The sequence below is a fragment of the Miniopterus schreibersii genome (assembly GCF_964146895.1).
Source record: "Miniopterus schreibersii genome assembly, chromosome: 19".
NCBI lineage: Eukaryota > Metazoa > Chordata > Mammalia > Chiroptera > Miniopteridae > Miniopterus > Miniopterus schreibersii.
In genome coordinates, this window is record NC_138119.1 from 30,851,032 (window position 1) to 30,921,428 (window position 70,397).

Here is a 70,397-nt window from a genome sequence, read left to right on the forward strand (position 1 = left end):
GAAGAATCTATATGCTCCAGAGAGAAGTATAAGGTCGATGCTTACCTACTTTCACTGTGACTTAACAAAACTCAAGACTGTGAGCTGCTTTGGATGTTAATGTGTTCCTTGCTCCTCACTCTTTGTTTCTGAGTCTGTCTCTTTTTCTCTGTGTTTTTATTTCTGCCATCTGTCTGTCTGTCTCTTGTATCTTTGTTTCCCCTCCAACAGCCCTAACTCTGTCCCACAGTTTAATTCTATCCAAGGTACTCCTAAGATGCCCTGTGAATCATCAGGACCTCTCTAATTCCTGTTCTCTGCTTCTCCAACCTCTGGTCTAGCTTCCTCCTTCCTGGGCTTCCCACCCATAACTAGTCCCCAGATTCTGAGGCCCCTGTCCATCTCCCTTGGTGACTTTAGTGAAACCTCTGGGTTCATCTATCCTTTTTGTCACTATTTTTTATGCAAGATCTACACACCAAGACTTTTGCTAAGACAGTAGGAGAAGGGCTGGGGAGGAGAGCCGACAAGTTCCCAAACTCAGAACATGTTCTGGAGTCCCAGCCATCTTCATCTGCAGAGATATATCTGTAAGAGTCTAAAAGGTGGGGTCTTGTATCATTTGTACCATCCTTAGCTTTGCAGGTTCAAAGATGAAAGTGATAAAATGGACAAAACATGGGATTTGAAGCCATAATATCTAAGTTGGATTCCTGCCTCTTCCATCTAGTTCTTTTTGACCTTGGGCAAGTTATTTCACTTCAGTCAGCCTCAGTTTCCTTATCTGATAAATGAGAGCAACATGGCTAAATCACATGGTTATTATGAGAATGAAACCAGATAACCTGTGTGAAAACCAAGTGTTCCTATGGAAAGAAAGTCAGTTGGACTCAGGGGAGACTGACTCACATTGGCAAAAACCACACTTGACCAATCGATAGGCCACAATGTTTGTGGGCCATTTTAAAGAGAGAAATGTGCCTACGGGCACTCCCTAATGCTCCAGTCAGTTGGGCAGTGCTCTAAAGGAACCAAATTATAACAAAAAGTTTCCCTGACAGGCATAGTATCTCAGCAAAGGGACTTAGTTGTTTGATCTTTTCTTTTCCTAGTGCATATTCTATTTATTTTTAATCATTTTTTATTTTCAATTACAATTGACATACGTCATTATATTAGTTTCAGGTGTATACCCCAGTGACCAGATATTGCCTAACTTAATAAGTGATGATCCCAATAAATCCTGTACCCATTCAGCACCACATCTAGTTCTAGAATCTTATTGACTCTATTCCCTATGCTGTACTTTACATCCCCATCAGTTATATAACAACCAAGTTGTACTCTTAATCCCTTCACCTTTTTTGCCCTTCCCTTTAATCCCCCTCCCATCTAGCAAACAACAAAAAGTTCTCTGTATCTGTGAGTCTGTTTCTGTTCTGCTTATTCATATTGTTTGTAGATTCAGTTGTTGATAGATATGTATTTATTGCCACTTTATTGTTCATATTTTTTATCTTTTTTTTTTTTTTAATATATCTTTATTGATTTCAGAGAGAGGAAAGAAGAGGGAGAAAGAGAGACAGAAACATCAATGATGAGAGAGTCATTGATTGAGCCCACAACCCGGGCATGTGCCCTGACCAGGAATCGAACCCCGATCACCTGGATCCTAGGTCGACGCTCAACCGCTGAGCCACGCCTGGCTGGGCTTCTTCTTCTTCTTAAAGGAGATCCTTTAACATTTCATGTAATATTGGTTTGGTGGTGATGAACTCTAGCTTTTTGTCGTCTGGGAAGCTCTTTGCCCATTAAGTCTAAATGATAGCCTTGTAGGATAGAGTACTCTTGGTTGTAGGTCCTTGCTTTTCATCACTTTGAATATTTCCTGCCAATCCCTGCAAAATTTCTTTTGAGAAATCAGCTGACAGTCTTATGGGTGCTCCCTTGTAGGTAACTAATTGCTTTTCTCTTGCTGCTTTTAAGATTCTCTCTTTGTCTTTAACCTTTGGCATTTTAATTATGATGTGTCTTAGAGTGGGCCTCTTTGGGTTCATCTTGTTTGGGACTCTTTGTGCTTCCTGGACTTGTATGTCTATTTCCTTCACCAAGTTAGGGAAGTTTTCTGTCATTATTTTTTGAAATAGCTTTCAATTTCTTGTTCTCTTTCTCCTCCTTCTGGCATCCCCATGAAACGAATGTTGGTATGCTTGAAGTTGTCCTAGAGGCTACTTACCCTATCCTCATTTTTTCCTTTTGCTGTTCTGATTGGATGTTTTTTGCTTCCATATATTCTAAATCAATGATTTGATTCTCGGCTTCACCTACTCTACTGTTGATTCCCTGTAAATTATTCTTTATTTCAGTTCGTGTATCCTTCATTTCTGACTGGTTCTTTTTTATGCTGTTGAGTACTCACTAAGTTCCTTGAGCATCCTTATAACCAGTGTTTTGAATCCTGCTTCTAATAGATTTCTTGCCTCCATTCTGTTTAGTTCTTTTTCTAGAGTTTTGTTCTGTTCTTTCATTTGGGCCATATTTCTTTGTCTCCTCATTTTGGCAGCCTCCCTGTGTTTGTTTCTATGTATTTAGTAGAGCTGCTATGTCTCCTAAGCTTGGTAGTGTGGCCTAATGTAGTAAGTGTCCTGCAGGATCCAGTGGCACAGCCTCCCTGATCACCCCCACTGGGTACTCGAGGGTCACTCCCCATGTGGGCTCTACACCCTTCTATTATAATTGTGTCTTGATTGCTGTTGGCATGTCAATGGAAGGGATTTACCCAGGCTGATCAGCTGCAACGACTGGCTGTGACCGCTGACCACTGACCTGCAACCACCTTGGAAGATCAGCTGTGCATGGGCCCACCACACAGAGCAAGACTTACTTCAGCAGGGTTCTAGTACCCACTGAGTTCACCCTTTAAGTGTGTTGCTTGTAGAGGTGGTTGGGTGGTGGTGCTTTCACATGGTCTGAAGCTGTCCACTGTGTACACTGGCTCTGGGACTCCTGGGAGGTGCAGGCCCAAGGTCAGCCACTGCTTGTGTTCTGCCTAGGGCAGAAGTGATATGCAGATGCCTCCTTCTTGTGTTGGGCTTGGAAGTGCCCTGGTAAGGCCAAGCTGTGAGCCAGCAAAAGGTTATGGGGCTTGCTGAAGCCAGATGCTGCTTATTTGAGAGATTTTAAGAAAATCTGAAGTATGAGCCAAGACAGACCATTCCTATGGTAAAGCCACTGGAAACAGCTTGGGTGGACCCAAAAGTTGAATGAGGTAGGGTCAGGGTATTGCCAGGGGAGGGCAAACAGTGTGAGTCAGGTTGATGGATTCTCAGATGTGGTGCCCTTCTGCTGGCTCTGTGGGGGAAGGGTTCATCAAAGGAGCAATGGCATCTGCCAGCACTTCTGTCTGGGAGAAAGCTGCCCCTCCAGCTCTTGCCCTAATGCCAGGCAATTTAGTTCCTCCCCCGTGTGTGTCTGGTGCCTTTCAAGCTGCTACCCCTGTGCTGGAGCTCAGAGGGAGTGAGTCCAAGTAAGTCTGTGCATGGGCCCTTTAAAAGGAACTGCCTGGGACTCCAGTAGACTCAGTCTCCCTCAGTTCAATCCCCACTGCTTTTTACAGCCAGAAGTTATGGGGACTTCTCTTTCTGGCACTGGAACCCTGAGCTTGGGGGCCTGGTGTGGGGTGACCTTCACAGCCCAGATATCTCTCCCAATTTTTATCCACCACACGTGAGTATGGGACTAGCCCGTTCCTTGTCTCTGCCCCTCCTACCAGTCTTGATGAGGCTTCTTCTTTAATTTTGTAGTTGTAGGGCTTCAATTTCAGGTGGTTCTGAATGATGGTTGTTCTTTAGTGTAGTTGTAATTTTGATATGGTTGTGGGAGGAGATGAGTACCACATTTACCTACACCACCATCTCAATTGGAAGTCAGTTGTTTGATCTTGATGGTCACTGTCACCTGGCAATAGGAAGAGCCTGATGACTCATCTGCTTTTTAAGAAGTGCCTGCCTAAAGTTTAGAGCATGTTAGGCTACCCATACCACTGGACAGTGCTGGAGACATATGAACAAATTCTCACCTTCTGGCTCTGCTTTGTTTAAAGACCATCATAGTCATTCACCCATTCCACAAATCTATACTGAGCTCCTACTAAGTGCTAAGCAAGGGGTTATGCAGTAAGTATACAAAAGTGAGGGAAACACACTGCTCCACCCTCCTCATGGAGTTCACAGTCTTTGGAGAAAGACTATAATTGAATGCATAATGACCCATCCATTGTGAACTGTGTATTGTTACCATGGTGAAGCAGAGGGAGCTGTGGGAACATGGCAGCTAAGCCAGTGCAGGAGCCTGGGGAAGGGTTCCTTGAGGAAGCATCCATGCATGCATCTTTCTTCAGCAGGTGGCAGGGCATGCTTGGGTGGTTTGCATTCTAGCTTTCTTTAGTGGTGTTCAGGCCCCTCACTGCACCCTGACAACTCTGAGTGACCTCGGGTGTTTCCCTAGTCCACACAAGCAATGCATCTATAAACTCTCCCTTGGGCTGGGCTTGCAGACAATTCATTCTTTTATTCATTCAACAAATATTTATTGAGTCCCGATTATGTGCTAAAGTGAGCTCATTTCACCTTCCCAGGGGGACTTTTTGCCTTCCCAAGTGAGGCAGTGTCTTACTGAAGTCCCCTGTATTGATTCCAGCCTACCTCAGAGCCTCTGCTTTCTTCTGGAGAGATGGGAGGACAATTCAGGACTAGGGTAGTAGTGCCCCAGAAGTTGCAAAGGAAGGGGCTCTTGGCATCAGGTGGGGACTCTCCTCCCAGGAGATATGTCAAGCAGTATCAACTCACCTTTCTAGCTTCTCCCACAGGGCTCAGTGGGTTAGGGATGAGCAGGCAGCTCTAACCAAGACAGCACGCAGCAGCCTGAGCAGAGATATGACCCAGGACGGCATTAATTCCTAGAAGTGACAGAAGCCTATGAATTAGAAATTTGCTAGCCTGGAGGTCACCTTACATATCTATCGTTACAGGTCCAGTTTCTTGAGCTCCTTCACCATATCCCAGACCCCCATGTTCTATGTGCACCCTACCTGGGAAGTTAGGAAGGTGAAGAGTACTTTCCTCATTGTGCTGATGGACAGACCAAGGCACAGAGCTTACAAGCAACTTAAGGTTGGGGACAGAACTGGGAACCAGGTCTCCACTGCAGCCCCAAACCACCCACGGACTCTGAAGGCTCAGGGTTTGTCCCCTTCCTCAGGGGTGTTTAGAGGTCTCCTGTCCCCCGCAACACCCCCCTCCAGCTCTCCAACCTTCAAAGCAAGCAGCCCCAGGACCCCAGGCACTCTGGTGGCCTCAATGGGTCCCATTGTCCAAGAGGCTGTGTGGCTTGACCCCAGCCCCATAAGCAGCAGGACAGCAAGCTTGGAGAGGGGTCTGCCTTGTCCCCTCCTCAGCCTCGGCCGGCCGCCTGTGGGGCAGGGGCCCCACTGAATGTGACCTATTGTCTTCTGGGTGGATTTAGGAAGTGCCAAGCTCCCATCAAACAGCCCTGTTCCTCAGGTAAAACAAAAAAAGGGCTGTTCATTTGGGACCTTTTTCCCTTATCTCCTTTTCCTATCTCCTTGGGCTTAGCCATGGTGTAGTGTTCAAAACCACTTCCCCTCGGAGCCAATCAGAAGCTGGGGCTCACCCCATGGCCCTGAGGTAAAGTTATTTATAAACGCCTCCCTGGATTATTTGAGCAGAACCCTTTCGCACACCTCGGGAACACCTTTCAGCTGCCCGCTCCCAGACACACCTGCAGCCCTGCCCAGCCGGCTCTGCTCGCCCCCCCGGTAAGCCCCACCCAGCCCACCCCACTGGGCACAGGACTTGAGGAGGGATGACAGGAACCTACTGGTCAGGGGGTGGGCTGTGTGCCAACCTGAGCACAGTGGGAGGGACGCTCTGGGTCTGAGCAGCCCCCGGCCCTGGACCTCCGAGGAGCCAACTGGGTCCTCACTTGCATGGGAGGACCTGAGCTACAAGGCAGGAGGCCAAGGGAGCCTGTAGGACGGAGGCTCGGTTGGAGGAGGTCTCCCGGACCCCAAAACAGAGTGAAGCGAAGCAGCCAGCTCTTTGCAAAGGAAAGAACAAAAATATTGGACCTTCCTCGGGCACCTGCCTTTGAAGCTGCTGGCTGTACCTCTCCCTTTCTTTTCAGTCTTGGAAGCAAAAAGCTCTTAATGCTTGGCTCATGGGCCTGCTCTGTGGGCTGTCTCCCCCTCCCTCTGCCCCCCAGATGTCCTCTTTTATTCATTCACTCATCCACCAGCTTGGGGCACAGGCGCATGGAATCTGTTTGTCGCCATTAATCCTGAGAGGTTGGAAGAGGCGGCAGGAAGGGAAACTGAGGAGCGGGAGAGGACTATTGAGGATCAGCTTTTTCAGACAGGTGGGATCAGGACCCAGGGGACCTGACTCCCAGGTGAATCCTTCAACAAGGAGGGTTTGGGCCAGCTCCACTGGCTCCCAGCCTCCTAACCACAGCTCTGAGGGGTCCCAAGTCACCCTCAGGTGTTGCGCAACCCTTGTTCCTCACAATTAGCCCCCAGGGCCCCCAGCCTAGGAAGCAAATCTTTCATCATTCCAGCATAAACACTCCATTTACACGTGGCCCTGCTGGGTCTGAGTACAGGGAGGAAAGCTGGCTTAAGGGTGTGCCCCTCGGAGAGGCATAGCCCCTCAGGTCAAGAGAGGGTTTTCCCCGTGGATGGCTTCACTCACATAGACACCCCTCTCCCGGAGCCCACGGCTTCCTCACCCTCTCCCCTGGGCCCTGGCATTCAGGACCTGGTCAGACCTCCCTGGGCAGCACGGAGACCAGCACCTGTGCCTCCACCACCATGCGGATGGCCTTCCTGGGCTCTTCCCAGAGCCTGCTCAGCTGTTCCGATGCTCATTTGTATGAAACTCTGGGACAAAGACAGACTCTTATCTCTTAATGTTGAGGGTCCTCTCAGGGTTGGCACAATGTAGTGGGTGTGTGCCCCAGGGACCAAAAAAAAACAGTCTGATCCAGTGCACTCCCTGAGGGCATGGGGGCCAGATCAGCACCAACCAAGCTCGGGACTCCTTGGCCGGCTCTTCACTGGTCTCCTTGTCCACGAGCCTGCCTGCCTCCGAGTGAGCCTAGCCCTAACCTTACAGACCTCTGGCTGTCTAACCTAAGTGCCCACTTCAGGGATCCCATGACCTTGGCCAGGACTCACTGCTGGAAAGAGTTTTTCAAAGTCCAGCCTCAGTCTTTTTGCTGGAGCTTAATTCTTCAGCCTGGCACCAGTCCCTGTTCCCAGCAAGAAAAGCAGAGCGGGAGGGAAAAGCAAACTTACAGATAAGGGTGGGGACGTGGGGGGGGGGGGGGAGGTAGTGAGTCTAGGATGCCACTCCTTAGAAGAGCCAGAGTATGGGAGGCCAGTTCAGGGGCATCTCATGCTCCCCCTCACATTATTAATGAGGAAAGGAGGCTGGGGTGAGAAGGGGAGAGGAAATTTGCCCAAGAAACATGGGGACAATAGAAATAAAAGGAGTGTTGATAAGTGCCTTGGAGGCCCACAGGCCTGTGCTCTACCACCTTACTCCTTCGGCCACGAACATGGCCCCCAGCTGGGAGCCCAGCCCTCCTATCCCACCCCCAGCGCCACCCCACCCAGCCAGCCCCTCAGAGGCAGCCCTCTCCCTGGATGAGGCAGGAAGGAGCCAGCAGCTAGCGCGAAGGGAAACCTCAAAGTGACCTTCCTCTGCCCAGGACACAGCGACAGCCCAGGTAGGAACCAGTGATAAGAACCAGGGTGGGTTGGCCAAGCCAAGGCTGCTCCTGTGCCTGGCACGTGTGCACGTCAAAGAAACCCCCAAGTGCACAGCGGACAGGGCTAAGGAGCAGTCAGCCTGGTGGCAATGACAGGATCACCTCCAGACCTGCAGAATCCCCACGCGCAGGCTCCTCGCCTCCCTGCTCCCCGATGTCCTGCCCTCTTCTGAAAAGATTTCGCTTTTCCTCTCACCAGTCCTGGAAAATTTTGGAAGGACAGTGCATGGGCCGGGTGGAGGGACAGATGTGCAAAGGGAGGTCAAGGACGCCAGAGTGACCTGCCTGAGGTGCAGGGCAAGGAAGAGAGTCGCACAGGGTGATTGCAGTAGTGATAACAATAACACGGTCAGAATCCGGTGCCCGCTCGCCATGGCTGGGCACTGTTCCAAGCCTTTCTATGCATTAACCTGGGCACTGTGCCCAAGCCCATCTCTGCCCACAGTATTCTGATGATGTAGCCAGACCTAGTCATTGGGTGAAGACACCTATGGGCTTTCTTTTGTATGAGCTTACTATGAGGGAATTAGGGTTCTAATGAGGAGTCCTGGAGAAGCCCAGGAGGGGGTCCGGTCTGGCCCATGCCCTCCCCACAAAGTCCATTTCCCCTTTGCACGTCCTTATAGCTCCTTAGCTCCACAAAACCTGTGGATCCCCTTGCCCCCAGATGTGACCCCACTCCCCTGCCAAGCCTTGGGAATTGTCACGCACCCACCTCTCCTACGCTACACCTTCCTTTCTGCCCTCTACCCCCTGAAGTCCCACATTCCCCCTCCTTTAGGTCTCTCCAGTAATTCAGAACCTGCCCCTCCTTTCCTCCACAGTGGGGAGGGGCAGGGACACCCTATTGTTCCTCAGTATTGTCGCATGGCACCTGCTATTTAGCCCTGATCCGGTGGGGGGTGGAGGTGCTATTTGATGGGAGGCAGGGCTGGGTGAGACACACCTGCAACTGAGCCCTTCACTTTTTTCAGCGATGCTAACAAGGTTCACAGGGCTCTGTATTTGTGGAACTAGGGGTCAAGTCACCACATCTTCTATACCTCACTCCCTTTCTTGCTCCCTCTTTCACCTTCCCACCCTTAACTTTGCATTGCAGGAGCCCCTAAACTCTCTGAGAACCATCCAGGAGAGGTGGGGCCTCCGGCCTGCCGGCTCACCCTTTTCTGCCTCTCCCATCCCCTTCCTCCCCGGCCTGAAGGACTGGCTCGGGATGAAGTAACCTCTCATCCTAAGCCCCACCCCACCTCAACCCCCATTCTTGGAATTAGGAAGTATGATGAGGGCACCTCCTCACCAGGAGCTGGGGCAGCTCCGGTGGCTGCAGATTTGCTGCTCTGCCTGTTATTGTCCTGGGAACCCGGAGGCCAGGAGAGGACTCAGAACTTCCAGCAGAGCCCTCGAGAGGAGAAACTCTGTCCTGTTGGCTGGGATGGAATGTCACCAATGTGGTGTAAAAAGGGCACTCTGGATGCCAGAGGACAGCCCCAGGGAGCAGGAGCAGGGTCATCTCAGAGAGGGCTGGGCCTTTTAACAGGAGTAGTTGAATTGGAGTAAAAGGCCTGGTTCAAATTCCCATACTGCCCCTCTCTTTCTCTGAGACTCAGTTTCTTCAGCCACAAAATGAGAGGGTTGGGCCAGTCTAGCCCTCGAGTTCCATTCTAGACAAAACTTTCTGAGTCCATGGCAGCTGGGTTCTCCTTTTTGTGTGTGGCACAAACTAAGGATTGAAAAAATCCCGAGCCTCTTCCCCCCCACACCCTATTTCTGGAATGAAATGGGCAGAGTAAGCGGGGAAGGAGACAGGTTTTGCATTCCAAGAAGGCAGGAGGGTTTCTTCTCTGTTAGCCTCTGTGAGTGGCAACTGCCCGGGCCCTTAGGCCCCATCTGTAGAAAGTGCGCCCACAGGGGCAGAAAAAGTCCTGAATCACCCACCTGTGCTCTCAGGATTTCCCCACCATTGCCCCTTTTCCTCCCTCCCTTCCCTGGAAGTGACAGCCAGGAGTGGCCAAGGCCAACACTGGTGTGCAGGCTGGAGAGGCCCAAATAAAGGAGATCTGAGGAGCAAGAGATGCCAGGGCAGGAGAGCAGGGAGAGCTTCGTAGATCAGGAAGAGGGCAGGAGGAAGGAGGAGAGGGGCGAGGGCGGGGAGGAACTTAAGCGGGCAGCGAGGATGGGCAGGCCTAGGAAGGAATAGTGAGTCCTGGAGCCTGGGGAGGAGGGAAGCGTGGAAAGAGTCCCAGAGGTAAGGCGGAGCCCAGCTTGGCTGAGGGTCCTGGATGGTGCAGTGGCACGCAGCCAACAAATTTACCAAGTCCACCAAACAGGGCCGGAGAGTAAAAGGACAAACATGCTAAAAATAAGGAGTTTGGGCCCGGCGTGGCTCAGCGGTTGAGCACCGACCTAGGATCCAGGGCACATGCCCGGGTTGCGGGCTCGATCCCCAGCAGGGGGCGTGCAGGAGGCAGCCAATCAATGACTCTCTCATCATTGATGTTTCTATCTCTCTCTCTCCCTCTCCCTCTCCCTTCCTCTCTCTGAAATCAATAAAGACATATATATTTTTTTAAATTTTAAAAATAAAAATAAGGAGTTTGGGCTTGATCCCCCTGGAAATGAAGAAGCTGAGGGTTTCTGAGCAGGGCATGTAGTCTCAAAACAGGGAATCAGTTAGCAGGCTATTGCAGCCATCCAGGTGTGAGATAAGAGCTGCGGGGGTGGGGGATGGGAGACACACTGGAAGGAAGTAGTAATGGAGCTGATGAACAACTGAATGTGGAGGCTGGGGGAAGGGAAGGGCAGGGACAAGTGTGGAGGACAGGCCTGGGTGGCAGGGAGAAAGGTACCACTGAGGAAATGGGAAACAGGGCCAGCCAGGGGAGCTGGGTTAGTAGGGGCTCAGTAGGACCAGATGGTAACAACCCCCTCCCCACAAGTGCATTACTAGAGCTTAGAACTTTGAAAGCTGCTGGGGAAGGGGTCACTGCCTGCCCGTCTGCATGGAATCGAGGTCTCCCATCACCCCCTCTTCCAAGGGGTTCCCCTCTTCTGGGTCAGCCCCCTTTGAAAATTTCGGCTATTCTTTTGTAAGTAGTCTTCTGTGGCCTGGATAGACCCCCCTAAACCACAAGTCTTTCTCTGAAGCCAGGCTGGAGCTGTGGGCTCCTCCAGAGAGGGCCCTCCAGGCAAATGACCTGGAAAGCTAGATCCTTCCAGCCTCTGGAGAGGGTGGGAGCAAGGCAATCTGGCTTCACTGGAGGGTGCAGGCCTGGAAGTCTCTGAATAGTCTCTCCTTGGAGGAAGGAAGCACCCTCCCATCTTACCCCTCGCAGTCATCCTTGTTACCTTTACTGGGCGCCTGGAAGGCCAGCCACTTCAGAGGATCTCCACAGCTAAACCTGGGACTCTTATTAGTCCCACTTACAGATGAAGAAACCAAGTCTCTGTATCCAGCTCATCTGGGTCTAAAACTTATGCTGTTTTCCTTACGCCGCTCTGCCTCTCCTTTCTCCCACTGGAATGTCTCACATGCCATGACTCTTACTCAATTCAGCCCATGTCTTCTCCAAAACACCATTTATTGATTCACTCAACAAGCATTTGTTGTGTGCATACTAAGCACCAGGCACGGGGCTGGGCTCAGGCACTTGGGCAGGTTCAACCCGACTGCCTTCCAGCCAGCGGGGCTTTGCCAAATTTCTAGCCCATGCTTATAGCTGTTGGTGGACCTTGGGGTCCCACAACAGAATGAATAGAATGCACCAGCTCAACCTTTGTGTCAATTTGGGAGCAATCTTATTATAATAACAACTCACATTTGCAGCCTTCATTACATTTTACACAACCTTTCTTGACCGTTACCTCATTTGATCCTCACAACCCTGTGAGACAGCTGTTACCCCATTTCACTGACAAAGACCCTGAGGTTCAGAGAGGTAATGCCGCCCCTTCCACCCACCAATAAAGCCAGACCAGACCCAGGTTTCTAGAACCTTGGTTAACGCACTTCCCATCTCTCCCCCGTGTTCTCTTCCACAGAAGGCATCGACTGCTCCCCTCTGATCACCTCCCATGCACCCAGGTTCTCCCTAGGAGTCAGGGTACATCCCTAGGCCGGAGTGTTTTCTCATTTTCAACCCCATCTCAAATCTTTTGCCAAACTGGCCACAGCCACCCTACACATCCCACCTCCCAGAAGTCAACCCTCCCTCTAACCCTGCCCTATGGCTTCCCTCTCCCTCCTGCCTCCTCCAAGGTCCTCCAGGTGACTTCTCCCAGCTCTGAAGGGCAGGGGACAGGAGGGGAGACCAGTGGTTGGAGGAGGGAGGGGGAAATGTTCCTAAAGGAACCTCCTCTGGACTTCCAGGGCCCTGCACTTAGCTCTGCTGGCTGGGCTCCTGGAACATCAGCAAGGTTGCGCAAAACTTGAGGTGGAGAGAAACACCAGTATACAAGGGTGGAGGGAAGGTTAGGCACAGGAAGCACGGGAGAGCCAGCTGGCACAGACCGTCCTGATTTCCCCAAACATACCATTGTCCCCCATCCCCCAGGGAAACCTGCTGGTGAAGTCCTGGGTGTCTCCTTCAAGAAGCAGCCTCCTTGAGGTCATTTTGGCCTTCCCCTTGCCCCTGGGCAGGCTGTTTTCTCTGTTTCTTCCAAGCTGTCCGGCTGAATGGTATTAGCCTTTCTGCCAGCGAAACTGAGGTCTGGGGAGGGGGAGGGGGAGGGGCCAGGGGAGGCATCAGGGGCCTTGAGGGGAGGCAAGGGGTAGAATCAACCTGCCGAATCCCAGCTGGGTTCCTGCCCTCGCACTCCCACCTTTTCTTTGCCTGGTGTTCAGTGGGGATGACGGTGATGTCACAGGGTGCCAAACAAAACAGCCAGGGGGAGTGTGTGCATCATCAGTGCCCGGGAAGGAAGGCCACTGAAAGAAGTAAGTCTGGTGGAAGGACTTGAAAGAAGGAAGGGAGGCACCTTCTGGATGGGGGCGGGGAAGAGCAGCATAAAACTGCTGCAGCAAAGACTAGAGAGAGAAGGCCCAAGCTGGCACTGAGGAGGGATGCCCCCCATCCTCCCCTGCTTTGCCTCTCCCAAAGCCTGTAAATGCCCCAGACATGAGCCAGCCCAGGCCCCGCTACGTGGTAGACAGAGCTGCGTACTCTCTCGCCCTCCTCGACGATGAGTTCGAGAAGAAGGACCGGACGTACCCACTGGGAGAGAAGCTTCACGATGCCTTCAGGTAATGTGACCCAGAGCCCAGGCTCCTCTCCTCTGCTCCCCACCGAAACCCCTCCTGCACCAGGCATGGCTCTTGCAGCAGTATCCCTGAGACTGAGCCCGGGAAAGCTCAGGGGATGGGTGGTGTGGAACCCTGAATTGAAGATCCTGCAATTTCACCTGTCCTGAGACTCCCAGGGAGGGTGGGGATAGGAGCAAGGACCACCCACAGCTTCAGCAGGACCATCCCCAAAGCCCTGCATGAGGCCTTGCCATAGTTTCAGTCCACTCAAGTGTTTCTTGAGTTCTTAAGGGAGCTAGAGATGGGCATGCTACAGCATGGGGCCGGGGGCATCAGAGCCCTTACTTCGATGACCTATCCCCAACTTATTAAGAAAAATCTGAAGCCACCACCATCCCATGTTCTTTGTTCTCTCCTTCTCCTAGATAGTCCTTCCTTTTCCTGGTCCAGAGAATGCCCAAAGGTGGCCCCTAGAGGGTACCTACCAGGATGTGGTCCTGCCAGCCCCTGGGCTATTTCTGGTCTCAGATCCTGGAACTGTGGTGGTGGGTGGTTAGGCCTTGCCTCTAAGGAGGGGCTACATGAGGTGCTCCATACCCGCACTCCAGAAGCCTGAGGCTACAAGTGTTACCTTCCCCCTTCCCAGACTTCTGGCGAGCCTCTCTCAGGCCACTGTAGGCTGGCTCAGTCTTCCTCACTCCCTGAAGGAAACAGCTGATTCAGTTACCTGGATTGAGGTCACTGGCAATGGTTGAAGTGGAGATGCAGGTGGAACTGGTTCAGACCAGGGGAATCACCCACTTCAGTTTTCACCAAAAACCCAGGCCCAACCCTACCTCTCCTCAGAGGTTCCATCTCTGCCCAGTTACAGCTAAGGTATTCAGTGCCCAGTGCCCAGGCACTGTACCCACAGCTGTGCTCCTTGGATAGGTGGGCTCTGCCAGCCTTGGTGCTCAAAGAATTTAAGTTTAGATTGTTTCTATGCTGGAGAGAGGAAGGCATCTGCTGCTGTCCTAAAAGATCTGGATGGTGAAAATTATACAGGGATGTAGAGCGCTAACAATCCCCGTGAGGCTGGCACGAGAGCCTTGAACAGTGCCTGGCACACATAAGGTGCTCCAGTAAATATTTGTTTAATGAATGAATGAATGTCTAGAAAGCTAATCCCTCTGCCCACTTCCCTCTTGCCTTCTGGAGCCTCTGTATAGGTATTTGGCATCACTTTCCAGCTCTTCTCTCAGGCTTCAGATTGTTTTGCTCAACATATGACAGGCTTGCAAGTAAGGCTGGGCAGGTACAAACCTTCAAGTGGGTTGTTTTTCTTTCCCTAGCCAGCTCTCTATTCACATGTCCAGTTTTCCCTGCCACAAACAAACCCGAGAGTTCCTGCAGGGCTGGTTCTCTCTTAGGACAAGGCTTTAGAGATGCTTTAAGCTGTTTACCACCAGTCTAATCCCCCACCCACCATCCCAGGGATGGAAGAAGCACCCCCCTGCCCCAGAGAAGACTAGGGAGTCAGATGTGGGTAGTGATGCTTTTCCATGGAGCATTGGTTGGGACAGAAATCTGTATAGACTATACAGGGCGCAAAGCATTACCTGTGTGTATTTCAGTCTTGGGTGAAATCCAGGGGACCCAGTGTGAGGGAAACTATTGTTGAGCAACAGCAAAGATCAAGAAAGGAGGCCTAATCAGAGCGGGCCAGTGAGTCATCAGATGGGCCCTGGGTGTTTGAGTTCCCTCAACTGCGAGAAGAAAAGTAAATGCCTCCCACCCTCTTCTAGTCATCAATCCCCCAGCTGTCACCCTCCAGTTTGTAGGCCCTTGTTCCTACCGCTCCCGAGTTTCTATGAAAGGACTTGGAGGTGTTCAACAAACAGGGCAGGGATCAACTCTCCCCACCCGGCGTTGACCAATGAGCAGCTCCCCGTGTTTTCCTCCCCCGATGAATTAACAGGGGAAAGAACTTGGTGTTGGAGTCGTCGCACATGAAGGATGGTGGGTCCACAGAGGCACACCCTGCAGGGACAATGGAGCCTTCCTTTGGAGGGAATTCTAAGAGAGATGGCAGCAGCCCCTACTCAGACTGAGTTTCTTTCTATTTTTTTTTTTTTTTTGTACTGTTTGAATTTTTACAGAGATCATAGTCACTTTTCATGGAAAGGTTTAGCGGGAAGCCTATAACCTATTCCTTCTTTTTACCGAGGATCCTTGGAGGGGAAAGATCCCCACTCAGGTCCCCTAGTAACTAGAGCTTTGGGTAAGCAAATGGATGGCATTTACTACTGGAAAGATAATGGTGAGTCTCTATCTGTAAAATGCGTTTAGCAATACAGGGGTGGGCAAACGTCGGTTTACAGTTGTGAGTATGCAAAACACAGAGTTTACTCTTGTGTTATTTACTAATGATTGTCTTAGCCTTCCATGCGAACTGTAAACCTACTTTTGCCACACAATGTATATACTTCGTCTGCACAGACAGTTTATTGTCAATACACTCGGACAGACTGAGTTTCAGTACCAGCTCATCCTTTCCCTTATCCATTCATTTATTCAACATATATTTATGAAGCACCCCAATGTATGCACAAGGTACACAGAAATGAACAAGAGAGCCAGACTCCGCACCATTGTGGGTTTGCTGTTTCGTGGGAGAGACACCAAAAGGAAGCCATTAGCCACAGGGCACCCGTGGAGCTAAGAAGCCCAGACAGGGAGGCTGGGTCTGTGTTCCATCAGACAGGAACTCAGGGAAGCCTTTCCTGGAGAGAGGCCAACCGAGATGGGGGCTGGAATTGACACATCGGGAGGTTAAGCCACCGTGGAAGTCATGCCTTTAGGCCAAGTCTGGTAGACTTCCCGCGGCAGCGCCAGTCAGGGGCCTCCAGCTGTGCACAGGGCATGCGGATGGCTCTCAAGAGAAAGCTTCTGCCTTTTCTTCTCAGTATCTCACACGCTGTTCAGTATGGGTGCTCACCATATTCTGAGTGAATTTTGAACGAATAAATGACCAGTGACAGGATACTGAGTCCAAGCTGGGGCAGCGCTGACTGGAAATCTGCCCCTTTGCCCTCCAGATGTTCCTCTGCCAAGATCAAAACCGTGGTGTTTGGGCTGTTCCCTGTGCTCTCCTGGCTCCCCAAGTACAAAATCAAAGACTACATCGTCCCCGACCTGCTTGGCGGCCTCAGCGGTGGATCCATCCAAGTGCCACAAGGTGAGGGGTCCCCTCAACCAGGCCTGTTCCTCTCCCACTCCCACCTTCTGTGGCCTCCATAACCCACGTGCCCCTAAGCCTTCATCTCTCGTCCTCTGCAGGCATGGCATTCGCTCTTCTAGCCAACCTTCCCGCCGTCAACGGCCTCTACTCTTCCTTCTTCCCCCTGCTGACCTATTTCCTCCTGGGGGGCATACACCAGATGGTGCCAGGTGAGCCGGAGGACAGGCGGTGTGAAAAGGGGTTCGGGTGATTTTCCATCTGCATTCTCTAGTTGGAGCCGGGTGGTTGTTGAGGGACCGTCACTGTGTCAGTCCCAGGTCCTCTGTGACCTTGGAGAAACCTCTTAGCTTCTGCGAGCTCAGTCAGCATTACTTGTTCTGCCTTCCTCCCTGGAATGTGGGGAAAACTTGGTGGAACAAAATGAACTGTGTGCCATAAAGTGCTAAACAGCTGTGAGAAATTACCTTCTAGCCCCCAGGCTGGTCTCAGCAGGCCACTGCGGGGGACATTTGGAGTTCTCTGGTACTAAGTGAGATAGAGAAAAAGGGCCTGGTCACAAGGCCTGTTTCTGGGTTGGGTTCTGCTTGTATTTCCAAGCTTGATTCCTCACGTGTCCAATAAAATAATATTAACAGTTGAGATGAAAGCACCGTGAGAAGTGTAGATCATGGTCAGATGGGAGTGGTGATATGCTGGAGAGAAGCCTTGGAGGCCTTGGGCTCCATCCCCTTGGGGATCAGGGAGCAATCCTGGGCCCCTTGATGGTTTCTACGGGTTTGGTCCAAGCCTCTGACTTTTGCTGGCTGGGTGGGGCACCACAGGTACCTTTGCTGTTATCAGTATCCTGGTGGGTAACATCTGTCTGCAGCTGGCCCCAGAGTCAAAATTCAAGGTCTACAACAATGCTACCAATGAAAGCTATGTGGACACAGCAGCCATGGATGCGGAGAGGCTGCACGTGTCAGCGACACTAGCCTGCCTGACTGCTGTCATCCAGGTGAGGGGGACGGCCAAATCCCTGCCAGGGCCCTGGCCAGGAGAGCATTAAACCACCCTGCCCCTGACTCAAAGACCCAGCTTTGATGTTAAAGCTGATTTAGGGCTCTACTTCCTCCCTCTTCTCCATTCTTAGGGCTACCAAAAACTTAGAAAAGCTAGATATCTCCTCACCTCCCTCCAGCAGGTCCATAAGACCAGCATTCAGACTTAATAAATCTGTCCTGAGTTTGGACTGTCTCACAGACTCGCAGCCTCTCTCCACTCCCTTTCCAGAGCCAGCTCTCTGCCACCACAGTCCTCCTATTTCCTGACACCCCCTTAGCCCCTCCAGCCTCCTCTGCTCCAAGCCACAGCATCACCTGCACAGCATAAATTTCCTTTTTGCCACATGCAAAGGACTCTGCTAGGTTTTGTGAAGCACAGCCTAACAGAATACCAGAGCAGGAAGCAAACTGAGAGGCACCTTTCATTCATTCATTCATTCAGTTAATGTTTCTTAGTTATTTCACTGTGCCAGGAACTGGGCTAGGCCCTGGGGATAACAGATAAGTAAGAAAGAGGCCCAATTCTCCAGAAGCTCCCAGCCCAACAGAGGAAGTAGCCATGTCAACAGATAAATTTGTGGGCAGTGAGATAAGCAGCATAATAGAGCTATGTACAAATAGCTGTGGGAACACCAAAAAGAGTCAGGAGAGACCTCTCCTCAAAGAGAGGGGGTGACCTGAATCTTAAGGGAGGACTAGCAGTTGGCCAGTAAGCAAATGAATGAGGCATGGAAGGACGGTCCAGGCAGAGAAAACATACCCCCAGAACACTATGGCCTTAGAGAGGGCAAACTGACTAGGGATGGCAAGGCAAGAGGTATAGTGGGTCTGGAGGGCAGCAGGCCTTTGGGGATGGGCCAGAGAAGAGGCCAGAAAGCTAGACATGGAACAGACAATGAGATCTGAAGTCTGTCCCCTAGGTAGTTGCTTTGTGTCCAATTGGCAGTCAAGGATAATTTGGGCTATGGAGAAGACGATGGGTGGTAGGTGGATCAGAATCAGGCAGAGAACCTGTTGGGGATATGCAGAGAGCCAGGCAAGAGTGCTGGGGGCCTAGCCCAGTGGTGGCCATGGAGAAAACTGTTGAGATAGGGGTGGACTTGAGGAACATCTTGCCAGGAGCAAAATTGACTGGGCTTTGGTTACAGATAGGATGTGGGAGGTGAGGGAGAGATGACTCCCACAGTACTGGTTGGCCAACTGGGTGGATGGCAGTGTCATCCACTGACAAAGGAAACATTGAGGGAGGACAAGTTTCATTTACAGATGAGGAAACTAAAGCCAGAGAGGTGGGGTGACAAAGAGGCCAGTGTCCTTCAGGGACCAAAATTCTGCGGTCACAGTAAAGAGCAAGACAAGGTCCGGAAGGACTCATTTCCCCAGAGCTCCTGCTGCCCAGGGCTGCACAGAACTCCAGCCCTGGGTTTGGGTCAGGCAGGTGTGGGAGCTGCTGACCCTCTTGGTCATTCCCCCCCCCCTTCCCCCAGATGGGCCTGGGCTTCATGCAGTTTGGCTTTGTAGCCATCTACCTCTCCGAGTCCTTCATCCGGGGCTTCATGACGGCTGCCGGTCTGCAGATCCTGATCTCGGTGCTCAAGTACATCTTTGGACTGACCATCCCCTCCTACACAGGCCCAGGGTCCATCGTCTTTGTGAGTCCAGGACTGTGCCTTGCGAATGGGGAAGGGCTCAAGCTAACACAACAGCCAACCTCACTGTTTGAAGTAGTTGTACACTTCTCATCATGAGATGCTCTCAAGCAAGGGCCAGCTGTCCCGGTGTTAGGAGAGGATGCTGAGAGGGTTCTCACATTGAGAGGGAGGGTCAAATGCACGACCTCGAGGGCTGGGTAAGGTTCTCTGTGGTTAATCCCTGCAGAAAAGGAGAGGTACACTCTTCATCAGTTCCCCCTTCCACTGCCTGGGAAGTCCTTCATTATGTCTTTCATGATCCCTCCTCCTTTAGATTGAACTCTTTCTAGAGAAAGAGAAAGGGAATCAACATGCCTATCCCAGCATGAGCTCCAGACGTGCCCTTTGGGAGAAGGCAGTGGAAAATGGCATAGTGTTCCTGACCACGGTCCAGGTTCTGCTTTGGCGTGCCTCCATGAGCACTGACGACATCCCTTCATGGGGTCAGACATCCAGTGGTGGAGGTGGTGTGGGAAGAAAGGGTGGGAGCCCATAGGCATGATGCTCTCTCCACCAGACCTTCATTGACATTTGCAAAAACCTCCCCCACACCAACATCGCCTCGCTCATCTTCGCCCTCATTAGTGGTGTGTTCCTGGTGCTGGTGAAGGAGCTCAACGCTCGCTACATGCACAAGATCCGCTTCCCCATCCCTACTGAGATGATTGTGGTAAGGACCTGGCCTGGGGCTGGGCGTTGAGGGCCAGGAAAGAGAGGCCATGAGAAAAGGCATCCAGCTCCAGCCAGGGCCAGGGAGCCCCTACCCACCCTCAACCCCCTCCAGTGTCAGCCAGTAGAGCATGAAGTCCAGGGTGAATCCCTTCCATCCCCCTGAATTTGACTCTCTTCCTGTTCCTTGGGGTCGTCCCCCTCAAAGAGGCAGGCAAGTGGGATTTGGGGTCCCAGAGAAAACGGAGGCTTGGGAGAGAGCCCTGCACTGACCCCAACTTTGAGCCAGTCCCCATTTTCCGCTTTGGGGTTTGCAGGTGGTGGTGGCAACAGCTATCTCCGGGGGCTGTAAGATGCCCAAAAAATATCACATGCAGATCGTGGGCGAGATCCAACATGGGTGAGTCCAGGGGGCTGGAAAGTGTGATGCCAACCCCACCGCACTCCCCAGCGAGGCCTGGGCTCAGAGGCTGAGCTGAGAGGAACCCTATGACAGTGCATTATAAACCCTATGACACTGACCAGCTATGAATTGCTACTATTACTTATTATGGAGAAGAGCCACATGGGGCAAGGCTGGCTGTTTTATGAACAGTCTTAACTGCCACACTCACCCCAGAAGTATTGATGGATGCTGTGAAAGCAACGCCTCTTGGATCAGCCCTTATCTGGCTCTTTGCCCTGTTCTAATGCATTGGCTCTTTTTATCCATGTGGACAGGAAGCCATTGGATAAACTAAATTCATTAAGCATCCATTCTGTGCCAGGCAGAAAACTGGGCCCTGGAAGGGCTCAGGCAATGCTGTGCTGCAGAGCAGGGGAGGGGAGGGTGATGTTCACAACTCTGGGGGCTAGTAAGTGTAAAGGGTCCAGAATCTGGGTGTGAACAAACAATGTTGTGCCAATTACTGGCTCTGTGACCTTGAACAAGCCAGGCCTCTAAGCCTCCAGTTCTTATTTTGTCAATGGGAGTGATGGCCTACAGTGTTGTACTGAGGACTCAGATCGAAAGGGTAACCACGTGAGACCCTGGCACACAGTGGGGCTCTGCTGGTCCCTGTGAGTTGCTGAAGGACTCGGTGCCCTCCCTCTCCTCACACCCTTGGGCCCTGCCTCCTCTCTGGCTCCTTGGCAGGTTCCCTACTCCTGTGTTGCCTGTGGTTTCTCAGTGGAAGGACATGGTTGGCACAGCCTTCTCCCTGGCTATCGTGGGCTATGTCATCAACCTGGCTGTGGGCCGGACCCTGGCGAGCAAGCACGGCTATGACGTGGATTCTAACCAGGTAGGTCCGGCTACCCCTGACAGGACTGAACCGGATGGGCCAAGGCCCAAGAAGCCTGGCAAAAGATATCTTGGGGCTCTGGACTGAGGTGAGGAAGGCTGCCTGCCAGTGGGGAGAGGGTCTCTGATCCCAGGAGCTGACCTCTGCTTGATTGGGAGTGGATGGCTTTATAGGAGTAGGTCAGGTCTTAGGCCCAAAACCCAGCTTGAATGGCTAACTCAGTTTGGTCCACTCCCTGCCACCCTGTCCCCACACCCCCAGCACCCAATCCTGCCCTTGTCGCCACAGGAGATGATCGCCCTAGGCTGCAGCAACTTCTTTGGCTCTTTCTTTAAAATCCATGTCATTTGCTGTGCTCTCTCCGTCACTCTGGCTGTGGATGGAGCTGGAGGAAAATCCCAGGTGAGCACTATACCAGGGGAGAGGGGGAGGGGAACAGAACAGTTGCCCAGAGAATCTCAGAAACCTGCAAGCCAGGCCAGCTGCTTCTCCCACCTTCCTCTCTCTTCCCTAGTCTCCACTCCACCAAAGGCATCTACTGGAAACAAATCAAGAGCAATACTCCCTATTCCCAACTCTTTCTCTGAACAGGTGGCAAGCCTGTGTGTATCTCTGGTGGTGATGATCACCATGCTGGTCCTGGGGTCCTATCTGTACCCTCTGCCCAAGGTAAGAGCCCAGCAGGAGAGCAGAGGCCAGCAAAAGACTCCAGTGCGAGCAACCCCTAAGAGTTATGCAGCACTTTACAGATTATCACAACCTGTGTAGTAGACAACATGGGTTTACTCTCCCCATTTTACAGGTGGGAGAAACTGAAGCTGCGAGAGTCTAAGTGATGCTCCTGGGGTGGTACAGCTCACAAGTTCAGGGCTGGACCCAGGCTCCAGCCTCCAAACAGTTGATTTGATTCCCTAGTCTGTTGACAAGTGCCCGTGAGCACCAGCATGGGAAGACTCTAGCCATGGGCCATTTGGGTGTGAGAGGAGAGGGGAAGGGTGAAGAGGGACCAGGATGGGCCCCATGGCTCCAGCACCTGTGCTTTCCAATCCTAAGCCTGAGTGCTCTGCCGGGAAATGTTCTAGAATTCCAACTCTGTCCTGCCAGGCTCCAGGGTCAAGTGTGTTTGTAGGAAGGGCAGCAAGAAGGGGACACCCCAGTGACAGGAACAATGTTCTGCTTCCCTAGTCTGTGCTAGGAGCCCTGATAGCTGTCAACCTCAAGAACTCCCTCAAGCAACTCGCCGACCCCTACTACCTTTGGAGGAAAAACAAGCTGGACTGTGTAGGTACTGGGCAGCCCCTGGGTACCTGTCTGAGCCCTGCCCCCTTCTCCGACCTCACAGCCCTGTCACCTCTCCTGTGAATGATCTCTCTGGTTAGCTGATCTGTGATCGGCATTGCCAAGTGCTAAGAGTTCAGGCTTTAGCGTGAGGCACCCTATGTTCAAATCCTAACTCAGACATTCACAGGCTCCATAGTCAATAGCAAGTCTTTTAACCTCTCTGAGTCTCAGCTTCCTCATCTGTGAAATGGATATTTTATACTCCCTACCCTCAGGGTTGCTTATGAGGAAGAAATGAGACCATACAAGAAAGGAACACAAAGTCCAAATTGTATGTTGTGCTCAATTATTATTTTAATAATAATACCTAGCTATTATTTTTTTAATTTATAGTTCCAAAAAAAAGCAAAAATAAGTAGTTTAAAACAAAACCCCTAGAACATAAAGCCCGCAGAGCAGAGTCTTAAGGGAGTACCAGACTTCTCTGGAGTTCTATTTCCTCATCTGTTATGGGGGTGACGGTCGTGGCTGCATCACACACTGGTTCTGAAGATTAAATGAGATCACAATGGGAAAGCACCACGTGACCATAGAACACTCTCCAAACATGACTTATGTTATGATGAGTCACGTTCTCACCACATCTTCTGCTGGGCAATAGGAAGGAGGCTACCACATATTGACGACACAGCATTATCCCTACTTAAGCCTCACCATAACCTTTGAGAGAGGACTTGCTAATCTCCTTTCGAGATGATGAAACCAAGGCTCAGAGAGGTTAAGTAACTCACCAAAGGCCACAGATGTAGTAAGTGGCAGGGTCAGGATTAGAACTCCAAGTGTTGGATTCCAAGCCTCTGGGCTATACTGTCTCCTAGGGGAGCCAGAGAAGTGAGTGGTCCATCTGGAGTCCCCCAGTGAGTGAGTGAGTGAGTGAAAGGTGAGGAAAGGAGAAAAACCGTGTCCCAATTCCCAGCCCACCAATTTGCTTTTACCCCATCCCAGTGATCCCTGGCTTGGCAATTAGTCCCAAATAGTCAAAGTGCTCTGGGTTCCCATCTGATCCTCACAATTCTCTACAGAAATTGGGTAGATTTATTTTCCTTTGAGAAATTTGGGAAACTCTAAAGGGGGCAACCATCAAAATGGAATTCAGTTCTGCCCCCACCCACCAGGCCCCAGGCCATCAAGCCAGGAAGCATTGCTAAGCCTGTGTTGGGCATACATAGCTTAGTAGATGGAGAAAGGGAACTACGTCTATCGATCACCCATTGGGTGCCCATCACTAGGCTAGGACCTCTATGTTTCTTAACTTGTTAATCCTTTCATGAAGGAGGTATTATTATCCCCCCCTCGTGGATTAGGCACCTAAGGCTCACATAGCTAGGAAGTAGGAGAACGAAACTTGGAGCTCAGGACTGACCCTAGACTTTTGCTCTTATTATTGCACCCTCTAAGACCTGTGTGTGCCGGACTTGTCTGTTAAAAACCAGACAAGATCAGGGAGCCACACTCAATCTAAGGGAAATGGACAAATGTAACCAAAACATAAAACAGTGCAAAAATGGCATGAAAATGGAAGGGTGGGTCTGGGTTGTGCTAGCAGAGAATAGCCTTGGCAAATCCAGAAAGCCTTCCTGAAAGAGGCAGCTTTCTTCCCAGGCCTACTTTCACATCTCTTTCCTCACAGTGTGTCTGGGTGGTGAGCTTCCTCTCCTCCTTCTTCTTGAGCCTGCCTTACGGCGTGGCGGTGGGTGTCGCCTTCTCCATCCTGGTTGTGGTCTTCCAGACCCAGTTGTAAGTAACAGTACCTGCCCCATGCCCAGGCCTGGCCCACCCCTTCTCCCTGCTAAGCCCCAGTTTGGGAGCTATGTCAAGGGCCTGTCATCCCTCTGGTTATAGCTCAGCCACCAAGCATGCGTCTCCAGTGCAGGAGGACAAGCTCAGCATCCCAGGGGTGAGGAAGGGACCCTGCAGCCTTCTGGGCCTGGCACTGGAGGTGCTGCCAGGCCTGAGGAGAGCCTAACCCAGGCAGAACTATGGGCGCAGGCTGGGCTATCTGACTTCTCATATCCTGAAAACCCCAGAGGAAGCCATTGTGGTCTTGGAGGGCTGGGGACCAGAGAAAGTAGGAGAAGAGCAGGTGGGTAAGGATCAGTGTCCTTCCAAAGGTACTTCCAGACAGCAGATCAAATGGGACCCCACTCTAGGAGAATATGAGACCAGAGGACACATGCTGTGTCCTTCCAACAAAACTACATAGAACATTCCAGGGGGTCCAGGCCAGGGTAAGAAGGATGCCAAATGTTAGGGAAACCCTGCCTTCTCTTCTGGAGAACTCAAGACCAGGAAGTGGTGATTTTAGGGCCACTTAAACTTGTCACCATGTATACCTCCACCCCTTCTCCCTGCTAAGCCCCAGTTTGGGAGCTATGTCAAGGGCCTGTCATCCCTCTGGTTATAGCTCAGCCACCAAGCATGCGTCTCCAGTGCAGGAGGACAAGCTCAGCATCCCAGGGGTGAGGAAGGGACCCTCTCCTGCCCTGCCTCTGCCCCAGCCCCCAACCCCAGCACCCCCCCAGGCCTGTTCACTACTAGCACTCACTTGTGTTTTTTCTTCTTTATCCAGTCGAAATGGCTATGCTTTGGCCCAGGTCATGGACATGGACATTTATGTGAATCCCAAGACCTACAATAGGGTGGGTGATCCAAGCTTATGAACATCTTCTTTTGCCCTTCCCCCACCCCAAGTAGAAGAGGGGTTTTTAAAAATAAAAATAAAAATCAGTAAAGACATTTCTGCCACCTGAACTCAGTCTCCCTGTCACAGGTCCAGGAAATCCAGGGGGTTAAGATCGTCACTTACTGCTCTCCTCTCTACTTTGCCAACTCGGAGATCTTCAGGCAGAAGGTCATTGCCAAGGTAAGTCTCAGTCCTCTGGTGATGAGAAAGGCTGGACAGAGAGGAAAGGAGATGGAAGAAAGGGGCCTGGGAGCCAAGGGCAAGCTTCCAAAGAGAGTAGAGGTCAAACCTGTTGACTCTTTCCCTACAGACAGGTATGGACCCCCAGAAAGTGTTGCTGGCCAAGCAAAAGTACCTCAAGAAGCAGGAGAAGGGAAGAGTGATGCCCACGCAACAGAGGAAGTCTCTATTTATGAAAACCAAGGTGAGCTGAGGCTAGGGACAGCCCATGCTCTCTCCCCTGCCCTCTCTGATCTTGCACCCTGGTGCACTTCCTCCCAGCACCCTTCAAGGCAAAGGCAAAAGTCTCTGTGGACATTGCTTGGTGGTCACTGGCCATTCTTATCCTTGGGTGAGGGGATGCAAGCTCCCATGTCCCCTCATTCTCTGTTTAAGAAAGGATATGACCCATGGACTTATGAACAACCCCAGGAGGGGAACAGCAGTGAATTTCCCAGGGTACCCAGCCAACCCAGAGCAGCACGTGGAGACGGGTGTGGGAGGTACAGGGAGAAACAGACAGGCACGGACAAATGCAAAAAAGGGCTCGATTATTTTCAAAGGGCTCTTTCCCACAATAAAGTAGGCTGTGGCTTCAGTGACTCTCTTGGAAGGATCCTCCAACTTTGTCTGGGTTGTAAAAGACCAAACAGGAGCCCCCGCCTGAGCAAGGGGCTTTGGGAGTTGCCTCTCCCGTGAGGATTTTGGGGCTTGTATTCACCATAATCAAGTTTAGTGATTCTCCTTGGCCCTGCTTGAGCCACAGCAAAGTTTCGTTCAGTTTGCTGATCTCCCATCCCTCCCCCCTAGACTGTCTCCCTGCAGGAACTCCAGCAGGACTTTGAGAACCCCTCCCCGACTGACCCCAACAACAACCAAGCACCTGCTAATGGTGCCAGCGTGTCCTACATCACTTTCAGCCCTGACGGCCCCCCAGCTCCCCACTGTGAGCCACCGGCCCCTGCTGAGACTCCCAGTGAGCCCACTGATGTGCTGGCCAGCGTCCCGCCCTTCCTCACCTTCCACACCCTCATCCTCGACATGAGTGGAGTCAGCTTTGTGGACTTAATGGGCATCAAAGCCCTGGCCAAGGTGAGGCCCTTGGGCAGAGGGAGCACTGGTCACCCCCACGCACACTCTTACTCTGCTCTCCCGCTCTCCATTTCTTGGAGCATTCATTCTAACAAGCTGAGGGAGGACATATGCCAACAAGACTCAAAGTCCCTTAGGATCTGTTTCTCTCAGATGTGACCAGGACAAGATGCTCTGTGCAGAGCAGGCCCAGACAGCCCAAGACAATTAGTGGCTGGAGAGGGAGACCTGAGGTCCAGGCCCCGCTGGTCGCACCCCTCACTACCAAAGGCCATCCCAAGTTCCCTCTCAGGCCACCAGGAAGCCACCCCAGGGTCCTCTGAGTAGAGTCCAGTTTGGCCCTTGTTTATGGTCTGCTGTCCCTTCCCACACTCACCCAGATACTCTAGCAGCAGCCAGTTCCAGCCAGACTAGGGGGGAAGAAATAATATCAGTGCCTTAAATCCTTGGCCACTCGGGCAACCCATGGGACAGCTTGAATAAATGTATTCATCTGACAACTTTTGGCGACCACCTCCAAGGGTTGAGTCAGCCAACCTCAGAGCTGGTTCAGAACGAGGAGAGTGGAGGGGAACAGAGAGTATAAAGGCTGATATCACCCTTGGGCAGGTGCATGGAAAGTTCCATCCCCAGCTGGGGGCTCAGCCTGCTTCCTGGGCCTGGACCTGAAGTCCTGGTGGGCCTTGGCTGAAGCCCTAGCCTCTCGTGGGCGTTGGGCCTCCCTTGCAACTCCTGCCTGAAGCCACAAAGTCAGGAAAGAGGTAGAGTCTGGGAATCTAAGCTACTGAAAGAAAGACCTGGCCCCATCAGAAGGGGCCCTGGTGACTTTAAGTGCCCGCCTCCTTGGCAGAGCCCCACTTCCTCCCTGCTTTCAGAGAAGCCTTCAGCCCACACTCCAGCGAGGAGTGGTGTGCTTTGCTGCTATTTTTGCCTTTGGCTGCGGGGCTCTCAGGGATGCTTACTTGTTTGGCTTCCCCTCCAGAGTGGGTTTTGCGAATCACTTCTGAGAGGCACTCAGAACGTTCCTTTCCTTTTGTCTCCCTATCCTGACACTTCTAGCTGAGCTCCACCTACGGGAAGATTGGTGTGAAAGTCTTCTTGGTGAACATTCATGGTAAGAGAAGCAGGACATTTGGAGATTGAAACATTGGCGAGGGGGTGAGGTGGGAACAGGTTGGAGGGATGCTGAACAAGGGGGTAGAGGTGAGAGCACCCACATATTCCCCCATACTGCCTGCTCATAAGAGCTTCGGACAGAAGTCAGAAGACACTGGCCAGACTACGTAAACCTCCCAGGGATCTCAACAGCAGAGTGGGAGACCATGGAGCTAAAGGACAGCTAGGATTCTAATTTTCCCCTCCACTAATTTGCCATATGTCTTTGGCCAAGTCATTTTCTCTGCCTAGGGATCAGTTGTCACCTATGTAAAATGAGGTTGACTAGATGAATTTGGGGGTCTTCTCTAAATCTGAAAGTCCATGAATAGTAAAACACACATACCATTACTACTCAGGGAATGCAGATATGCAGTTTTATATGCACGCAATTTCCAAAGGGCACATACACAACCAGAGGATGTGTCCACAGAGCAGTGGACTTTCACATCCACATAGAGTTCAGGGACATGAACACATAGCAAGAACACAGACACACAAGAGAGTGTGAAGGGATACCTACTCGCACACCCCGTTCCCCACAGAGGACCAGAGCCCTTCCAGGGGGCCTATCCAACTTCAGAACTGGCCTAAGGCAGGCCCAGGCTTGATGGAGGCCCTGCCCGGGGAGAGAGAATCTGTGATGGCAATGACGGGCTGTGCATGTGCTCCAGAGTTAGGCCAGAGGGTTCCTCCCACCTCACTGACACTCCTCAGGAAATCAGCTCTAAGATTTGGTACTAGTAAGAGCTCCACCACACACTGGAAGTTGCAGGAAAGTCCTGGGTAAGCAGGAGGAAGGATGGACCCTCAGAGGATAGAATTGGCAGCAGCCTTCTCATGAACATTTTAGTGTTTCCCTCTTGAATGACCACAAAGTACCGACTCCCTGAATCAAACTACTTCCTTCTACCATGGGTTGAAGGTTCAGCATCCTCGAGCTCATGTTGCCCTCTGCTGTCCAGAACTGATATTGCAAGGCCAATGCCACAGCCCTCTGAGGCCAGTAGAGCAACCTTCAGTCCTCTCTCTCCATTCCTTTCCCCAGCCTCCCTCACCCCCACCGCCAGCTCCAAGCCACAGTGACTGTCATCTTCCTGAAGGTGGTCTTTTCCTTCCAGCCCAGGTGTACAACGACATTAGCCATGGAGGCGTCTTTGAAGATGGGTGTCTAGAGCGCAACCACATCTTTCCCAGCATACACGACGCAGTCCTCTTTGCCCAGGCAAATGCCAGAGAAGTGGCCCCAGGATGTGACTTCCAAGGGGTAATATCTGGGCACCTGGGGAATCCTAGGCCCCAGGACACTGAAATAGCAGGACCAGGGGGCATTAGAAAGAACACTGGAGAAGTTTGGTGTTCCAAAACCAATTCTGAATCTCAGTTTCCTTCCCTGTGGAATGGACACCCAAAACAAACATTACCTACCTCAAAGGGTTTTTCTTTTGTTTTTGTTTTAGGAATGATAGTTATATCCTTTATATCACTTGAAAGTGCTTTGTATATTATAAAATCTTTTATGAATATTAATGTACAGATAAGAAAACAGAAAGGAAAGAAATGAAGAAAAAAAAAATTTCATGTCGAGGTCCCCAAACACCCAAAGCATATTGGTTATGCCCAGTTTTCTTTGCTCACTCCCCCTCCTCACTAGAAGAGGCTTTGGGGGAGGGAGAGGAGGAAGCCTGCCTGTTTTAATTTATCAGAGCTTACAGATTTCAGGCTGGTGATGAATGAAGAAACTGGGTCCGAGTTTTGTCTCAGTTTCTTGACATTTAATTTACTAGCTCAGTAAGTGGTATGCAAATGAGCTACAAATAACACTGTTTAGGATTCCATGAAGCTGGGGAGGCAGAAAAAGCCCACCCCACTGGGGTCCCTGCCCAGGCCTTCCCTGCAACCCCCAACCTCCCAGAGTCCCCTCCCAGCTCAGCCCTGTCCTTGACCTCCCGAGACTCTGTGTCCCAGCCCTTGATAAAGCCCTATCCTGCCATCCGTGGGTCATCGGAAAGCCTTTTCTGGCCTGAGAACAACCATTTGCTCTTTGCTTTAAGAGACTGATGACAGAGAAGCCATCTGTTCTGAGTGCTGAGAGACTGCCCAGGAAAACACAGGACCTTGGCTCCCACCCCTGACACGTAGAGAGAAACTATGCAGGAGCACAGTTAATAACCCCTGTCCGCACGGCAAAAAGGACAATTCTGGAAGGATCCTTCTCACTTGTTATTGTACAAATAACATCCAGTTATTACAGTTTATATATTTAAAATAATGTATATTATATGTAATATATTTACATATTACAGAATATATTTATACATCTAAATCACACCACACCCTTTTCAAAGCAGCAAAGTGAGTGTGATGAGGAAACAGAGGGACATAGATTCCCCAAAGTCAGGCAGCTGGCCAGGTACAGGCAGAGTCCGGCTATATTTTGTGAAGCAGGGGAGGGAGGGAAGGCAAGGGGCAGGAGAGCAGTTTTGAGTCAGAAAACGCGGTGTCACTGAAAGCCTGCCATTTGCACCAGGCTTTGTGGCTTAGTCAGGGAGCTCATTCTGCTCTGGTTTTCCCTCCCTAGGCCCCAGTGGACCCTGAGATCTCCTTATACGATGAGGAGGAGGAGACCTCCAGCTACTGGGACTTAGAGCAGGTGAGCTAAGGGGTGGAGGGGTGGGGGAGGCGGGGAAGGGAGACTCTCAGATCCAAGGTGCTCAGCAGGAGCTCTCACCTCCAGGCCAGAATGGTCATCTTGAAGTCAACAGCGTTTCTTTCTCACCTTTCTTTTAATAGCAGATCTTAATTCTTCTCACTCCCTGAAAGGCGGGGGGGGGAGGGGGCACTGGACCTAGTCCTAGAGAACGAACATCTATTCTTAACTCTCCAACACATCAACCACGTGATCCTGGGCAACCACATAACAACACCAAGCCCCAGTTTTCATCACTGCAAAATAAGGGAAATGTGGGTAACACCTGTGCCGTCTACTCACAAGATTAGCAGGGGAGTAATTGTTCTTTCATTAATTCAGCAGATATTTATGGAGCGCCTACTGCTTGCCTACACAGTTTCAGGGTGGGCATACAGCCGTGGACTAAACAAAGACCCCTGCCCTTAGGAAACATACCTGGTAGGGTCAGATGAATTCTAAGGGTGCAAATGCTCGTGGGACAAATACTGTTGCATGTGGACAGGCCTTAAAGGCGAAGAGCTATGCAGATGGGAGGAGTTAATATCTCCATAGGACCTTGCGGTCCCGACATGAAGAGTAGCACTACCGCAATGCTGAACTAAAAGAAACCAGACAGAAGTAGCATCTAACTTCATGCTTCCTCCCATTCTTTGTGGGCTTGGGTTCCACGGTCCTCTGAGCACGCCTCTGGGAGTGCTGATGACATGCAGGGGACAAGAAATGCAGCAAGAGCCACGAAGATTTGCAGGCTGATCGCTAGGCCCCCATGGAATCTCCAGCATGTTCCAAAATAGTTTATCAGCCAGAAAAAAGAGGGGCAGCCCTAGCCAGATAGCTCAGTTGGTTAGAGCATTGTCCTGATTTCCCCAGTCAGGGCACATACAAGAGTCAACTAATGAATGCATAAATAAGCAGAACAACAAATCAGTATTTCTTTCTCTTCCCCGCCCCCGCCCCATCCCTTCTTCTGTCTCTCTTAAAAAAAAAAAAAAAAAAATCAATTAAAAAAATTTTTAAGGGGAGGCACATCTGGAAGGTCACAGCACAACAGAGGACACTCCAAACTGGATTCCAAGCATCTTCTCCTATCACGTCTGGACCCATTCTCCTCTTAGGCCGACCCTGCCTCTCACCTGTCCTCACACACTCACTCAAACCCTCACACACACACATACACACTCACTCACAATGCTGCTTTCTGGCCAGGAGTCCATAAGGTCACCTCTTGGTTGCAGCCATTCTAAAGCAGCTCCTTCAACTCCCCTTTCCTTCCCCACAGGAGATGTTCGGGAGCATGTTTCACGCAGAGACACTGACCGCCCTGTGAGGGCCCAGCAGTTCCCAGGCTGCCTCAGAGCACATGGCACCTGGGACTTCGTGAAGGACGAGCCTGGGGTCACAGCGGACGACGGGTAGAGGACAGCACCTCCACCAGGACTTCAGCTCCTCTCCAGTCTCCTCCTCCTCTCTCGTTACCCCGCCTCCCTCCTGGCATCTCTAGAGTGAGCCAATCTCAGAAGCAGGGAAAGCCACCTCTTCAGTCTTCTGCTAACCCCTCATGGCCCTGGCCAGCAAGTGTCCTGTTTGCTCCTCGTGGCAGCTGATCGGAGCCCCTGACTGCTGGACTTGAGGCATGAACCAAGGATAGAAGGGAAAGTGTGAATGCTGACTTGGAGTGCAAGTTTCAAAAGTGTCCTTGGGCCTGTGTGGCTTGGTGTCAAATGGTGTCAAACTATCACAAGACACAGGGACCAACTTGCTTAGGATTCTGTTGCTTACCCCCTCCAGCTGCCCCAACTCTGTTCCTGGTAGCTCTGCAGCTCTGGGACCATGTGCTCCCCACAACCCAGGAATCTGTCTTGGTGGTTGCGCCACTTCCTCCTCATGTCCAGGCTGCTGGGACCTCTATGCTATTCAACACATCAGACTTGAGCCTGAGGGGTAGCCAGGGCCCTCAAGGCCAGCAGAGCTACCTCCCCAGGGGCAGTTCACCAAGGTAGCTGCCCCAGCTTCCTGAAACATTACCATTCCCTCTGTCCTGGGGGGCTGCCCCCTTCCACTTGAGATGGTAGGAATCCAAAAGGGAAAGGAGGGTAGCTGGCAGAATCCTCTGGCAACCTAGCAACAGGTACCAGTTATTCTGCACAAAAGCTTTTGGGATTCCCCCAATGTACCAGAGATGGGGTGGGGGTGCTAGTGTCAACTTAGGGCAAACTGGTGGTACCTAAGTGGGCCTTGACAGTCCCCCTGACCTCACAGCCCATCAGGGAAATGCCTCCTCCACTTGGGAAATCTACCTTGTCCCTCTTCACTTGGCAAGAGCCAATGAATTTAATTCTTCCTTATCAGCTTGGGGCCCGAATCCTTCAGGCAGGCAAGGGAGAATGCCCCCCAAAGACCAGCTACATCCCCACACCTAGGCACAGAACATGGAGAAAGGCTCACCCAGATTGGGTCTTCCTCCACGGGGGTTCCTTTACAAACTCAGGACCTGAGGCCACCTCCTTCTAGGAAAGATGAGAAGAGGGGTTAAGTTCTCTATGTACATAAGGAGGTAACTAGAGGAACCCACTGTGACCTGAAAATAAATAGGTTTCATGTGCAAGTGTTTGGGAAATTCTCCATAGATGTGCACAGAAAATATTTGGCCTCTCCCCACTCCCTTTCTCAAGCTCCTTCAACTTAATGACCCCTGCCCAACAGGCTGGGCTGGCCCAGCCCGGAAAAATGTGCCAATTCCTCACTTCAGCCTGACCTGCACTGTGTGTCTGTATATTGAGTGAGTCAGTCAGCTAGCAAGTCTTCTTAGAGTTAAAGAAGTAGGTACTGGCAAAGAGCCAACAGATTCTTGGCCCAGGAGCACTGCTTCTCTGAATTATTATGCCATCTGGCTGCCAATGGAACTCAAAACTTGGAAGGCGGAAGACAATGTTATCTGGGATTCACCATGCCCAGCACCCAAAGTGCCAAATTCCGGGAAGACAAGACCTTAGCCAATGACAACTCACCCTCCCCTACTCCACCTCCTTCAAAGTCTAGCTCAGGCCTAGGAAGTAGATAAAGATCACAGTCTCAGAACATCCCAAGTCAAGAGGTTCCCTTTGAACCAAGTGTTTCCCTCCCTTGGGGACTTGATGAAGTCACCATTAACCACCAGGCCAGCCCCAGGCTTAAAGGGAACTGCTGACTCACAGCAGCCTGGAGTTGGGGCTCAAGGAGGGATCCTGCAACATGTCCAAGGGTATAAGTACTCACAGGGCCCACAGAGGAGGTGAGATTGGAATTGGAAACACGTGGAGTGGAGAAAGACATTAAAGAAACTTTCACTTTTAGAATACTTTGGAAAGAACACAAATTCACACAGACCACTCTCTGGAAATGATTGAAGCAGGAAAGGACAAGGTAGTGAAATAATCCAGAATTTCAATACTTTTAAATATTCTTACTGATACTGACCTGTGATGATGTGGTTCCCGGGGAAGGCCGGGACTCTTGAGACATTTGTGTAATTTATTTAATTTAAACGCCTTTCTCCTTTTGTTCATTTTGGTAATAAAGTGCTTTTGAAATGTGAACAAATGCATGTGGTTTCCCAGAGAGGCAAAACAAGTCACCTCCAGGAAAAGCTGGCCTTGCTGTGCACTGTCCTGGGGCAAGCTAAGACTTAACCATGAATCTCTCAGCTCCTCTCCAGATTCTGGTTTTCCACTCCCAGGAATGAATAAACTCCATGATCCAGCTGAAGAGCAGAGACTAGGGTAAGAAGACTGGGCTAAGGGATCCACATACTCAGGACCAGTTCCCAGAGCCCACTCTGTGATTTCTGTGGCAATCAGGGAACTGGAAGTCCCATCATCTCTCCGTATACCCTTCACGTGCTAATTCTTCAACATTCATGAGATGTCTGTTCAAGGCCAGTCTCATCAATACTCAGCAAAGCTTTCAGAATCCTTAGTTTGGGGGAGCACACAATCTAATCCCAGCTCCCCCCACCCTCGCCCCCATTTTGTGAGACAATGCAAGGAGCTTAAAGCCATAGAACTCAACTGTCTAACAAGCTAGGTTGGCTCCCAAAGTTGTTTACTAACAATAGGAAATGAAAGAAAATAAGAGGAATCAGAAAAACAGCAAAGGCACGAAGGAGACAGAAATATCATGAGGTGGAAAGAAGTGGGCTAGAGATCAAACAAAGCAAGGAGGGAAGGGAGATGAATGATCAGCAAGATATACACGAGAACAGAGATCGGGAGAGCAAGAAAAGGGAGAAATAGGTGAAAGGATATGTTGCAGAGGCAGAGAAACCAGTGAGTTCCAAAATGATATTTATGTAAAATAATCTAATGTTGCTTTATCCTGCTATTCAGCTGCTCTGCAAGACCTGAGTAAATTAGCAAGGAGCGTCCCTCCCATTTGACTTTTATATATATGCACTCTTAGCCTGAATCCCTCTGGACGCAGAACCTGAGACAAAATTTCATGTACAGTTATTTGGGAAATGATCTCACGGAGCAGAAGTGAAAAGCAGGAGGAGTGAAACGGGAGAGAGGAAAAGTGAACACAAGAGTGAGTTACTGAGGAAGACACTGTGGAAGGCAACTGGGGCTCCACCCCGCCGGACCTTTCAGGAGGCCTGTGAAACGCATCTCCACACTGTCCCGAAGAAACATTTAACCATCACTCCTATGTTCCGCTGATCAGGATGACGCCGTGGGTATAACTCTCCACCAATTAGAGGTTTCATGGATCTGAGTGCAGAGCAATGCCCATGGTGCCCATGCTATAGCCTCAGGGCAGCCACCGAGAGCGGGAAGGAAGAAATATGTACAGCTCCAGAGAGGGCCTGGCAGCTAACTGCTTAGAATTGCTACCTCAGCGGAGGGTTAGTAGGAGAGTTTTGAGTGGCACATAAGCAGCACCTAAATCAGAAGCATTTCTTTAATTTCTCATCTTTAAAACCTATGTTTGTTTACCTTTTGTTGTAAAACTACAACATGACTTCAGCGATCTTTAGGAGTAGTGTCGAAACATCTATACGATTACCATCTCACCATTCTAAACCAGAATGGGGTACCTGAACATGCTGAGTTCCTAAACGTGGTCCCTAATACCACTCCTTACTTAAAGGAACGAGGACCCCTCAGTGAAATGGTGGATTCCAGGGCCAGGGCAAGGTACTTACAAAATGTGCCTAGAACAACGTTTTATGCTGGAAATGAAGGACTTGCTCAAAAAAATGATTGATGCATGTCCCAAGCTTGCAGGAACCAGACTGAAGCAGCTTTTAGCCAAATGTGGGACAATCTGACCACCAAAATAATTAAATGCAATGATAAATTTTAAACAATTAAAAACAAGAATTGAGTTCATCCTGATGATTGATGGGTAGATAGATGATAGATAGATGATAGATAGATAGATAGATAGATAGATAGATAGATAGATAGATAGATAGATAGATGATAGATAGATAGATGATAGATAGATGATAGATAGATAGATAGATAGATAGATAGATAGATAGATAGAGAGAGAGAGAGAGAGAGAGAGAGAGAGAGAGAGAGAGAGAGAGAGATAGATAGATAGATAGATAGATAGATAGATAGATGATAGATAATTATAGAGGCGTTGTAGTATTTTTTAATATCCAGGAGAATTAGTCCCCACCTGGGACATATTTTATGATACAGTTTTCTTATTCAAGAATATGGTATGCCTTTCCATTTGTCTAAGTCTCCTTTTGATCATCTAAGTAGTGTTTCCTCATATAGATCTTACACGTTTCTCAAGTTTATTCCTATTTATATTTTACCTTTTTCATTGCCATTATAAGTGGAATCTTTTATTGTTTTTTCTAACTGATTGTTGTTTGCAAATATAAAGGCTATTGATTTCTGTATGTTAATGTACACCCAGATTACCTACTAAATTCTCTTACAGTAATAATAGTTGTGTAGCAGTTTTCCAGTTTATTATTTCAAGTTGACCAAATATACATTCTATATCTGCAAATAATTATAATTTTACCTCCCTTTCAAATTTTATACTTCTTTTATCTAATTGCCTTTATTAATACTTGCAAAACAATGTTAAATAATAATGGTGATAGTAGACATCCTTTTCTTATTCCTGACTTTATTTTTTCTCATTAAACATGATTCTGGATTTAGCATTGGAAAAATATATTGTATTATTTTTAAACATTTATCAAGAATGGATAGAGAGAGATCAATGTCTCTCATGACAGTGTAAAGAGATCCATTGACCAGCTCCCCAGTGAAACTGGTGACAATGTTTTTTATTTTGTTTTGGTTTTGGGGTTTTTTTGGTGGTTTGGGGGTTGTTGTTTTTTAAGCCTCTAGAAATGGTTCTAAGGGCAAACAGCAAATGAAAAAACATCTATTCAAGAAAGTCTGTAAAATTTGGTTTTAAAAGATGGAAATCTCTGATATCTGAACCAAGACCACCCCCTTCCTTCCCCTTCCCAACTCAGCAAGCCAAGGCCTTTGCTCCAGACTGCTGCAGCCAAGACTACAGGGCTCCATTTCTGCCCACAACCCTCCAGTTCCCCACCAGGGCACTTTCTTCCCAGGAAGAATAGGACTTCAGCATTGCTCATCCTGCATCCAGCTACCCTGTGTTGAGGCAAAGTCCCAAGTGAGTGAGGACTCTCTCCCTCCTTCCCCATTCCCAACTTGTGTAGTGGAGGTTCTATCTTGGGTGCAGTGGTGCGCTGAGAATACTAGCATCTCAATCACCCTAACCTCAATGTGTGAGGCAATGGTCCCCCATGATGACAGGAAAACCAAAAGGACAATAGGTTACTGACCCCACCCTCCTAATACCAAGAGCTGAGCCCCTAGAATAGGATGATCATTCAAAGAAAAGCTTGCCATTGTCCCTACTTACAGGTGTAGAGATCTGGCTCAGAGATTCTAGCTGAGGGAAGAGGCAGGCCATAATATAAATTTAAAAAGATAGCTCCTAACTTTTTCCCAAAGGAACTGACTTCATTTGCAACAGAGCATGGAGAAATTCATGACTAAGGGTGCTACGTGTTAGAACACAAAATAAGTCTTAACAAATTCAAAGAGATTGAAATCGTATCAAACATGTTCTCTGACCACAATGGTAAGAAACTATAAATCAACTAAAATAAAAACACTCGCCCGGCCAGGCGTAACTCAGCGATTGAGCATCGACCTAGGATCCACGCGATCGGGGTTCGATTCCCAGTCAGGGCACATGCCCAGGTTGTGGGCTGCAGCCAATCAATGACTCTCTCATCATTGATGTTTCTATCTCTGTCTCTCCCTCCCCTTTCCTCTCTCTGAAATCAATAAAGATATATTTTAAAAAAAAACAAAAAAAACATTCAAACACATGGAGGCTAAATAGCATGCTATTAAACAATGAATGGGTTAACAACGAGATCAAGGAAGAAATAAAAAATTACCTGGAAACATGAAAATGAACATACAACAACCCAAAATCTATGGGACATAGTGAAAGCAGCCCTGAGAGGGAAGTTCATAGCATTATTGGCCTACCTCAAGGAGCAAGAAAAATCTCAAATAAACAATACAACCCTTCACCTAAAAGAACTAGAAAAACAATGAAAAGAAAAGCCAAAGTAGAAGAAAGGTAATAATAAATATCAGAGTGGAAATAAGTAACATAAAGACTAAAAAATAATAATACAAATGATCAATGACCAAGAACTGGTTCTTTGAAAAAATAAATAAGATTGACGAACCTTTAACCAGATTCATCAAGAAACAAAGAGAGAGGATCCAAATAAATAAAATCAAAAATGAAAGAGAGGAAGTAACAACTGACATCACAGAAAAACTAAGGATTGTAAGAAAATACTATGAACAACCATATGCCAAAAATTGGACAACCTGAGCAAAGTGGATAAATTCCTAGAAACATACAATCTTCCAAAACTGAATTAGGAAGAATCAGAAAACCTGAATAGAACTATTACAACTGATGAAATTGAAGCAGAATCAAAAACACCCAGCAAACAAAGTCCTGGACCAATGGCTTCACAGGTGGATTTTAACAAACATTCAAAGAATAACTAACACCTATACTTCTGGTAATGTAAGAAAACATTCAAACCTGTGAAGAATTCTTGTGAGTTTATTTGAGCCAAACTGTTGATATACCAAGGAGCCAAAATCTCAACAGATTGAAATAACACTCCAGAGGATTGCAGTTTTGCACCTTACTTTATAGATTATAGTCAAAGGGGGAGACATAAGTGGGTTACATGAAATTCATTAGTGATAGATTAGGGAGGTGGGAGAAAGCAAAGTGGGGGGGAGGGGGAACCTCTGGGATTGGATAAAAAGTAAAATGATAGACACAAACTTCTTTAACAAAAGTGAGTATATAATAGTTAACAGTTAACAAAATAACAATAACAATGAGAGGATTCCTGGTCTCTGCCCTGGTGCATTGAAGGCCAGAAAAAGGGGAAATTACTTTGTTCTGCAAAGGCAAGTGTTAATCAGGTATGTTATCTCAGATGCAAAAGATAGGCTTAGTGTAGGTAAAAATTAACCTTTGTTAGGGAAAAATACTGCCTCAGGACATAGCTATCAACCATAAACTGCTTATGTTTCAAAAGTTTTCATTTCAGACTATCCTTTGTGGTTATTTTAGGTCTCTGAGTTTGCAAGGCCACCACACAGGCCTGCCCTGAGCTTTTCAAATTTAGTATGTGGCCCTTAATCCACACTCCTCAAACTATTCCAAAAAATTCAAGAGGAATTTTATGAGTCCAGCATATCCTAATTCCAAAACCAGATAAAGACACTATAAATAATAGTATAGGCCAATATCCCTGATGAAGATAGATGCTAAAATCCTCAACAAAATATTAGCAAACCAGACCCAGCAATACATTACAAAGATCATACACCATGATTAAGTGGAATTTATTCCAAGGATGCAGGTTGGTACAATATTCGCAAATCAATAAATGTGATAAGCAAAATGAAGGATAAAAATCACATGATCATATCAGTGGATGCAGAAAAAGCATTTGATAAAATCCAGCACCAATTTATGATAAAAACTCTCAGTCATGTGGGAATGGGGGGGGGGGGGGTCACACCTCAACATGATAAGGCCATATTTGACAAACCTACAGCCAACATCATACTCAATGGGCAAAAACTAAAAGTGTTTCCCTTAAGATCAGAAACAAGACAGGGATGTCTGTTTTACCACTCTTATTCAACATAGTACTGGAAGTTTTAGCCACAGCAATCAGACAAGAAGAAAAAATAAAAGGCATCCAAATTGGAAAGGAGGAGTAAACTGTCATTATTCGCAGATGACATGCTATTATACATAGAAAACCCTAAAGATTCCACACAAAAAACTACTAGATCCAATAAATAAATTCAGTAAAGTAGCAAGATACAAAATTCATATTCAGAAATTAGTGACACTTTTATATACCAATAATGAACTATCAGAAAGAGAAATTTAAAAAATGATCCCATTTACTATTACAACAAAAAATATAAGGTACCTAGAAATAAATTTAAACAAGGAGGTAAAAGACTTGTACTCAAAAAATTACAGGACATTAAAGAAAGAAACTGAGGAAGATACAAATAAGTGAAAGCATATACCATGTTCATGGATTGGAAGAATTAACATCATTAAAATGTCCAGCCCTAGCCAGTTTTGCTCAGTGGTTAGAGCGTCAGCCCTCAGACTGAAGAGTCCCAGGTTCAATTCCAGCCAAGGGCACATACCTCCGTTGCAGGCTCAATCTCCAGCCTCAGTTGAGGCAAGTGCAGGAGGCAACCATTTGGTGTTTCTCTCTCTCTCTTTCTCTCTCTCTCTCTTCCCCCCTCCCCTTCTGCTCTCTCTGAAAAAGCAATGGGAAAAATATCCTTGCATGAGAAAAAACACACACACAAAACAAACTATACTACAAGGCCATTGTAATCAAAACAACCTGGTACTGGCATAAGAACAGGCATATAGATCAATGGAACAGAACAGAGAGCCCAGAAATCGACCCATGCCAATATGGTCAATTAATATTTGACAAAGGAGGCAAGAGCATACAATGAAGTACAGACAGTCTCTTCACTAAATGGTGTTTGGAAAATTGGACAGGTACAAGCAAAAGAATGAAACTAGGCCACCAACTTACACCATACACAGAATAAACTCAAAATGAATAAAAGTTTTAAATCTAAGTTGTGAAACCATAAAAATCCTAGAAGAAAACATAGGCAGTAAAACCTCAGACTTTGCTCATAGCAATGTTTTTTCTGATATATCTCCTCAGACAAGGGAAACAAAGAAAAAAACAAACAAATGGAATTACATCAAAAGAAACAATCAACAAAATAAAAAGGGAACCCACTGAATGGGAGAACATGTTCACCAATGATACATCTGATAAAGGGCTAATATCCAAAATTTATAAAAAACTCATACTACTCAACACCAAAACAAAAAAACAATCCAATTAAAACAGAGACTGAGGACCTGAATAGACACATTCTCTGAAGAGGACATACGGAAGGCCAATACAGGTATGGAAAGAGGCTCAATGTCACTAACTGTAGGAGAAATGCAAATTAAAACCACAATGAGATATCACTTCACATCACTCCACAAATGACAAGTGTTGGCAAAGATGTGGAGAAAAGGGAACCCTCATGGACTGTTGTTGGGAATGAGGGTTGGCTCAACCACTATGGGAAACAGTATGGAGTTTCCTCTAAAAATTAAAAATTAATCTGCCTCATGAGATAGTGATCCCACTTCTGGGAATTAATTCGAAGAAATCCAAAATACTAATTCAAAAGAATATATGAACCCCTATGTTCATTGCAGCGTTATTTATAATAGCTAAGCTATGAAAGCAATCCAAGTGCCCATCAGTAGACAAGTGGATAAAAATGTGATGGTACATATATACAATTGAATATTACTCAGCTATAAGAAAGAATGAAATCTTACCATTTGTGACAGCATGGATGGGACTGGAGGGTATTCTGCTCAGTGACATAAGTCATACCATATGATTTCACTTATATGTGGAATCTGAAGGACAAAATAAACAAAATTGAAACAGACTCATGGATATAGAGAGAGAAATGGTTGTTGCTAAAGGAAAGAGGAGATTGGGGGACTAGGTGAAAGAGGTGAAGGGACTAAGAAGCACAAATCGGTAGTTACAAAATTGCCATGTGGAAGTAAGAAGAGCATAGGAAATAGAAGTCAATATTATAACTATATATGGTGCCAGTTGGGGTACTGAAAATATCAAGAGGAACACAAAATATGTGACTGCCTGCCCAGCAGGGCATGGCTCAGTGGTTGAGAGTCGACATAGGATCCAGGCAATCGGGGTTCAATTCCCGGTCAGGGCACATGCCCAGGTTGTGGGTTCGATCCCCAGTGGGGGAGTGCAGGAGGCAGCTGATCAATGACTCTCTCATCATTGATGTTTCTATCTCTCTCTCTCCCTCTGTTTTCCTCTCTCTGAAATCAATAAAGATATATTATATATATATATATATATATATATATATATATATATATATATATATATCTTTACATATTATATATATCTTTACATATTATATATATATCTTTACATATTATATATATATATATATATATATATATATATATATGTATGTATGATTGCCTAACCATTAAGCTGTACACCTAAAACCAATACAAAATAAAACTGGAAAAAAACCCTAAAATAATGGACAACAATAGCATATAGAGAGATGGTGATCAGAATTCAAGTGATCAAAGTCTTCATATTTTTTAAAGGAAAAGGGTTAGGATTTTAACTTTAAATTTGTTAAATATGCATACTAAATTTTCAATGGTAAATCATAAGACAGCAGAATATAATTTCCAAACCCAGTGGGGCAGTAGAGAATAGAATAAGAAAAATTACAACAATAAAAGGTTAATTAATTTTAAAGGCAATATATGTGGAGAAAGATGTATAGAAAAAAGTAGTGCTAATATGAAGATTATAGAAATAAGCCCAAATACTAAGAAATTACAATAAAGGTGAATAGACTAATCTCATCAGTAACACACAGAAATTGTCTGATTAGACTAAAAATTAAATCCAGAGATCCTTCTAAAACATAAGAACACCAAAATATGAAAACATGTATACAAGATAAATATTCACCAAAAAAAATAGGGTAGCCATATTAATAGCAGACAAATTAACTTTAAGACAATGTGATTATTAAGCATAAAGACCACTATATCATGATAAAAATTTCAATTCAAGATGAAGATATAGCAATTCTAAATTCAAATGCACCAAATAAAACAATATCAAACTATTTAAAGCAAAATTGATTTTTTTAAACTAAGAAAAATGACAAATCCACCAAAACAATGAAAGATTTCAACACACTTCTCTCATTGTTGGTAGGTCATAAAGATTAAAAAAAGGAGAGAAACAAGCTGGTGGCGTAGGTAACCGAGATCCCCGCCACCTCCCGCAACCACATCAAAATTACAACTAAAACACAGAACCACCCTCACTCAGAGCCTCCTGAGATCTGGCTGAACAGAAGCCCCACAACCAGGGAGCTGAGGAAGCATCGAGAACGGGCAGGGGGGGCAGAGACGAGGGCGGGTAGGGGCTGAATCCTGGAGACCGGCCACGGGCCCACCCCCGGTGCCGCGGGTTAAACCCGGGAGGGAATCTCAGCGGTGAGGGTTTCCTGGAGGAGGGAGGGGTCCCAGCCCCACAGCAGGCCCCAGCCCAGGGCTCCAGGGCTGAGAAGAGATGTCCCCACACTCTGGGCTGTGAAACCCGCGGGGACTGTCGCTGAGGGTCGGGGAGGCTGCGGGAGCCCCAGCAGCTCCTCCTAAAGGGCCGGCGCGCGGACTCACTCGGACGCTCCCTCTGAGCCCAGAGCCGGGCAGCGGCCTGAAAGGACCCGGGACACTCGGGGGGGAACTAACCTGCCTGAGATCCGGGCGAGAGGTGGAGGGGCGGCTTCCTCCCGGGCAGAAGGGCTGGCGGAGGCCATGGCTCCTGTGGCGAGTCCTCCCCGCACACAGCCGGCAGGCAGGTGTCATATTTGAGTCGCGAGCATGTGACTGACACCTTTGGCCCCGCCCCGTGATTCCCGGAGGCCCCGCCCCTCCCACCTGCACCCTCATCCAGGCCATTTCCAGGGGCTTCTATGCAAGTGGCCTCTCAAGCCTCATGCTTAGGACTTTCCTAAAATCTCTCAAACAAGCAGCAGGCCCCAGAGGGCTTTGTAAATGGCCCCAGGCCTGGCACTAGCGGCAGCTGCACTGGCTCATAGCTTGGCCTCTCCTGGGCACCTCCAAGCCCAGCACAAGCAGCAGCCAACTACGGTTTGCTGTGTAGCTCATGCTGGGGGGCCCTGGGCAAGGCGCTGGCAGAGGCTGACTTTGCACCTCCCGGGAGGCCCCAGAGACAGTGCGCCTGGTGGTCAGACTCGACCACGCTGGATCACAACCCTACCACATCCACGGGTGACACACTCAAGGGGTGCACTTGGCGAACACCAAAGCTCCACTGAAGTAAATCCTGCTCCATAGGGGTGTCTCCAGCACAGCAGCTCTTTGGCTGTAGTTGCAGCTGGTCCTCACAGCTGATTGGCCTGGGGGTCAGTTCCTCCCAGTGATGCCAACATAACCAAGGTTCAACTACAACAGGTCAGTGCACACAGCCCACACAGGGGAGCACCTAGAAGGCCCAGCTCAGGTGACTGGGGAGGCTGAGCCGCTGGACCCTACAGGGCACCTACTACACAAAGCCACTCTACAAATTCCAGGAGACATAGCAGCTCTACCTAATACATAGAAACAAACACCTGGAAGCAGCCAAAATGTGGAGGCAAAGAAACATGTCACAAAGGAAAGAACAGAAGAAATCTCTAGAAAAGGAACTAAATGAAATAGATCCAAGCAAGCTAACAGATTCAGAGTTCAGAATTTTGTTTATAAGGATGCTCAAGCATATTAGTAAAAGTATTACAAAAACAACTGAGACTATCGATGACATAATAAAGCACCAATTTGAAATGAAGGCTGCATGAACTGAAATGAAGAATAATTTTCAGGGAATCAACAGTAGAGTAGAGGACCCTGAAAATTAAATCAGCAACTTGGAACATGAGGAAACAAAAAACACCCAACCAGAAGAGCAAAAAGAAAAAAGAATCCAGAAATATGAAGATAGCATAAGGAGCCTCTGGGACAACTTCAAACGACCCAACATTTGTATTATTGGGGTGTCAGAAGGAAGAGAGCAAAAAATTGAAAACCTATTTGAAAAAATAATTACAGAAAACTTCCCCTACCTGGGGAAAGAAATAGACTTACAAGTCCAGAAAGCACAGAGGGTCCCAAACAAGAGGAACCCAAAGAGGCCCACAGCAAGACACATCATAATTAAAATGCCAAAGATTAAAGACAAAGAGAGAATCTTAAAAGTAGCAAGAGAAAAGCAGTTAGTTACCTACAAGGGAGCCCCCATACGACTGTCAGCTGATTTCTCAAGAGAAATTTTGCAGGCCAGAAGGGAGTGGCAAGAAATATTCAAAGTGATGAAAAACATGGAACTACAACCAAGATTGCTCTACCCAGCAAAGCTATCATTTAGAATTGAAGGTCAGATAAAGAGCTTCACAGATTAAAAAAAAAAAAAAAGCTAAAGGAGTTCATCACCACCAGCCCAGCACTACACAAAATGTTGGAGGGTCTTCTTTAAGAGGAAGCTAATGAACAAAAGAATCTGATGAACTAAATAGATCCAGGGACACTGATGCATGCAACAGACAATCATATTTCAGAGGAAAGAGGGAAGGGGGGTGGAGGGTGGGAAGAGATTAACCAAAAAAGTTATATGCATATATGCATCCACCCATGGACACAGTCAATAACGGGGTAAAGGTCTGGGGAGGGGGTGGGAGTGAGGTGGAGGAGGTCAATTGGGGTGGAAAAATGGAACACCTGTAATATTTTCAATAATAAAGATAAATTTTTAAAAAAGAAAAGTTAAAGTTAAAAAGCAGCCATCCATTGTTTCTGTCCTTAGTTACCTTGGCCCTTATCTATAGTCTAGGGTCTCCCAAACCTTAACTCTTAGCTCCACCTCGAGGATTTCAAAAGCTCGAAGAAGTCAGCCTAAACTTAACTCCAGACACAAAAGAAGGAAAAGAAAGGGAGAAAAGAGCACCCTTCCAGCCAAAGGGCAAGGATCTCTCTCCCCATTGGAACTAGTAACCTGACAGGGGAAAGCCTGGGGAAGGGTCTTATGTGATTTTACAGTGTTTCTGGGTGCATGGACGTTGTCTTGCAATCCTTGGGGTGCCCAGTGCCAACTTGCCAGGTCCGGGACCGACTCATCTTGTCACAGGAGTCTTCTAGCAGCAAACACCCTAATCGCTTTTAAATGCTCGACCTGTGCCCGCACAGTGCAGGAATCCGCAGAGAGAGAGAGAGAAACCCGTGGCCAGAGGAAAAGATGCTGGGAAGAAAGAGAACACAGTCATGTCCTTCAAGCCAAGGTGGCGAGGACGACTGGCTTACCAGTGATGAAACAATCTGAGTCACAGTCTGAGTCAGGGCACCATTATGTTGTAGGTGGTGGAAAAGTCACCAGATGCCTGACCAGTGGGTTCAGACCAAACCTGGGCTCAGCAACCTTGGGACTTGGAGTTCTGGCTAGGAAGGAATTCAGAGCCAAGACACGAACTACAAGAGAACATTTATTTGGTAAATCACAGAGGTAGAAGCAGCAATTCCTAGAAGAAATGGGATTAGGAAACAAGTTATAAAGTCAGAGAAAGGGCCCAAGGAAGCTAATGCTAATGTGCCTACAGGGGTGGGTGGGGTGGTCAGGGAAGGGGAAGGGAACAGTGCTGGCATGCTCTCAGGAGGGAGAGTGCACTGAGTCCTCCAACCTAATGGTTTTAAAACTGGAGACAGGGGAGGTCCCAGGAGGAGATCTTAATAGAATATTCAGCAGTTTTCTAGGTGTGTCCTTTCAGGGTTGTGGTCTCCACTGATTGATTGGATGGCACCAGGGTGGGGGCCATCATTCAATGCAGCTGATCCTGAGGTCAGTATGGCTGGTTTTGTTGCTTTTCTGGGCCTGGGGCTGAAACACAACTGAGGCCTAGATATTATCTCTAGGGAGGAGATGTCAGGGGGTACAAACCACATGAACCAGTGATATGCTAGGCAAGGAAAGGCTACCCTGGGGTTGAGGTCCCACCCTACAATTGTCCTTTGCTAGGCATCCAGGGCTTTCCACCCTGATGATCTTCTGTACCTGGCCCATCGTCCTTGCTCTGCTCATGTCTGTCTAACTGCCTATCACAGTCTGACACATCTTTTTATGTACAAATATAGGGTCAATGATACCGATGGAGTTACTTTTTATAAATATCTGCAGCAAATCCCCTTAAAAAGCTGTGAATAAAAACTACTTTTCTACACAAAGGGCCTGTCAAGGTTTTGCTTTCTACCTGTAAACTCAACTAGATCCTGAATTCTTCTGGTTTCCTCCAACATTTAGCTAGAATTCTCCAAACTAGCATATCCAATTTTCTCCCACTCTTTTGACCTGGAATCACTATGAAACTAAAACTTCCCTTTTTCTAAAGCCATGCAAGTTAAAACTGGACAACTTATATCAGCTTTAGAGATGAATACAACAGCTGATATGTGAACAATATTTGTGCCTATTGGTATGTGGGTCACTCAGCTCATCACAGACATTCAAACTGCAAACCAGGAAAATCTATCAGATTGCCAATGCTTTCCCTCACTCCATCTGAAGATGTTTCTAACCTGACTTCTAGAATTCATCTCAACTGGCTGCTCTCCAAACTCAGAAACTGAATTTATAATTTGTTCAAACTATTAATCTTTGTTTTACTTTTGTTCCCACAGAAATTTTTTTCATTAGATACCTGATTGCTCCCAACATATAGAGGCCTAATTTGGATGGAAGCTCACCTGCAATACCACCTCCTGAAATAAAATATCCTTATGTTCATCCAGTCCCAAGTTATCATGAGGATCTATATTTGCTAATATAGTGTGCTGTGCCTATGTAAACAACTTTTAACACATTGAATAAATCCACTTGATTTATTTAGCTGGTTAAATAGTGACTCCTGGGAATCTCTGCACTGGGAAATTTTCCTGTCTTTGGCTATTAGTCTCTCTATAGCCAAATGGTGTCTATCAGGATCAAACAACTGAATGAAATCGACAATAACCAAATAAATGATGAAGGTGGTGACTGCATGGCTCTCTGGCCTGACAACTCAATAATGGAAACAGCAAATGTGTGATTTTTCAATCTAACTAACATCAGCAGTGGTGACCAAGAGTAATGTTATACTGGTTGGTCACACTCTGGGCCTGCTGAGGAAATGACCAGCAGGCATGAATTGTTAAATCAAAACCAAACAGAAACCAGGCTTAATTTTCCCTGAGCAGATAAAACCAGTTTAGTCATACAAACTTAATTTCACTTATGTTGCAAGACTAACTTGATGTGGGTCCTTTCTTGCTCAGGCTTCCGAAAATCATAAGCAAAACCTGAACTGTTTGCCATGATATGAGGTAACCACCGAAAATTCTAATATTGTAACCAATCACTATGAAGAATAGGCACTGCTTTTCTCACTATATAAGCTGCTTTATAACAATATACCCCTGATCGTCATTTCATGTCTTGGTTTAAATGCTCCTGGTTTGCAAACTGTCTTTTCGGCATGTGCACAATAGATTTTTTACTCATTACTACTTCAGTGATTGATTGGTCTTACTTCCTCGGTGGATGAATCTTCAACAAGCTTCACTCATTTTATTCTGTTTTCTCCCTAACCCCCCCCCCCCTTTGATTTAGTATCATATCGCAAGGGATTTATCAGTATCCCAAAGCAGATAATCAAGCACAGACACGACCTACCACATGCCTGGGGCCTGCACCTCACCTCCACTCTACCTAGGCCCGCTAGAGGGCCGAAAACTACAACCCCCAAAAGGCCTTGCGGGCCTGGGGCGGGGCAGTCACATCGATTGGTTGGCCCACAGCCCTATGCCAACGATGATTGGCCAGATCTGAGGAGAGGTGGAGCTAAGGCCAGGAGGCAACCGGGAAGGTGGTTCGGCGAGGACCTCGGGATGGGAGTTTGCGTGCAAACTCCAGCCCGGGACGAGCGGCGCGGACCTGCGGGAAGAATGGCTCGGCCGCGCGTCCGCGTGCTGGCCCTGGCGGCTGTGCTGCTGCTGGGCGTCGCCACCTTCTCCAGATCCAAGCGCCGGAGCGGCGAGGAGCCTCCGAGGTCGTCGCCAATTCCTGCTCAGTTCAGCCAAGAGGAACGCGTCGCAATGAAGGAATCGCTGAAAGGTGAGCCGGGTCCCCTGCGCCCACCTGTGCCCAGATGTGGGCCCCTCTCTCCTGTGCCCAGATGTGGGCCCCTCTCTCCTGGGCCCAGCCCGGCGCTCCCGCTCCCGTGGCAGAGTGCACTCCTCCAGCTCGAGCTCCGCGCCTCCGCAGCGCAGCCCCAGCCCCCGTCCCCGCGCAAGGTGCCCGGGCTTAGGGGCGCCGCCTGTCCCCCAGGCCTGACTTCTGGGGAGGGACCCCGCTGTTTCCTGCCCAGCCTGAAAGCTCCAGCTTTGCCTCTGTTGGCTGGGCTGTCACCCACCCTAGCCCCTGCTTGCCGTGGTATTTGTACTTTTAACCTTTGAAAGTTTTGACTTATTTTAAATCTCAGCGTTATTTTAAGACGAAATGATCCTAAATCTTATCATCTAAGGAGGTGGGAAATTGAGGCTTAAGTCAGTTCAATGATCTTCTCCAGGACCCCACAGCAAGGAGTGGGCACTGGGTGACAACATCAAGCACCTGTAGGGCCCACTGGACACCAGATGGCTCCAAGAAGGGGGGGTACTACTGGAGTGTGGCATGTTCCTAATTTCTTCTGATAATTAAAGCATATCTGTCCCCTAGATCTCAAGCCAAGGCTTAAACTCTTTTACCTTCTGAATCTGCATTTTCCAGGAGGAAAAAAACAAAAACTTCTGTTGCGTGCTAGATCCTGTGTGATAATGAGGTCCTTCTTCATGGGGCTTAGCTCCAGGCTTTCCCCTTTCACTAAGTAATGGAATAAAAGAAACTGCCTGAGCAAACATATGCAGGTGGATGCGGGGGCCAAAAGCTAACCCGTGTGGTTGAATATAAACGGTGGGAGTGCTGGGTGAGAGTGCTGGAGTGATATAGGCCTGGGAGGCAAAGCAGTGTGTGTGTGTGTGTGTGTGTGTGTGTGTGTGTGTGTGTTAAATATATCTTTATTGATTTCAGAGAGAGAGGAAGGGAGAGGGAGAGAGAGATAGAAAACATCAATGATAAGAGAGAGTCATTGATGGGGGGCCTCCTGCACGCCCCCCACTGGGAATGGAGCCCGAAGCCCCAGCATGTGCCCTGACCGGGATTCAAACTGCAGTCTCCTGGATCCTAGGTCGATGCTCAACTGCTGAGCCATGCCCGGCTGGGCAGCAGTGTTTTTACAAAGCATAGGATAAGTAGTCTTCAGAAAGGGATTGGGCAGCTGCTCACCAGAGGCTCTTTGCACAGAAGAAAGCAAAAGCTAGGTTCCTAAAATAGGAACCTTATAGCAATATGGCTTAGAACTGAACAGGGGACAAAGCTCCTGAGTTCAGATCTTGACCCTGCCTCTCGTGTAGGCAGTTTATTTCATCTTTTTGAACCTTGGCTTCCCCATCTACATAGTGGGCAATGATGTAAGGCTGATCCTTAGTAAAAACTGAGTACAGAATTAAGTTTGTCTCATAATTCCCTGTGTATCCCCTGTGGTGTTTACATTTAATAATGGACCTTTTTTTTTTTTTTTCCAGAGAGAGATAAAAACATCAGTGATGAAAGAGAGTCATTAATTGGCTGACTCCTGCACACCCCTTCCTGGGGATCGAGCCTGCCACCTGGGCATGTGCCCTGACCGGGAATTGAACCATGACCTCTGGATCATAGGGCAATGCTCAACTGCTGAGCCACTCCCGGCAGGGCAATAATGGAACTTTTTGAGAGTGCAAAGCCTTCATGGCTCAAAGGGATGAGACTATTGGCAATTCAGGAACTGAGACATCTGGATAAAGCAGATGAGATTATTTAGTACTGAAGAGCTTGTTTGGAAGCTTCTAAATCCACCCCTTCCCAGGTATCCTGTGCTCAAAAAGTTGGCCTTAGCTAAGAGACCACTGTGACTCTGGATAAGCCAGTCCATGAGGAATAAGCCTGCTCTCTGCACACAGAGCCTCATTCATGGAGGGATCCAGGACTATGCGCTCCTGATTCATCAAAGTGATGGTGGTTTTAGAGGCAGAGTGAGGCCTTAGGAAGCAATTTATAGCAGCTTCCCACTCAGAGCCAAGGTCTAAAATCTACTCTCCTCCACCTCCTCCATCCCCCATCCCATCTTGGATTTTACTTTCCTTTAAGAACCATATTAACCTAAACAAACCCTAAAAGCCTGCATTTAAATCCCAGTTCTACTGTTCATTTAGGGACAATCTTGAGCAGCTCTAACCTCTCTAAGCTTGTTTCCTCACCTTCAAATTAGGGAAAACTTCAGCACCTACTTTAAAGAATTGTTTTGCCCTCCAAATAAAATAACGAATGTAAAAGCTGTTTTATGCACAGAGGGCTGTGGAAAGACCAATGACTGTTATCATCTGTAGTCTCCCATCTCTGACTATCTGACAGGTGCCATCCAGATTCCAACAGTGTCTTTCAGCCCCAAGGAGTTCAACACGACAGCCTTCGCTGAGTTTGGAGAATACATTCACAGAGGTCAGCCACAGACTGTGGAAAAGTCATGGGAAAGTTAGGACTGGGACACAGTTGTTTAACAGGTGATAAAGAGGTTTACTTTGTGACTGACCAAAGGACAATCTAATTCCCATGGGTCTCTTTTGAGTTTGTGCATAGTAGAGAGGCATAAAAAGGAGAATCCAGGAGTTAGAGTGAAGACAGAGAAGAGACTATAGATTTGTCCTTTGAAGAACTAATGTACATAGCTGTTGGGTTAGAGTTTAAACTCTTCCCATCCTTGCCCTTAATATGTGATAATAAATCAGAAGGTAACACTAGGAATTCCTTCTTCCTACGCAAGTTTCCAGATCTGTGCCCCATGCTTCTCCCTCCACCACCTCCGTACAAACACCTACACACACACACACACACACTCCACCTAGACAGGCCCTACTCCAGATTTATTACTAACACATTTCTGAGCTTTTGGGCAGTAAGCAACCCTGAGCGATCACATTGGTCCTCTCTCCTCACCCCCACCACCCATGAGCTAGAGGATAGGTCAAGAGGGAAAAGGAGATTTGGAACCTCCCGCACCCCATATGAAAAGCTCATGGAGAGTAGCAGGGCCACCTTCCTAAATCAAATAAAAAGCAGCCCCTCCAAAGTTGTCATGTGTGGGAGAAGCTGGCCTAGAGGCAGCAAGTAGGCCCCTCTCTAGCACTCTGAGACAGGTGGCTCTGGGATCAATCCCCAGCAGCCAGGCTGAGGCCAGGCTGGAAGTCTTCACTAAATAGGAGACAAAAATACAGAAATAAATGTACAGTGACAGTAAATTAGACAGGCTGGCTGACAAAAACATTCCCTTTGGGCTTTTGTTTTCAGGTATCCACATTGTATTTGTGGATTCTTCCAACAAAGTCTAGTGGGAGAGCAAAGTTTTTTCTCCCATGTATCTAAAGCCACCTGTGTAAAGACTTATCTGTAACCTGAGTAACTGACCCTGGGAACATTCACACTTGGATGCAGAAGTGTGGCCTTGTGCTGGACAGAACAATCTTTTATGTCCATATTGCACAAACAGTAGGAGTATTGCTTTTTAAAAGAAAATATTTCTTTTTTTAACTATTTGGTGTGAAGTAATGAGTTTTTTTGGTGTTTTTTTTTTTTTTTAATATATCTATTGATTTCAGAGAGAGGAAGGGAAAGAGAGAGAGAGAAGCATCAATGATAAGAGAATCATCATTAATCGGCTGCCTCCTGCATGCCCCTGACTAGGGATCAAGCCCACAACCTTAAAAGAAAATATTTGTGATTTCTTTTATATATAAGGATCCTGTTTGGTTCCAAGTAATTTGGATCCTGGGGCCTCTTATATTCTAAATTTAACACATCCCTAGTTTGTATAGTCCTATAACATGACAACATGTTATATAGGCCAGACCAAGCCAGTCTTGAGCTGTTGACTGTCAGAATGATGGAGTCTTGACATGCATGTCATTACACAGCAATAGCACATTAAAATATGGGAAAGACGAATTCCAGAGGTTGTGTGGGCAAATCAGAAATCAGATTGGCTTTGTCCCAGAAGGCTTCCTAAAGAAGGCCCCCCCCCCTTTTTTTTTTTAAGGGCAGGGGCACCAAATGGTGGGGAAACTAAAGGGAACTTAAATCTGGCTTTCTCTCCCTGCTTTTTACCCCTTTGCTTCTAGTCTTTCCTACTGTGTTCCAAAGCAGCTTTATCCAGCATGAAGTCGTGGGAGAATACAGCCACTTGTTCACTGTTCAAGGCTCGGACCCAAGCTTGCAGCCCTACATGCTGCTGGCTCACATTGATGTGGTGCCTGCCCCTGTCCAAGGCTGGGAGGTGCCCCCGTTCTCTGGGTTGGAACGTGATGGCTTCATCCATGGCCGAGGCACACTAGACAACAAGAACTCTTTGATGGTCTGAAATGCTATGTTCCCTCTGCCTTGGGGCCCTAAAGATCAACCTAGGAAGGGGGATGCTTGGCTGACCCCTGGGAGGCAGGGGGTTATTATGGGAGAAAGGACCTTGGCTCCAAGAGACCTGGGTTCCAGTCATCAGTCTTTTCTGGGCCTTGATTTCTCAACCATGAAATAGGGTTTAGAGTAGATGATCCCCAGGGACCTTTTCAACTCTGACATTGATAAATTTATACTTTTGTCCAGGTGGTAAAGGTTTTATGCAGAGCTCTGCTTTCCTTTATGCCATTCTCCAGAACAATTTGAATTTGTTATCTTTAAAGAAAGTCTAGCCAACCCTAGTCACACCAGCCCTGATGCAGATAGCTGAATGTCTCTCATGCCTGGTACTCCCGCTAGGTAATAACCCTTTTCCTCTTCTGTTATGCTTCTGTCCCCCAGGCAATCCTACAGGCCTTGGAGCTCCTGCTGATCAGAAATTACATCCCCCGAAGATCTTTCTTCATTGCTCTGGGCCATGATGAGGAGGTAGAGCCTCTTCATCCTAAGCCTATCTCTGGGACCCCTATTGGCTGGGAGTGGGGGTGCCTCCACCCAGTACAGTTTGCTCCCCAGCTGTAGTGTGTTCAAGATATGGTGTGGTGGTTTGCCAACTTCTTTGTGTATCTGTGTGCCAGGACTATCTAAGGCCCTTAACCAAAATGCCTTATAATCTATCCCTGGGCCCTGCGTCATAGATCTGAATTTGTTTTTAAAAGACGTTTTTTTTTAGAGCAGTTTTGGGTTCACAGCAAAATTGAGAATATAAAGAGATTTTCCATATACTCCCTACCCCCACACATTCATAGGCTCCCCCATTATCGTATCGCCATCCCCCATCAAAGTGGTACATTTGTTACAGTTGAACCTACATTGACACATAACAATCCCCCAGAGCTCATAGCTTACATTAGGGTTCACTCTTGCTGTTATATATTCCATGGATTTGGACAAATGTTCAATGACATGTGTCCATCATTACTGTATCATACAGAGTATTTCCGCTGCCCTTGAAACCCTCTGTGCCCTGCCTGTTCATCCCTCTCACCCTCCTTTAACCCATGGCAACCACTGATCTTTTTTTTTTCTTTATTGTTCAGAGTATTACAGAGGTCCCCTTTTTCCCTCCATTGCCCTGCTCCACCTGCTTCCCGCCCCGCCCCAGGCCTTCACCGCCCTATTCTCTCATGTCCCTGGGCTGTGCACATATGCATATAAGTTCCTCAATTAATCTTTTTCAGCCCCCCTTCCCCCTTCCCTCTGAGATTCGTCAGTCTGTTCCATGCGTCCATGCCACTGGTTCTATTTTATTTGTCAGTTTATTTTGTTCTTTAGATTCCACATGTAAGTGAGATGATGTTATACTTGTCTTTTTCTGCCTCGCTTATTTCACTTAGCATAATACTCTCCAGGTCCCTCCATACCAAAAGGTAATAATAGAGCCTTTTTTTTTTTAATAGCTGCATAGTATTCCATGGTGTAAATGTGCCACAGCTGTTTTATCCACTCATCTACTGATGGGCACTTGGGCTGTTTCCAGATCTTAGCCATTGTAAATTGCGCTGCTATGAACATAGGGGTGCATACGTTCTTTCTGATTGGTGTTTCAGACTTCTTAGGATATATTCCTAGAAGTGGGATCACTGGGTTAAATGGCAGATCAATTTTTAATTTTTTGAGGAAACTCCACACTGTTTTCCATAGTGGCTGTACCAATCTGCATACCACTGATTTTCTTACTTCTCCATAGTTTTGCCTTTTCCAGAATGTCAGATAGTTGGAATCATACAGTGTTTAGCCTTTTCAGGTTGGTTTCTTTCACTTAATGATATGCATAGATCTGAATTTTTTACTAACTCCCTGGTTATATCTGAAGCAGGCAGGTGGTTTGTCAACTAATCCTTGAGAAACAGTGGTTTGATGGAAAGAGAAATCACAGGGAGATCATTGAATATGTTTTATTTCCAGTGGTGCTGCTTGCTTTGACCCTTAGTGAATTGCTTCATTCTCTGGGTCCCAGTCCTTTTTTTTTGAAATGGGGTTGCTTGGCCCTTCCAGCTCTGACATTCCAGGAATCTGTGAGGCAATATTGTCTAGAGTTCTGCCCCCACTCCTTTCCTCCAAGGAAGGAGATTGGGCAGAGAGATACTGGAGCCCCTAGCTAAGCTAAGTGGGTCTCCATTAGCTATCTGTGGAGGTCTGGCTGAGAAAGACTGTGGCTCTGGGTTCAATATCTGCAGCTGTCAGGAGCAAACGGAGCTCAGAAGATCGCAGCCCTGCTACAGGCAAGGGGTGTCCAGCTCGCCTTCATTGTGGATGAGGGTAGCTTCATCTTGGATGGTTTCATTCCCAGCCTTAAGAAACCCTTTGCCATGTGAGTAAAGCAACCCACCCCCACCTCTGAAGGCCTTCTCACCCATCTGAGATGACCCCTGCCTGGTCACTGCAAGCCATGCTGAAATAACTCTATATTAAGTAGCATGAAGCTGACCTCCTAGCCCACCAGACCACTGTGCAGATCAGCCTGTGGGCCTATGGGATAATTCAAGGTGGGAGAAAATTAGGAGGGCCCTCTCTGATCCTCTCCTGCAGGGTTTCAGTCTCAGAGAAGGGTTCACTTAACCTCATGCTACAAGTAAACATGACTCCTGGCCACTCTTCAGTTCCTCCGAAGGAGACGACCATTGGCATCCTTGCAGCTGCTGTCAGCCGGTGAGCAACCCCTGGCCCTGCTCCCTTGCCAGGCTCAGGATAGAATACCTGGCACTTTCCCACTTTGAGTTTGAGGAAGCTAAGTTTCCTGCCCCGAAGTGGGGCTGAGAAGCCATGGCGAGGGCTGCAGGGAGGGCAGAGCCACCAGTACCCAGGCAAGAGAAGTCGGAAGGGGATCTGCCCATATGGCAAACAAAGGCTAGCAAACAAAAGCAAGGTCAAGTAGCTGGAATAGTCCAAAGCCCAGACCAGAAGTTAGAAACTCAAGCTGGCAGTGACGTGCACTGTCTAATTTCTCCACGTGCCCTGGTAAGAGGACAGAGATAAATAAAGGCTGCTGGCTGTGGGTGAGGACAGGAGGATCTGTAGCAGTGTTCACTTCTGTGTGGGTGTGGTTTTGTTTTGTTTTGTTAGCAAACTGGGGAGAAGAACTATATTTATTGAATTAAATATTCAACCGACTACCTACCATGTTTAGGCTAGTAGTGGACATACAGTTGTGGGAAAAACAGTTTTTCCTCAAGTAACCCACAGCTAGTGGAGGAGACTGACAATTCTGCCACAGTGTGGTAAGTGATGGGGTGCCCTAACTCAGACTCGGTAGACAGAGGCAGCTCCTGCTGGTAGAGAGGAGGTGTTCTCGCTTGTTCTCTGACATCTTTGGTTAGCTGGTGGAGGTGAATAGAAGACCCCCCGGCCAGGCCTGTTGAAACCCCCTGTCCCACTCCGTCTCCACCTCAGACTGTTGACCTTTGACTGGGGTTGGGTAAGTCTCGAGAACTCCTTTTCTCTTCCAGACTGGAGCAGATACCAATACCGAACATGTATGGAAGTGGGCCATTGAAGATGACATTGCAGCAACTGGCTAGTGAGGTGTGGGAGGACCCTGCCCCCCTTAGCACTGGCCCTACTGCTTCCCATTGTTCTGCCCGTTCTCCCTAATTCTCAGCCAGAGGCTGAGCCAAGACGCGAGGACCTGGCTTGTTCTTGAGGCTCTTAGTGCTTATCTGAGGTCCTAAGACCTAACACACCCAGGCACCCTTGGGAGCTGGTTCCCACTCATCCTTGAGGCTACCGCTGAGGGCCCTCAGGGCAGATCTAAAGTAGGAAGAGACCCAGGCCTCAGGTACAGTGACCTTGTCATGCTGACCCCTCTGAAACCCTGCTGACCTGGTTCTTTCTTTCAGTTTTCCTTCCCTATCAATATAGTCTTCAACAACCTGTGGCTGTTTGGACCCCTTGTAAACAGGTAAGGTTTTATCTTTCCTTCCCTCACGTTCCACCCCCATATCTACCCACCACCTAGTCCCCTCTCCGTGGCTCTACTGGACCTGACTAGTAATTGTCCCTCAGCCACCAGACACTATATGTAATTCAAATATAGGATGTCCCTCCTGGTCTGAAAGCTCTTCCAAGGTTCAGGAGAGTGGGTGGTCCTCCAACCCATTTTTCTCCCCATTGGACAACATCTGATCTTAGTCTTTTTGCTTTAGATTAATGGAGAGAGATAATATAACCAACACGCTGGTCAGGACCACCACGGCAGTCACCATGTTCAAGGCAGGGGTCAAGGTAACATCTTCTGGTTCCTCCCTTTTCCTTGCTCCCCACCCACCCCTCCATTCCTTGGTTTTGTCTCCGGGCCCCCCTTCCTTATCTGGTTACAACTGGAATAATAGGAAGGCCCAGTGCCGAACCACCCTGTGTCATCAGTTGTCTAAGCCTCAAGAGCAAGAGTTCTAGCTGAGGTCTCCAAACTCTCTGAAATCGCTGGTCAGATTTTGTATATTAGTATTTCAGGAGGTGTCCGTGATCTCCTCAGGTTCTTTGAGTTGTACAAAAGACAACCATTATGCTTGTGTGAAGAGGGTTTATTTTGGAGTTAATTCTTGTGACCAATACTCATTCAACATGTTATATATTTACCTACCATTTTATCGTGTAGACTAAAGGTTTCTAACCTATCTATTATCAAAAATCTTATTACTCTTCCTCATATTTTGAAAGATATATCCACCTAACAAATTTAATGAGTGATTAATGTATTTTCCCCTAGTAGTACCATGAGTTGAAAAGAGAAACTCAACTGCGATTTATAAAATCTGTAACATTTGTGATATATACAGCACTTAAAATACACACATTGTCATTCCTAAAATACACTAAATATTGGGTGGCCTTAGCAAACAAATTCTTTTATAGAAATAAGTTTCAAGTGAACAATACTTTGATAAATTTTTATTCTAAGAGCTACTTTTCAGCAAATTAGTCTACTTCCAATTGGATTGGCCACTCAGGGGCATCTCTGTTTAAAAGAAGCCAAGCCACACTAGTTAGCATAGGTATAGGCCTTTCTGAAATCGTGAAAGGAGTTAGACCATTCCTATTATTATAAGCACCACCAAAACAACCTCAAGTAGCACAATTCACCTAGAATACAATGTAGCCTTGTGGAGCTCTGGTCATCTGGAGCCCAGGTTGAGTAGAAGTGAATGGGACCTCAGAAATAATTCCTAGCGTATGTCAGCCAGAACAGAGCTGTCTTCACCAGCTGCCTGGGGTGTCCACTGAAATAATAGTACTGTGTCCTTGCATATGAATGGTGTTTTTATCTGTCCAGAATACTTTAACATTTGTTACTCCATTTGATCTTCCTAACAGCTCTATGAGTACTATCGCCCCAATTGCCAGTTAAGAAACAGAGGTACAGGGGGCTAGGTGAAGGGGGGCAAAAGGGAAAAAATGGGAGGCATCTATAATACTGTCAACAATAAAGATAAATTACCAAAAAAAATTAAACCCCAGACCTTTAAATCAAATCAACGCCCTCTCCCCCTAACGGTGGTAGTTGGCGTTTCCTAGGCAGGGGTCAGGTGTGGGAATCTGAGATTGGCTCAGGCCAGGGTGTGTGTTTCTCCCTCTAGGTAAATGTCATCCCCCCTTTGGCCCAGGCCACAGTCAACTTCAGGATTCACCCTACACAGACAACTCAGGAGGTACGTACTATATATTCCTGACGACTGGTTGAGCATCAGGAAGTTTGGCCCTCAAGACCTGGGTTTAGCTGCAACCCAGGGCTGGCTCAGTCTCTCAAGTGTTAAACCAACAGTTTTCAAAGACCCCCAAGTACCAAGTAAGGTACTTGGCTAGGATAAGAGATCTCTGGTTTAGAGGAACTTGAAGTGTGGGGGTGGGCAATGAATACTGATAAATAGTAATAATAGTAGCAAACATAGTGGGCTTGCTATGCATGTGGTCCTGTCCTAAGATATACACACACTCATTTAATCCCCACAACCACCCTATGAGGTAGGAACTATATTATCCTCATTTAATGGGGAAACTGAGGCACAGGTAAGTAACATGCCCAAGATCACCCATCTAGCAGCCTAGTTCCAGACTCTGTGCTCTGTGCTTTAAGCTACCACACTATACTGTGATTATAACAGTTTGGGATGAACAAATGAAAATAGGACCAATTCAAAGAAGGAAACTGATGCTACCCTGTGAGGGTCAGGAAAGCCTCTTCTGACCCCTGGAAATTTGAGCTGGGGCTTAAAGAACAAACAGGACTTTGCTAGAAGTAAGGCTAAAGTCACATAAAGCTGAAGAGTAGGATAAATTGGGGAAAAGTGATGAGAGACGGAAATGGAGGTGTAGTTTGGAGATCAAGGCCTTGTATGTCATGCGGACAAGTCTGGGTTCTCATCTGTGTACAGAAGGGAACTGTCAGAGGTCTTCAAACAAGGCAGTGATCTCAGATTTGCTTTTAGGGAACTAACGATGGCAGCAATGCAGAGGAAATACTGGAGTAGGAAGAGACGGAGCTGTGGTGACCTGTCAGGCAGACGGGATGAAGGTCTGAACTGAGGCCATGGTCACGGGGTGGCGAAGAGGGTACCCACAAGAGGTGTGGGAGAGACAGATGTGCGGTGAGAGAAAGGTGGGATGGCTCCAAGATTTTTTCACCTGGGTAGTTGGCCAGGTGCTGATCCCTTTAACAAAAATTGGGAATTCGAGAGGAGCAACTTTGCAGAGAAATATACTGGTTCAGAAGGTTGAGAAGCTCATAATATATTAGTAGGTGATTATAAATGCCTCAGGTCTGGAGCGAGGATGAACTGGAGATACAGGCTAGAGTGCTGTTCACATAATGGAAACCTCTAGCGTCAGTAAAATCGCACGGGAAGGATGTGTAGTTAGGAGGGAAGAGAGTTGAGGACAGAGCCTTGCAATGGTCTGCTACAAACATCAACTTAAAAACTGTAACAATGAATGAATAATGGCAACTTGTGATGAGTGTTATGACGAAAAGGGACCAGGTGCTATTAGAGAATATATTGAGGAAGCAGACCTTGTGTGGGGACACACAAGGCTTCCCTGAGGAAGTGACATTTGAGCTGGAAGCTGAAGGGTGAGTAGAAATTACACAGAATGTTTGACATCTACAGGAAAATCTAGCTTATTACACATCAGGTTGAGAATGCAAGAGATAAATTTGACCCTTTAAAAAACAATCGAAAGAGGCAACTGAACCGCTATGGGGTACATAATGTGTTCAGAGTTAAGCGGAGTTAGGGGTGGGTGGTGTTTCCGGGGTGTGTGGCACAGATCATCAAGGGTCAGCCCCACTTAGGTGTCTGTGGTCCTTTCTCCTAAGTTCTTCCCCACAGAAAGCTTTTGTTCTGTCGCACAGGGTGGGAGGCATCCCCCTCTTTGCGGAAGGGGCATGGGGACAGGTTAACAACCTGCCCAGAGTCATCCGGCATTCCGGGGGAGTTGGGACCCATGTGATCCCCAAGCTCTCCTGCTTTTCATCAAGTGCCAACCTTTGTCTTCTCTCTGGGGGCTCCCGGGGCCAGGAAGTCACTGAATTCCCCTCATTGAGCTTCTTTCCACCAGTTTTTTTCCAGCCTCATTACCACTCCATGCCCTTTTCAAGTGCTGTTTCCACCAGCTGGGGCTTTCATCTCCCCAGGCTCTGGCACCCTTCCCTCCTCTCTTGTCCCCTGCCACATTGGCCTTCCTTCCCGGTGTATCTGATGAAAGCCCTGGAATCTCTCAGCCCATCCTGCCCACCTGCCCAGTGAGGAATGGAAAGCCTCCATCATCCCGAAAGCACACAGCACCTTTGCCTTCGTCACTCCACTCCCTAGTGCCCCAGTTCCATGCATCAGGGACACTCCCTGCTGGTCTGAGGGCCATGGGGACAGAGCCCTGGGCTGGTCCTGTGGAAACACAAACAGCTCCCAGAGTCTCCTTCCTCCATCTTTAACTGGTCTCTCCCATGTGGATGTAGATAGGTCTCCATAGTCTTCAGAACTCCAATAGGCCACCACATGGAAAGGAAGGTTTGTTCTGAATGGGCCTCAAGGGGTAGGAAGAAGGCCACTGGAAGATGCTTCAGGGAGCCCCCACCTGAAGGAGAGCTTGGGAGTCTGGAGCCTTGGGTGGTAATGAGCTCCTGAGAGGCCGGATGGCCGCTCCCCTAGAGGGTAGTACAGAACACTCCTTCCTTCCCCTCGCGGTTCCCCAAGTGTTTCTGAGTGGCTCCTGTGGGCTAGGCATATAAGCACTTGGGAAAGTGGTGACAAGATTCCCATTCCAGTGGTGCTTGTGGCCTAGTGGGGAAGACGGCCACCAGCGAGTACGAGAGAAGTGTCACGGAGAATCACGGATGATGTGTCTCAGTGATTTTGGGGTGGGATGGAGCAGTGAGCAGCTTTAAATACAGTGGTCAGTCCCCTCTGCAGAGGCATTTACACTGAAACCTGAGAAGGAGCACAGGCCTGGGGGATAGCATTCAGGCAGCGAGAGCACAGGCCTCTAATTTCCACAGAGGTGAAATTCTGCTGGGTGTTCATGATGTGCCCAGTACTGGGTTATATCCTGTGAAGTATATGCAATACCCCAAAAAAAAGATTGGGCTTAGATGCTGCAGGAAGCTGTCTCTCGGTATCTCAGTTCATTGTAGGAAAGACATTCATAACTGAAATGAGTAGAACACGCGGTGGTGAGCTTCCTGCCACTGGAAGTACTCACGCACAGGCTGGGCAACAACCTGCCGTGTTGTAATGAAGTATTTGTTGTCCTTGCTTTCAATAAATTTACCATCCACTTGAGAGGAAAATCTATCTACACATATAACAGAGAAGAACATACTATTGTGGGAAGGTGCTATAAGGACTAGAGGAGCTTAGAGATGGGGATAATGTGCCCTAAAGTAACTTGGGGGTCTCTTTCACCATTGATGAGCCCCTCCTCATAGTCCCATCCTTGTGCCTCTCATTATTGCCCAGGACAGTCCCTCTTTTCTTTTTTTCTTTTTTTTAATATATCTTTATTGAGTTCAGAGAGAGGAATGGAAAGGGAGAGAGAGACAGAAACATCAATGATGAGAGAGTCATTGATCAAGCCCACAACCCGGGCATGTGCCCTGACCGGGAATCGAACCCTGATCGCCTGGATCCTAGGTCGACGCTCAACCGCTGAGCCACGCCCGGCCGGGCAGTCCCTCTTTTCTAAACAGGCAAATAGTGGCTAACACTTACTGGGTCTTTACTATGTGCCAGGCACTGGCCTAAGAACATTACATATGTTAATTTCAGTAATGGTCACAACCACTCACCAGGTAGGTGCTGTTGCTATCCACATGTTAACAGGCGAGCAAGCTGAAGCACAGAGAGGTTAAGGAGCTTACCCAGGGTAACACAGCAATAAGTGGCTGGCTGAGGCACAAAGTTTGGTGTCTTCCTCAGTTTTTGTGCATGCCCCTTTCCATGTTCAGACTGCTTCTTGCCTGTTCTCCAGCAGTTTCATATCCTTCCTTCAAATTCTGGCTCAAAATTCATACCACTAAGGAATTCATTTTAAATGAGCACTACCCTCTTGCTAGCTCTACTCCTCACCACTTCAACCTGTGTGTACTCAGAAGCAATTAAACATTGTTTTTTTACATCAGAGAGACTGGGTTCCGACACCCAGCCCAGCGGTACTGGATAAGCCACTTAATGAGACAACTCCCGGTATTATTTTTATTGGTCCACATCTTTTAAATATCATGTGCTCAACATTCCTTGCATGCCTTTAATGTTCTTAGTACTACGAGTTAGAAATGAGAGAGACACAGGACTTGCCTTGAGCCCCTGGCCCAACAGCTAGTGAGGAGACTGAGCTCTTGTGGCCTCTCAGACGGGAGTCCAATCTGGCTACCCTTTTCAATTTCTGGGAGCAGGAATCTACGTAATTTGGGCCAGGGGAGCAGCAGGCACAGTCCCAACCCACCTCAAAGGGAATGACTTCAGGAACTTCCCAGTGCGTCAAGAATATGTCAATCAAGACTATATATTTCTGTATTAATAGTGTTTGGGATACAAGTGCCAGAGTAAAATAAGCTCTGAATAGACCACTCTCCCCCCCCCCCCAATCCAAAAGCAGGATATTGGTTTGGTTCAAACAGTGGGTTCTAAGCCACAAGTAGGAACCTTCATTTCCTTTCCAGGCTCCTAGCATGCTTCTAGGGAACACTGACCTAAAAGGGGCACTCTTGAGATAATGCCCCATTTAGGTGATCCCCAACTATGAGACTCTACCCAATCTAGGACAGAGGGAGTTCTAAAGCAACTGCTGGTCAGAGGGGTTACGACTAGTGCTGGGGCTTTTCTTGCATGGCTGGGTGGGTTTGGAGGGCCACCCTAACCCAGCCGCCTGGTCCATTCCCACATGGCTCCATGTGACCTGATCCTCAGGGTCTGATCTACATCCTGCCAAAACTTTTCCTGGATTCATCTCTAGTCATTTCAGACTGAATTTTCTAGGAGCTTCCTGGGGTTCCTTCCTGAGGAAAGGAGGCAGAGAGAGAACTTTGTAACGCCAGTCCCCCAACTCCTGGCTATTTGTGTGCTGAACTCATCTTCCTGGTTCCAGTGCAGTTGGTCACAAACAGGAAGCAGGGATGCCCAGAGAGGGGAAAGCAAGTGTGTGACCTGTTCCTCACCTGAGACTATCCCAGGTGGAAGTGAGGTCATCATGTCTATTCTCGAGATGGTTGAGATTTGCAGTCTGCTGACTCCTACAATCTCACTCGGCCCACGGCTCACAGCCCAAGGGAAAGACCCATCACTTCCCGATTTTCCAGTTCCCTACCCGCCCCCTGGCTGTGAGGCAAGTCTCCCAAACATGTAGCCTAAATCAACTATGCTGTAGATTGCTTTCCAGGAAGACCCAGCTCTTTTATCTCCTGTAGCCAGTTGGCTGAACTTAGGTCCCAGCACTAAAATGAGCCTCCTCTGTAACTCCAGGGCTCTGCCATGCTCAAGAGAAATCAGGACTTTAAATTCCTATAGTTCTTGGATAGCAGATTAGTAAGAAATCAAACTCCCTTTGTGTCCTCCCTGAAGGTCCTTAAACTAGCCAAGGACATTGTGGCTGATGACCGGGTCCAGTTCCATGTGTTGGATTCCGCTGAGCCCATGCCTGTGAGCCCCTCTGATGACCAGGCCCTGGGCTACCAGCTGATCCGCCAGACGGTGCAGTCGGTCTTCCCGGAGGTCAGCGTTGTTGTCCCAGGTAATGACTTCATCAGCTGTGGCTGGAGGGGGGTGGGGGCTGGAACTGTTTTCTATGCAATGTCCACTTCCCCACCCCCACCCCAGCTGTTGAGCCTAAAAACAGCTGGCTGCTTCCCCTCCTGATGTGACTGGAACTGTATCCCACCACCCCCTTCCCTGGCGTGGAAGTGAGAAAACAAACAGGAAAGGAGCAGAAACAATAAATTAGGTCAGGTCAAGCCTGGGTTCTTGCTTGACCTAGACCAGAGTGAATGGAGGAGAGGACGGGCCCAGACTCCCCCTCTCCTGGAAGAGTCATGGAGGGAGCCAAGTTTCCCCTAGTGTGATTCTGATCCATTCTAGGGTACAGCTCAGCAGTGGAGCTGAGAATCAGAAGCCTGCCAACACCTCCCAGCCCACACTATTTGCACTTAACACCATTCTCTCCAGCAACAGCCCCTCTACACCTTCCCCAGTCCTCAGCCCACTGTCGACAGTGACTCTTGAATTTATGAATGGAAGATGATCCCTCTAGGGAATTGATTAAAATGCAGATTACCTGGGCCTATTCCCAGAGGTTTGGGTTAACCAGCTCTGGAGAGGCCCCTGGAATCTGTATTTTAAGCAGATCCCCCAGGGGATTCTAACACCAGATAACGGCTGACCACAGTTTGAGAATCTCTGGCCTATGGTGTGAGGAGGAAGTGCTCTAATGTTAAGAACTGGGTCCAGTTTCTTTTTATCCAGGTTTAATCATAGTTTCCCTCAAACACTGTCTAAGCTCATACTTAGGACCTGCTCCTCTGCTAAACATGCGCCCTTAAAGAGCTTACTGTGAAATTCTATATCCACTAACTCAGGCACGAACAAAGAGCAGCCTTGTTTTTTTAATCAACTTAAGTCTGACTGTAAGCCCCACTCCTCAAGAAATTCAACCTTAGACATTAATGAGGCCTCCAAGGACCCCACCACTTCCACCTTGAATCAGGCCCTCACTGTTTTATGTAGCAGCAGCACAGCATTGGAGTCCCTGGGCCAGTCATCGGTCCTTGTGTTTATCTGTGAGACATCCATTGTCCTAGCCACACAGTCACTTCAGGTTGAAATTTTCCTCTGATTCATTCCCTGGCCTGTGTGGAGAGTGAGATCTTTGACTCTAGATCTGAGATACCACCTCCCTGAAGATACTAATCAGCCATCTCCTCAGACTCCTGCCACACAGCACGGCCTGGGTCCCCACCATCCAGGGACCCTGGCCCTCACCATTGCATATTCTCCTCTCTTGGCCCTCAAAGGGTCCCTACCACCCTCTCCCTTCTGGGGTATCTGCTATAATCCCAGTGACAAAGTTAAGCTTTTACAGAAAAAAAATAGGCAACAATCAACTGGCAGAAATCCCCAAAGCAAGGTTTGTGAAGCGCCTAGCTACCCATCTGCAACCAAGAGTGGAAAACAGAACAAAAGACAAGTTACCATCTCATGTCATCCCATCACACTTCAACTGATGCTCCAGGGGTCTTTTCCCAAAGAACACTCCTATCAGGACAAGTCCCAGCCCCAGCTGGGGAATTGGTTGAGCTGCTTCAGTAAAGTAGGACACTGGAGAAAATCCTGGGACTTCCCAAACCTGCGGTTTGACTCTCAGAAGACAGAGGATACAAATAATAGGAAGTTATGTTCCACTTTAAGAGGATTGCATTTTATAGCAGTAGAGTTCCCCAGAGGTGTTTCTTTTTTTATCTAAGGTGATACAGAAGAAAGCCAAGGCAATAAAGAAGTGATACCTACAGGGGTGGGCAAAAGGTTTATAATTGTGAGTGCATGAAACAGTTTATTCTTGTATTATATATTTTTCCATACAAACAATTATAAACCTATTTCTTCCCAGCCCTGTAGATTTCTAAAACAGCCTGACTGTGGGTATGAAATAAAGGTATTAGCCTCTATGGTCATCGTGGAGAGAGGACACGTAGCTTTGGATCATTCAAGGGATATCTCACTAATGCCCTAGGGAGGAGCTTCCATGTTTCTGGCTGAAATGGTGTTTCAGCAAGATTTGGAACATGGGTAGGCTAAATGACAAATACTTATAGCTGCAGGCTCCCAGAAGGGCCCAGGTTTTGCTGTGCAGTGACTTAGGAGTCCTAGTTTTCCAGCTAGCCCACCTCCAACCTCTTCCCTGGCTTGGTTGCTCACAGAAAACCCCCTTCCTCTTGCTCTTTCCCTTCTAGGTATTTGTATTGGTCAGACAGACAGCCGCCACTATACAAACCTCACCAATAGCATCTATCGGTTCAACCCCATCTGCCTGCAGCCTCAGGAACTCCTTAGGTGAGTGAGGAGAACAGGTTTGATACAACTGACCTGTCCCTTTCCCACCCCTTTCTCCTGAAAGTCCACAGAATGGGAGAAGGCCAGGGTTTTCACAAACTAAAATGGGGACATTGTAGAACCCAACTGGCCAGCTTTCCTGATTGCCAGAGTGTGTGGGAATTGGTCACTACTTTTCAGGGATGGAGATAAAAACGATGATTGAATAGAACCTGGTGGAATTAGGACCCTTGAGTGTTAATTCCAGCTCTTCCTCCCTTGGGGAGAGTACTGACCCTCTGAACCTCATTTTCTCCCCCAAAAAGGGGAGACTCCAGAGTTCTTGATTACCACTCAGTGAAATGCAGACACACGAGAGGTCAGGGATGGGCACCTGCTTTGAATTCTCAGAAGGAAACACACTAGAAGAACCTAAGACATGATCACCCATTTTAACTGCTGTGTGTGAATTACTATTTTGTGGGTTCTTCAGCCAATTTTAAATTTGGGGCGTGGGAGTATGGTTTCTGTTTGCCTCTCTGCTCCTTGTCATATCTGGACCCGATTTCCCCACAGTAGGTCAGTTGCCAACAGAATGAAAATACTTGAATATGAGCTTAAGGACAGCTCTCCTGGGTTTGTTCTGGGCTGTTTGTTTTTTGTTATGTTTTTAATGAAGGAGCGGGTAGTTACTCTGTTCCCTTTCATCTTTGAGGTTACATGTGTGGTTTGGTTGTGCCTTGTGTTTTTTATGTTGTATAGCAGGCTGTGGGCATGAGGCCTGACAGTAAAGTTCCAGGGAAAGTAAAGAAGCCCATGAGTTGCCCTCCCTAACCTCTTGTGCCCCTAGTAATATGGGAGGCGGGGGCGGCAGCAGTGCTGGCTTCGAGATAAGTCTAGCCCTGGCCTAAGGGAATGGGAAAGATCATTTCAGAGAAGTTCTCGAGCAATTCCAGAGCAGGAGATGACTCTGAACTCCCCAGGGGTGTACTATTATGTACCCCTACTGCTCTTTGGCACGGATTCAGATCCTGGGGAGAGGACCTGTATGTCATCGGAAACCTCACTTCTTACAAATGGCCTCTCCCACCTTGCCCACTTCCTACCCCAGGGTCAGAGGCCAGTGGCTTCAGGGGTTATGGGGTGGGGAGTGCTCTCCAATAATTTGTGCTTCAGCAGTGGGCTCTCTCCTTTCCTACCCTTCAGCATACATGGAATCAACGAGAAAATCTCAGTCCAAGCCTACGAGACCCAGGTGAAATTCATCTTTGAGTTTATCCAGAATGCTGACACAGACCAGGATCCAGTTTCTCACCTGCACGAATTGTGAGGTCCAGGAGCAGCTGGATAAGGGGTATCTGACACTAGGCCTGGACTAACCCAAGGGAAAAAGCCAATGTTGATGAAACTTTGGGTAGGAACCACATTGTAGCCCGGCAGGGTAGCTCCGTTGGTTAGAGCATCATCCCAATACTCCAAGATTGTGGGTTCAATCCCTGGTCAGGGCACACACAAGAATCAACTGATGAATGCAGAAATAAGTCAAACAACAAATCGATGTTTCTCTCCCCCCTCCCCCCTACTTCCTCTCTCTAAAATCAATAAATAAATTACACAGACACACACACACATTGTAATACATCACCACCTGCCTTGCTTCCAGAACAAGGGCAGGGGACAGCCAGCAGGAATCCAGCTTCTCCCTTCCTCCTGCCTCTCTGTCCCTCAACTGACCAGCCCTTCCTGCCTTCTTGTCCCTGTCTTAAAAGGTATCTGGCTTGTCTGTCTGGTGCTGGTTATTTCACAGCTCCACACTCCAGGCCTGACTTACCAAATGCAGACTTGAGAAAGCTTGCCCAGGTTTTACCTGCTGAAAGTGTGTCATTTCGGGCACTCTTGCCAGGCTGCCTTCTGTGGCTTGTGTGTTTCTCGCTATAGCTTCCTTTCCCTTCCCTGCCCCCTCTTCTCAGATTATTTAGCTGGCTCTTTGTCTGTCCTCTCCTTCCCCTGCATCTCTCCCCTACCCTCCAATTTATTCTGTATCTGGAGCAGGACTTAGTTAAATTGTGATACCACCACAATTACCACAACAACTGGTCAAATAAAGTGTTCTATGCAGCATCAACTGGTCACTGAGGGATGAAAGTGAGGCAGGGGGCTTGGGAGGAACCCCAAACCTCCTGGTTCTGGAGCCTGGAGAAGAAAGCCTCTGTCCTGGGGCTTCTCCCAAGGGCTCCCTAGGCTTCACCCCCCCCCACCCCCCACCCCCCCCCCCCGCCCCTTCCTGCCACCTGCTGCTGCCGCCTGCCTCAGGAAGCACGAATGTGTGGAAACATCTCCCTGGCACATCCGATGGGCTGAGCTTCTCAGGGAAGGGCACTCATGATCCAGCCCCTCAGAGAAGTCCCAGGCCAGCAGGGCCCTGGCCCCTGGCATCATGTGCTGGTTCAGACTTTTCAGGGGAGGTGGAGGGCATGGGGCAGGGGAGGGGGCAGGAGGAGGTACAAGCTGGGGAACGGAAGAGCTCCTGTCTTTTTCTGGAATCCAACCCTGAGCATATTTGAATCTGCTCGGTAGCTGCCGGGTGGGGGCATTGGGAGGCAACATTTCTTGGCTCAAGGCTGGGAGCTGTGATCACAGGGGAGCTGGGGTCGCAGAGCGAGACACAAAGGGAGCTGGGACTTGAGGGACGAGACCACCCCCCCTTTCCTTACCAGACGAGGACCTTCCTGGGGTTTGATAGCAGTGGGCTCCGTGTCTCTCCTCACAATCCCCCGTCCTCCTCCTGTCCCCAGCGCCTCACCTCCCTCCTGTGGGCACAGCCATTTCTTGGAGCTTGAGCTTAATGGAAAGTGTTAAAACCCAGTGCTGGGACTATTCGAGCTTTTTTGCTACTCGCCCTGAGATTCACATTCCTTCCCTCACCCTCCCTTTTTCTGGCCAATTCAGTACTTATTCAGCCTTTGTTAGAGGGTGAGCTGAAGAACAAAAATAATCCTTCACATTTGCAAGGAGCTGTACAGAGCGCTTTCATACGGCTTATCTCATCCGAGCCCCACAAAGGCCCCCCTCCGAGAAGGTGCCGGCCCCCCTTCCTACTGAGGAGGAATTGCTTCTCAGAGAGGCTGCATATCTAGCTGGGGGCTACACGTCTAGCCCGTGTCACCTGGCCCCAAACTCACTGTAACTCTGACCCTCGGTTACTGATGGAACCTACTTCCCCTCAACAATTTTGTTTAATCCTGACAGCTCTAAGGTATTACTGCCCCTGTGTCACAGATGAGGCAACGGAGACTCAGATGCTATTCGTCCAAGGTCATGCAGGTGTTAGGGGCAGAATCTAACTGAATCCAAGCCTGTGCTTATAGTACTGAAAAGGAAACAGACTCTGAGAAGTCATTTGCCCAAGATCACACCATTCTTAGGAGGCAGCCCCAGAATTCAAATGCAGGTCAAAAACCCCCATTCCAGTTTTTTTTCCAATTGCACCACACTGTCTGCCCCAAGAACCTGTGGTGTGTGGCTCATTCATTCGGGTCCAGGGCGTCCTCGAGGACAAAAGCTGTTCTACTGTTGGATTTAGTTCTTAGCTCAAGCTGTCTGTGTTCCCCTGGCTGACCTCTCCCTCTGTCTGCCACCATTTCCTACCGCCCCCATCCCCAGCTTCTGGGTTCAGCTCTTCAACCTTCTCTGAGATTGGGGACAGCCAGGTCTCTAACAATCAATGGGATAACTGGGTAAAGAATGAGCGGGGAACCCTGTCCCCATCGGGCCTCACCACTCTCCCAGCATCAGAAAGGATCATCTTCTGAGCCCCTGGAGTGGGAAG

At 48.1% G+C, this 70,397-nt stretch overlaps 2 protein-coding genes and 1 long non-coding RNA gene across 3 annotated transcripts; 2 read left to right on the forward strand and 1 right to left on the reverse strand.

Annotated features, from left to right (window-relative positions):
- Positions 1-1,511: 1,511 nt before the first annotated feature.
- Positions 1,512-31,507, reverse strand: LOC308548924. The gene is made up of 3 exons (XR_013997688.1): positions 31,342-31,507; positions 4,827-4,936; positions 1,512-3,936 (listed from the first exon to the last, which is right to left on the reverse strand). It is a non-coding gene; the product is annotated as an uncharacterized lncRNA (long non-coding RNA).
- Positions 12,921-33,727, forward strand: SLC26A9 (solute carrier family 26 member 9). Its single transcript, XM_081121079.1, has 20 exons — positions 12,921-13,066; positions 16,144-16,283; positions 16,385-16,495; positions 17,108-17,283; positions 18,817-18,981; positions 19,538-19,690; positions 20,007-20,089; positions 20,825-20,972; positions 21,261-21,374; positions 21,564-21,641; positions 22,158-22,253; positions 23,944-24,050; positions 24,883-24,952; positions 25,084-25,176; positions 25,307-25,420; positions 26,026-26,307; positions 27,367-27,421; positions 28,584-28,729; positions 30,044-30,115; positions 31,434-33,727. Exons 1-20 carry the CDS (start codon positions 12,942-12,944, stop codon positions 31,479-31,481), a joined length of 2,376 nt encoding a protein of 791 aa, XP_080977205.1. The 5' UTR covers positions 12,921-12,941; the 3' UTR covers positions 31,482-33,727.
- Positions 33,728-48,323: 14,596 nt separating this feature from the next.
- On the forward strand, positions 48,324-68,189 carry PM20D1 (peptidase M20 domain containing 1). The gene is made up of 13 exons (XM_081120465.1): positions 48,324-48,593; positions 50,967-51,053; positions 52,727-52,959; positions 53,400-53,486; positions 55,238-55,371; positions 55,590-55,709; positions 56,507-56,582; positions 56,897-56,958; positions 57,203-57,281; positions 58,634-58,705; positions 64,109-64,277; positions 66,490-66,589; positions 67,775-68,189. Exons 1-13 carry the CDS (start codon positions 48,368-48,370, stop codon positions 67,896-67,898), a joined length of 1,569 nt encoding a protein of 522 aa, XP_080976591.1. The 5' UTR covers positions 48,324-48,367; the 3' UTR covers positions 67,899-68,189.
- Positions 68,190-70,397: the final 2,208 nt, after the last annotated feature.

Coding starts and splice junctions, on each gene's coding strand:
- SLC26A9 (XM_081121079.1), top strand. CDS start 12,942: ATGAGCCAGCCCAGGCCCCGCTACGTGGTAGACAGAGCTGCGTACTCT. Junction 21,642..22,157: donor ATCTGTACCCTCTGCCCAAG/GTAAGAGCCCAG, acceptor CTGCTTCCCTAG/TCTGTGCTAGGAGCCCTGAT. Junction 24,953..25,083: donor ATCCCAAGACCTACAATAGG/GTGGGTGATCCA, acceptor TCCCTGTCACAG/GTCCAGGAAATCCAGGGGGT.
- PM20D1 (XM_081120465.1), top strand. CDS start 48,368: ATGGGAGTTTGCGTGCAAACTCCAGCCCGGGACGAGCGGCGCGGACCT. Junction 53,487..55,237: donor CTCTGGGCCATGATGAGGAG/GTAGAGCCTCTT, acceptor CAATATCTGCAG/CTGTCAGGAGCAAACGGAGC. Junction 55,372..55,589: donor CTTAAGAAACCCTTTGCCAT/GTGAGTAAAGCA, acceptor CCTCTCCTGCAG/GGTTTCAGTCTCAGAGAAGG.